The 70,284-nt window shown below is 52.9% G+C and overlaps 3 non-coding genes across 3 annotated transcripts; all 3 read left to right on the top strand.

The window, feature by feature from the left end:
- The first annotated feature begins 34,505 nt into the window (after positions 1-34,505).
- TRNAN-GUU (transfer RNA asparagine (anticodon GUU)) lies at positions 34,506-34,579 on the top strand. Its single transcript has one exon. It is a non-coding gene; the product is annotated as a tRNA-Asn (tRNA).
- A 1,249-nt stretch (positions 34,580-35,828) lies between these two features.
- TRNAN-GUU (transfer RNA asparagine (anticodon GUU)) lies at positions 35,829-35,902 on the top strand. Its single transcript has one exon. It is a non-coding gene; the product is annotated as a tRNA-Asn (tRNA).
- A 1,249-nt stretch (positions 35,903-37,151) lies between these two features.
- TRNAN-GUU (transfer RNA asparagine (anticodon GUU)) lies at positions 37,152-37,225 on the top strand. Its single transcript has one exon. It is a non-coding gene; the product is annotated as a tRNA-Asn (tRNA).
- The last annotated feature ends 33,059 nt before the right edge of the window (positions 37,226-70,284 follow it).

Below are 70,284 nucleotides of genomic sequence, written 5' to 3'. Positions count from 1 at the left end.
GGCTGTTAACCGAAAAATTGGAAATTCGAGCCCTCGCGGGAGTGGTGTTTTGCTTTTTTCTTTGCACTGAAAGCTTTGAGGATATGTTCTGATGGTGGTGAGAGTACAGCACGACTGTCTCCGTGGCGCAATTGGCTAGCGCGATCGGCTGTTAACCGAAAGGTTGGAGGTTCGAGCCCACCCGGTGGTGGTGCGGCGCTTTTTTTTCTTTGGGCTGATAGCTTTCAAGATATGTTCTGATGGTGCGGAGAGTGGTGCAGGACTGTCTCTGTGGCGGAATTGGCTAGCCTGATCGGCTGTTAACTGAAAGGTTGGAGGTTCGAGCTCTCCCGGGAGTGGTGCGGCGCTTTTTTTGGGGGCTGATAGCTCTGAAGAAATGTTCTGACGGTGGTGAGAGTGGAGCATGACTGTCTCCGTGGCGCAATTGGCTAGCGCGATGGGCTGTTAACCGAAAGGCTGGAGGTTTGAGCCCACCCGATGGTGGTGCGGCGCTTTTTTTTCTTTGGGCTGATAGCTCTGAAGAAAAGTTCTGACGGAGGTGAGAGTGGAGCATGACTGTCTCCGTGGCGCAATTGGCTAGCGCGATCGGCTGTTAACCGAAAGGTTGGAGGTTCGAGCCCTCCCGGGATTGGTGTGTTGCTTTTTTCTTTGCGCTGATAGCTTTGAAGATATGTTCTGATGGTGATGAGAGTGGAGCACGACTGTCTCCGTGGCGTAATTGGCTAGCGCGATGGGCTATCAACCGAATGGTTGGAGGCTCGAGTCCACCCGGTGGTGGTGCGGCGCTTTTTTACCTTTGGGCTGATAGCTCTGAAGAAATGTTCTGACGGTGGTTAGAGTGGAGCGCAACTGTCTCCGTGGCGCAATTGGCTAGCGCGATTTGCTGTTTACTGAAAGGTTGGAGGTTCAAGCCCTCCCGGGAGTGGTGTGCTGCTTTTTTTTCTTTGAGCTGATAGCTTTGAAGATAAGTTCTAATGGTGGTGAGGGTGGAGCAGGACTGTTTCCGTGGCGCAATTGGCTTGCGCGAGCGGCTGTTAACTGAAAGGTTGGAGGTTCGAGCCCACGCGGTGGTGGTGCGGTGCTTTTTTTCTTTGGGCTGATAGCTTTGAAGATATGTTGGGATGGTGGTGATAGTGGAGCACGACTGTCTCCGTGGCGCAATTGGCTAGTGCGATGAGCTTTTAAAGGAAAGGTTGGAGGTTCGAGCCCACCCGGTGGTGGTGTGGCGCTTCTTTTTCTTTGGGCTGATAGCTCTGAAGAAATGTTCTGATGGTGGTGAGAGTGAAGCAGGACTGTCTCTGTGGCGGAATCGGCTAGCGCGATCGGCTGTTAACCGAAAGGTTGGAGGTTTGAGCCCACCCGGTGGTGGTGCGGCGCTGTTTTTCTTTCGGCTGATAGCTTGGAAGGTATGTTCTGGTGGTGGTGAGAGTGGAGCAGGACTGCCTCCGTGGCGCAATTGTCTAGCGCGATCGGCTGTTAACGGAAACGTTGGAGATTCGAGCCCTCTCGGAAGTGGTGTGTTGCTTTTTTCTTTGCAGTGATAGCTATGAAGATATGTTCTTATGGTGGTGAGAGTGGAGCACGACTGTCTCCGTGGCGCAATTGGCTAGCGCGATCGGCTGTTAACCGAAAGGTTCGAGGTTCAAGCCCTCCCGGGAGTGGTGTGTTGCTTTTTTCTTTGCGCTGATAGCTTTGAAGATATGTTCTGTTGGTGGTGAGAGTGGAGCACGACTCTCTCTGTGGCGCAATTGGCTAGCGTGATCGGCTGTTAACGAAAAGGTTGGAGGTTAGAGCCCACCCGGTGGTGGTCCGGCGCTTTTTTTTCCTTTGGGCTGACAGCTCTGAAGAAATGTTCTGACGGTGGTGAGAGTGGTACAGGACGGTCTCCGTGGCGCAATTGGCTAGCGCGATCGGCTGTTAACCGAAAGGTTGGAGGTTCGAGCCCTCCCGGGAGTGGTGTGTTGCTTTTTTCTTTGCGCTGATAGCTTTGAAGATATGTTCTGATGGTGATGAGAGTGGAGCACGACTGCCTCCGTGGCGTAATTGGCTAGCGCGATGGGCTATTAACCGAAGGGTGTGAGGCTCGAGCCCACCTGGTGGTGGTGCGGCGCTTTTCTCCCTTTGGGCTGATAGCTTTGAAGATATGTTGGAATGGTGGTGATAGTTGAGCACGACTGTCTCCGTGGCGCAATTGGCTAGTGCGATGAGCTGTTAACCAAAAGGTTCGAGGTTCAAGCCCTCCCGGGAATGGTGTGTTGCTTTTTTCTTTGCGCTGATAGCTTTGAAGATATGTTCTGTTGGTGGTGAGAGTGGAGCACGACTCTCTCCGTGGCGCAATTGGCTAGCGCGATCGGCTGTTAACCAAAAGGTTGGAGGTCCGAGCCCACCCGTTGGTGGTCCGGCGCTTTTTTTCGTTTGGGCTGACAGCTCTGAAGAAATGTTCTGACGGTGGTGAGAGTGGAGCAGGATTTCTCCGTGGCGCAATCGGCTAGCGCGATCGGCTGTTAACCGAAAGATTGTAGGTTCAAGCCCACCCGGTGGTCGTGCGGCGCTTTTTTTTTTCTTTGGGCTGATAGCTCTGAAGAAATGTTCTGACGGTGGTGAGAGTGAAGCACGGCTGTCTCCGTGGCGCAATCGGCTAGCACGTTCGGCTGTTAACCGAAAGCTTAGAGGTTCGAGCCCACCCGGTGGTGGTGCGGCGCTTTTTTTCTTTGGGATGATAGCTCTGAAGAAATTTTCTGACGGTGGTGAGAGTGGAGCACGTCTGTCTCCGTGGCGCACTTGGCTAGCGCGTTCGGCTATTAACCGAAAAATTGGAAATTCGAGCCCTCGCGGGAGTGGTGTTTTGCTTTTTTCTTTGCACTGAAAGCTTTGAGGATATGTTCTGATGGTGGTGAGAGTGGAGCACGACTGTCTCCGTGGCGCATTTGGCTAGGGCGATCGGCTGTTAACCAAAAGGTTGGAGGTTCGAGCCCACCCGGTGGTGGTGCGGCGCTTTTTTTTCTTTGGGCTGATAGCTTTCAAGATATGTTCTGATGGTGCGGAGAGTGGTGCAGGACTGTCTCTGTGGCGGAATTGGCTAGCGCGATCGGCTGTTAACCGAAAGGTTGGAGGTTCGAGCTCTCCCGGGAGTGGTGTTGCTTTTGTCTTTGCGCTGATAGCTTTGAACATATGTTCTAATGGTGGTGAGAGTGGAGCGGGACTGTCTCCGTGGCGCAATTGGCTAGCGCGATCGGCTGTTAACCGAAAGGTTGGAGGTTTGAGCCCACCCGGTGGTGGTGCGGCGCTGTTTTTCTTTCGGCTGATAGCTTGGAAGATATGTTCTGATGGTGGTGAGAGTGGAGCAGGACTGCCTCCGTGGCGCAATTGGCTAGCGCGATCGGCTGTTAACGGAAACGTTGGAGATTCGAGCCCTCTCGGGAGTAGTGTGTTGCTTTTTTCTTTGCAGTGATAGCTTTGAAGATATGTTCTTATGGTGGTGAGAGTGGAGCACGACTGTCTCCGTGGCGCAATTGGCTAGCGCGATCGGCTGTTAACCGAAAGGTTCGAGGTTCAAGCCCTCCCGGGAGTGGTGTGTTGCTTTTTTCTTTGCGCTGATAGCTTTGAAGATATGTTCTGTTGGTGGTGAGAGTGGAGCACGACTCTCTCTGTGGCGCAATCGGCTAGCGCGATCGGCTGTTAACGAAAAGGTTGGAGGTTAGAGCCCACCCGGTGGTGGTCCGGCGCTTTTTTTTCCTTTGGGCTGACAGCTCTGAAGAAATGTTCTGACGGTGGTGAGAGTGGTACAGGACGGTCTCCGTGGCGCAATTGGCTAGCGCGATCGGCTGTTAACCAAAAGGTTGGAGGTTCGAGCCCTCCCGGGAGTGGTGTGTTGCTTTTTTCTTTGCGCTGATAGCTTTGAAGATATGTTCTGATGGTGATGAGAGTGGAGCACGACTGCCTCCGTGGCGTAATTGGCTAGCGCGATGGGCTATTAACCGAAGGGTGTGAGGCTCGAGCCCACCTGGTGGTGGTGCGGCGCTTTTTTTCCTTTGGGCTGATAGCTTTGAAGATATGTTGGAATGGTGGTGATAGTGGAGCACGACTGTCTCCGTGGCGCAATTCGCTAGTGCGATGAGCTGTTAACCAAAAGGTTCGAGGTTCGAGCCCTCCCGGGAATGGTGTGTTGCTTTTTTCTTTGCGCTGATAGCTTTGAAGTTATGTTCTGTTGGTGGTGATAGTGGAGCACGACTCTCTCCGTGGCGCTATTGGCTAGCGCGATCGGCTCTTAACCAAATGGTTGGAGGTTCGAGCCCACCCGTTGGTGGTCCGGCGCTTTTTTTCGTTTGGGCTGACAGCTCTGAAGAAATGTTCTGACGGTGGTGAGAGTGGAGCAGGATTCCTCCGTGGCGAAATCGGCTAGCGCGATCGGCTGTTAACCGAAAGATTGTAGGTTCGAGCCCACCCGGTGGTCGTGCGGCGCTTTTTTTTTCTTTGGGCTGATAGCTCTGAAGAAATGTTCTGACGGTGGTGAGAGTGGAGCACGGCTGTCTCCGTGGCGCAATCGGCTAGCACGTTCGGCTGTTAACCGAAAGCTTAGAGGTTCGAGCCCACCCGGTGGTGGTGCGGCGCTTTTTTTTTCTTTGGGATGATAGCTCTGAAGAAATGTTCTGACGGTGGTGAGAGTGGAGCACGTCTGTCTCCGTGGCGCAATTGGCTAGCGCGTTCGGCTGTTAACCGAAAAATTGGAAATTCGAGCCCTCGCGGGAGTGGTGTGTTGCTTTTTTCTTAGCACTGAAAGCTTTGAAGATATGTTCTGATGGTGGTGAGAGTGGAGCACGACTGTCTCCGTGGCGCAATTGGCTAGGGCGATCGGCTGTTAACCGAAAGGTTGGAGGTTCGAGCCCACCCGGTGGTGGTGCGGCGCTTTTTTTTCTTTGGGCTGATAGCTTTCAAGATATGTTCTGATGGTGCGGAGAGTGGAGCAGGACTGTCTCTGTGGCGGAATTGGCTAGCGCGATCGGCTGTTAACTGAAAGGTTGGAGGTTCCAGCTCTCCCGGGAGTGGTGTGTTGCTTTTTTCTTTGCGCTGATAGCTTTGAACATATGTTCTGATGGTGGTGAGAGTGGAGCGGGACTGTCTCCGTGGCGCAATTGGCTAGCGCGATCGGCTGTTAACCGAAAGGTTGGAGGTTCGAGCCCACCCGATGGTGGTGCGGCGCTTTTTTTTTCGGCTTATAGCTTTGAAGATATGTTCTGATGGTGGTGAGAGTGGAGCAGGACTGCCTCCGTGGCGCAATTGACTAGCGCGATCGGCTGTTAACGGAAAGATTGGAGGTTCGAGCCCACCCGGTGGTCGTGCGGCGCTTTTTTTTCTTTGGGCTGATAGCTCTGAAGAAATGTTCTGACGGTGGTGAGAGTGGAGCACGGCTGTCTCCGTGGCGCAATCGGCTAGCACGTTCGGCTGTTAACCGAAAGCTTAGGGGTTCGAGCCCACCCGGTGGTGGTGCGGCGCTTCTTTTTCTTTGGGCTGATAGCTCTGAAGAAATGTTCTGATGGTGGTGAGAGTAGAGCAGGACTGTCTCCGTGGCGCAATTGGCTGGCGCGATCGGCTGTTAACCGAAAGGTTAGGGGTTCGAGCCCACCCGGTGGTGGTGCGGCGCTTTTTTTTTCTTTGGGCTGATAGCTTTGAAGATATGTTCTAATGGTGGTGTGAGTGGAGCAGGACTGTTCCCGTGGCGATATTGGCTAGCGCGATCGACTGTTAACCGAAAGGTTGGAGGTTCGAGCCCACCCGGTGGTGGTGCGGCGCTTTTTTTTCTTTGGGTTGATAGCTTTCAAGATATGTTCTGGTGGTGCGGAGAGTGGAGCAGGACGGTCTCTGTGGCGGAATTGGCTAGCGCGATCGGCTGTTAACTGAAAGGTTGGAGGTTCGAGCTCTCCCGGGAGTGGTGTGTTGCTTTTTTCTTTGCGCTGATAGCTTTGAACATTTGTTCTGATGGTGGTGAGAGTGGAGCGGGACTGTCTCCGTGGCGCAAACCGAAAGGTTGGAGGTTCGAGCCCACCCGGTGGTGGTGCGGCGCTTTTTTTTCTTTCGGCTGATAGCTTTGAAGATATGTTCTGATGGTGGTGAGAGTGGAGCAGGACTGCCTCCGTGGCGCAATTGGCTAGCGCGATCGGCTGTTGACGGAAAGATTGGAGATTCGAGCCCTCTCGGGAGTGGTGTGTTGCTTTTTTCTTTGCAGTGATAGCTTTGAAGATATGTACTGATGGTGGTGCGAGTGGAGCACGACTGTCTCCGTGGCGCAATTGGCTAGCGCGATCGGCTGTTAACCGAAAGGTTCGAGGTTCGAGCCCATCCGGTGGTGGTCCGGCGCTTTTTTTCCTTTGGGCTGACAGCTCTGAAGAAATGTTCTGACGGTGGTGAGAGTGGAGCATGACTGTCTCCGTGGCGCAATTGGCTGGCGCGATCGGCTGTTAACTGAAAGGTTGGAGGTTCGAGCCCACCCGTTGGTGGTGCGGCGCTTTTTTTTTCTTTGGGCTGATAGCCTTGAAGATTTTTCTGATGGGGGTGAGAGTGGAGCAGGACTGTCTCCGTGGCGCAATTGGCTAGCGCAATCGGCTGTTAACCGAAAGGTTGGATGTTCGAGCCCACGCGGTGGTGGTGCGGCGCTTTTTTTTCTTTGGGCTGATAGCTTTGAAGATATGTTCTGATGGTGGTGAGAGTGGAGCAGGACCATCTCCGTGGCGCAATTGGCTAGCGCGATCAGCTGTTAACCAAAAGTTTGGAGGTTCGAGCCCACCCGGTGGTGGTGCGGCGCTTTTTCTTCTTTGGGCTGATAGCTTTCAGGATATGTTCAGATGGTGCGATGAGTGGAGCAGGACTGTCTCTGTGGCATAATTGGCTAGCGCGATCGGCTGTTAACTGAAAGGTTGGAGGTTCCAGCTCTCCCGGGAGTGGTGTGTTGCTTTTTTCTTTCCGCTGATAGCTTTGAACATATGTTCTGATGGTGGTGAGAGTGGAGCGGGACTGTCTCCGTGGCGCAATTGGCTAGCGCGATCGGCTGTTATCCGAAAGGTTGGAGGTTCGAGCCCACCCGATGGTGGTGCGGTGCTTTTTTTCTTTCGGCTGATAGCTTTGAAGATATGTTCTGATGGTGGTGAGAGTGGAGCAGGACTGCCTCCGTGGCGCAATTGACTAGCGCGATCGGCTGTTAACGGAAAGATTGGAGGTTCGAGCCCACCCGGTGGTCGTGTGGCGCTTTTTTTTCTTTGGGCTGATAGCTCTGAAGAAATGTTCTGATGGTGGTGAGAGTGGAGCACGGCTGTCTCCGTGGCGCAATCGGCTAGCACGTTCGGCTGTTAACCGAAAGCTTAGAGGTTCGAGCCCACCCGGTGGTGGTGCGGCGCTTCTTTTTCTTTGGGCTGATAGCTTTGAAGATATGTTCTAATGGTGGTGTGAGTGGAGCAGGACTGTTCCCGTGGCGCAATTGGCTAGCGCGATCGACTGTTAACCGAAAGGTTGGAGGTTCGAGCCCACCCGGTGGTGGTGCGGCGCTTTTTTTTCTTTGGGTTGATAGCTTTCAAGATATGTTCTGGTGGTGCGGAGAGTGGAGCAGGACTGTCTCTGTGGCGGAATTGGCTAGCGCGATCGGCTGTTAATTGAAAGGTTGGAGGTTCGAGCTCTCCTGGGAGTGGTGTGTTGCTTTTTTGTTTGCGCTGATAGCTTTGAACATATGTTCTGATGGTGGTGAGAGTGGAGCGGGACTGTCTCCGTGGCGCAATTGGCTAGCGCGATCGGCTGTTAACCGAAAGGTTGGAGGTTCGAGCCCACCCGGTGGTGGTGCGGCGCTTTTTTTTCTTTCGGCTGATAGCTTTGAAGATATGTTCTGATGGTGGTGAGAGTGGAGCAGGACTGCCTCCGTGGCGCAATTGGCTAGCGCGATCAGCCATTAACCGAAAGGTTGGAGGTTCGAGATCTCCCGGGAGTGGTGTGTTGCTTTTTTCTATGCGCTGATAGCTTTGAACATATGTTCTGATGGTGGTGAGAGTGGAGCGGGACTGTCTCCGTGGCGCAATTGGCTAGCGCGATCGGCTGTTAACCGAAAGGTTGGAGGTTCGAGCCCACCCGGTGGTGGTGCGGCGCTTTTTTGTTCTTTCGACCGATAGCTTTGAAGATATGTTCTGATGGTGGTGAGAGTGAAGCAGGACTGCCTCCGTGGCGCAATTGTCTAGCGCGATCGGCTGTTAACGGAAAATTGGAGGTTCGAGCCCTCTCGGGAGTGGTTTGTTGCTTTTTTCTTTGCGCTGATAGCTTTGAAAATATGTTCTGATGGTGGTGAGAGTGGAGCACGACTGTCTCCGTGGCGCAATTCGCTAGCGCGATCGGCTGTTAACCGAACGGTTCGAGGTTCAAGCCCTCCCGAAAGTGGTGTGTTGCTTTTTACTTTGCGGTGATAGCTTTTAAGATATGTTATGTTGGTGGTGAGAGAGGAGCACGACTCTCTCCGCGGCGCAATTGGCTAGCGCGATCGGCTGTTAACCAAATGGTTGGAGGTTCGAGCCCACCCGGTGGTGGTCCGGCGCTTTTTTTCCTTTGGGCTGACAGCTCTGAAGAAATGTTCTGACGGTGGTGAGAGTGGAGCAGGACTGTCTTCGTGGCGCAGTTGGCTAGCGCGATCGGCTGTTAACCGAAAGGTTGGAGAATCGAGCGCTCCCGGGATTGGTGTGTTGCTTTTTTTTCTTTGGGCTGATAGCTTTGAAGATATGTTCTGATGTTGGTGAGAGTGGAGCAGGACTGTCTCCGTGGCGCAATTGGCTAGCGCGATCGGCTGTTAACCGAAAGGTTGGAGGTTCGAGCCCACCCGGTGGTGGTGCGGACCTTTTTTTCTTTCGGCTGATAGCTTTGAACATATGTTCTGATGGTGGTGAGAGTGGAGCGGGACTGTCTCCGTGGCGCAATTGGCTAGCGCGATCGGCTGTTAACCGAAAGGTTGGAGGTTCGAGCCCACCCGGTGGTGGTGCGGCGCTTTTTTTTCTTTCGGCTGATAGCTTTGAAGATATGTTCTGATGGTGGTGAGAGTGGAGCAGGACTGCCTCCGTGGCGCAATTGGCTAGCGCGATCGGCTGTTAACGGAAAGATTGGAGATTCGAGCCCTCTCGGGAGTGGTGTGTTGCTTTTTTCTTTGCAGTGATAGCTTTGAAGATATGTACTGATGGTGGTGAGAGTGGAGCACGACTGTCTCCGTGGCGCAATTGGCTAGCGCGATCGGCTGTTAACCGAAAGGTTCGAGGTTCAAGCCCTCCCGGGAGTGGTGTGTTGCATTTTTCTTTGCGCTGATAGCTTTGAAGATTTGTTCTGGTGGTGGTGAGAGTGGAGCACGACTCTCTCCGTGACGCAATTGGCTAGCGCGATCGGCTGTTAACGAAAAGGTTGGAGGTTCGAGCCCACCCGGTGGTGGTGCGGCGCTTTTTTTTCTTTGCGCTGATAGCTTTGAAGATATGTCCTCATGGTGGTGAGAGTGGAGCACGACTGTCTGAGTGGCGCAATTGGCTAGCGCGATCGGCTGTTAACAGAAAGGTTGGAGGTTCGAGCCCACCTGGTGGTGGTGCGGCGCTTCTTTTTCTTTGGGCTGATAGCTCTGAAGAAATGTTCTGACGGGGGTGAGAGTGGAGCACGACTGTCTCCGTGGCGCAATTGGCTGGCGCGATCGGCGGTTAACTGAAAGGTTGGAGGTTCGAGCCCACCCGTTGGTGGTGCGGCGCTTTTTTTTTTTCTTTGGGCTGATAGCTTTGAAGATTTTTCTGATGGGGGTGAGAGTGGAGCAGGACTGTCTCCGTGGCGCAATTGGCTAGCGCGATCGGCTGTTAACCGAAAGGTTGGATGTTCGAGCCCACGTGGTGGTGGTGCGGCGCTTTTTTTTCTTTGGGCTGATAGCTTTGAAGATATGTTCTGATGGTGGTGAGAGTGGAGCAGGACTGTCTCCGTGGCGCAATTGGCTAGCGCGATCAGCTGTTAACCAAAAGTTTGGAGGTTCGAGCCCACCCGGTGGTGGTGCGGCGCTTTTTCTTCTTTGGGCTGATAGCTTTCAAGATATGTTCAGATTGTGCGATGAGTGGAGCAGGACTGTCTCTGTGGCAGAATTGGCTAGCGCGATCAGCTGTTAACCGAAAGGTTGGAGGTTCGAGCTCTCCCGGGAGTGGTGTTTTGCTTTTTTCTATGCGCTGATAGCTTTGAACATATGTTCTGATGGTGGTGAGAGTGGAGCGGGACTGTCTCCGTGGGGCAATTGGCTAGCGCGATCGGCTGTTAACCGAAAGGTTGGAGGTTCGAGCCCACCCGGTGGTGGTGCGGCGCTTTTTTGTTCTTTCGACCGATAGCTTTGAAGATATGTTCTGATGGTGGTGAGAGTGAAGCAGGACTGCCTCCGTGGCGCAATTGTCTAGCGCGATCGGCTGTTAACAGAAAATTGGAGGTTCGAGCCCTCTCGGGAGTGGTTTGTTGCTTTTTTCTTTGCGCTGATAGCTTTGAAAATATGTTCTGATGGTGGTGAGAGTGGAGCACGACTGTCTCCGCGGCGCAATTCGCTAGCGCGATCGGCTGTTAACCGAACGGTTCGAGGTTCAAGCCCTCCCAGAAGTGGTGTGTTGCTTTTTTCTTTGCGGTGATAGCTTTGAAGATATGTTATGTTGGTGGTGAGAGAGGAGCACGACTCTCTCCGCGGCGCAATTGGCTAGCGCGATCGGCTGTTAACCAAATGGTTGGAGGTTCGAGCCCACCCGGTGGTGGTCCGGCGCTTTTTTTCCTTTGGGCTGACAGCTCTGAAGAAATGTTCTGACGGTGGTGAGAGTGGAGCAGGACTGTCTTCGTGGCGCAGTTGGCTAGCGCGATCGGCTGTTAACCGAAAGGTTGGAGAATCGAGCGCTCCCGGGAGTGGTGTGTTGCTTTTTTTTCTTTGGGCTGATAGCTTTGAAGATATGTTCTGATGTTGGTGAGAGTGGAGCAGGACTGTCTCCGTGGCGCAATTGGCTAGCGCGATCGGCTGTTAACCGAAAGGTTGGAGGTTCGAGCCCACCCGGTGGTGGTGCGGACCTTTTTTTCTTTGGGCTGATAGCTTTGAAGATATGTTCTGATGGTCGTGAGAGTGGAGCAGGACTGTCTCCGTGGCGCAATTGGCTAGCGTGATCGGCTGTTAACCGAAAGCTTGGAGTTTCGAGCCCACCTGGTGGTGGTGCGGCGCTTTTTTTTTGGCCTGATAGCTTTGAAGATATGTTCTGATGGTGGTGAGAGTGGAGAAGGATTGTCTCCGTGGCGCAATTAGCTAGCGCTATCGGCTGTTAACCGAAAGGTTGGAGTTTCGAGCCCACCCGGGGACGGTGTGTCGCTTTTTTTTCTTTGCGCTGATAGCTTTGAAGATATGTTCTGATGGTGGTGAGAGTGGAGCACGATTGTGTCCGTGGCGCAATTGGCTAGCGCGATCGGCTGTTAACCGAAAAATTGGAGGTTCGAGCCCACACGGTGGTGGTGCGGCGCTTTTGTTTCTTTGGGCTGATAGCTTTGAAGATATGCTCTGATGGTGGCGAGAGTATAGCAGGACTGTCTCCGTGGCGCAATTTGCTAGCGCGATCGGCTGTTAACCGAAAGGTTGGAGCTTCGAGCCCTCCCGGGAGTGGTGTGTTGCGTTTTCACTTGCGCTGATAGCTTTGAAGATGTTTTCTGATGGTGGTGAGAGTGGAGCACGACTGTCTCCGTGGCCCAATTGGCTAGCGCGATCGGCTGTTAACCGAAAGGTTGGAGGTTCGAGCGCTCCCGGGGACAGTGTGTCGCTTTTTTTCTTTGGGCTGATAGCTTTGGAGAAATGTTCTGACAGTGGTGAGAGTGCAGCACGACTGTCTCCGTGGCGATTTCGGCTAGCGCGATGGTCTGTTAACCGAAAAGTTGGATGTTTGAGCCCACCCGGTGGTGGTGCGGCGCTTTTTTCTTTGCACTGATAGCTTTGAAGATATGTTCTGATGGTGGTGAGAGTGGAGCACGACTGTCTCCTTGGCGCAATTAGCTAGCGCGATCGGCTGTTGATCGAAAGGTTGGAGGTTCGAGCCCACCCGGTGGTGGTGCGGCGCTTTTTTTTCTTTGCGCTGATAGCTTTGGAGAAATGTTCTGACGGTGGTGAGATTGGAGCACGACGGTCTCCGTGGCGCAATTGGCTAACACGTTCCGCTGTTAACCGATAAATTGGAGTTTCGAGCCCTCCCGGGAGTGGTGTGTCGCTTTTTTCTTTGCGCTGATAGCTTTGAAGATATGTCCTGATGGTGGTGAGAGTGGAGCACGACTGTCTCCGTGGCGCAATTGGCTAGCGCGAAAGGCTGTTAACCGAAAGCTTGGAGTTTCGAGCCCACCCGGTGGTGGTGCGGCGCTTTTTTTTCTTTGGGCTGATAGCTCTGAAGAAATGTTCTGACGGGGGTGAGAGTGGAGCACGACTGTCTCCGTGGCGCAATTGGCTGGCGCGATCGGCTGTTAACCGAAAGGTTGGAGGTTCGAGCTCACCCGGTGGTGGTGCGGTGCTTTTTTTTCTTTCGACCGATAGCTTTAAAGATATGTTCTGATGGTAGTGAGAGTGAGCAGGACTGCCTCCGTGGCGCAATTGGCTAGCGCGATCGGCTGTTAACGGACAATTGGAGGTTCAAGCCTTCTCGGGAGTGGTGTGTTGCTTTTTTCTTTGCGCTGATAGCTTTGAAGATATGTTCTGATGGTGGTGAGAGTGGAGCAGGACTGTCTCCGTGGCGCAATTGGCTAGCGCGATCGGCTGTTAACCGAAAGGTTGGAAGTTCGAGCCCTCCCGGGAGTGGTGTGTCGCTTTTTTCTTTGCGCTGATAGCTTTGAAAATATGTTCTGATGGTGGTGAAAGTGGAGCACGACTGTCTCTGTGGCGCAATTGGCTAGCGCGATCGGCTGTTAACCGAAAGGTTGGAGAATCGAGCTCTCCCGGGAGTGGTGTGTTGCTTTTTTTTGCGCTGATAGCTTTAAAGATATGTTCTGATGGTGGTGAGAGTGAGCAGGACTGCCTCCGTGGCGCAATTGGCTAGCGCGATCGGCTGTTAACGGAACATTGGAGGTTCGAGCCCTCTCAGGAGTGGTGTGTTGCTTTTTTCTTTGCACTGATAGCTTTGAAAATATGTTCTGATGGTGGTGAAAGTGGAGCACGACTGTCTCCGTGGCGCAATTGGCTAGCGCGTTCGGCTGTTAACCGAAAAATTGGAGTTTCGAGCCCTCGCGGGAGTGGTGTGTTGCTTTTTTCTTTGCACTGAAAGCTTTGAAGATATTTTCTGATGGTGGTGAGAGTGGAGCACGACTGTCTCCGTGGCGCAATTAGCTAGCGCGATCGGCTGTTTACCGAAAGGTTGGAGGTTCGAGCCCACCCAGTGGTGATGCGGCGCTTTTTTTTCTTTGCGCTGATAGCTTCGGAGAAATGTTCTGACGGTGGTGAAAGTGGAGCACGACTGTCTCCGTGGCGCAATTGGCTAGCGCGTTCGGCTGTTAACCGAAAAATTGGAGTTTCGAGCCCTCGCGGGAGTGGTGTGTTGCTTTTTTCTTTGCGCTGATAGCTTTGGAGATATGTCCTGATGGTGGTGAGAGTGGAGCACGACTGTCTCTGTGACGCAATTGGCTAGGGCGATCGGCTGTTAACCGAAAGGTTGGAGGTTCGAGCCCACCCGGTGGTGGTGCGGCGCTTCTTTTTCTTTGGGCTGATAGCTCTGAAGAAATGTTCTGATGGTAGTGAGAGTAGAGCAGGACTGTCTCCGTGGCGCAATTGGCTGGCGCGATCGGCTGTTAACCGAAAGGTTGGAGGTTGGAGCCCACCCGGTGGTGGTGCGGCGCTTTTTTTTCTTTTGCTGATAGCTTTGAAGATATGTTCTAATGGTGGTGTGAGTGGAGCAGGACTGTTTCCGTGGCGCAATTGGCTAGCGCGATCGGCTGTTAACGGAAAGGTTGGAGATTCGAGCCCTCTCGGGAGTGGTGGGTTGCTTTTTTCTTTGCAGTGATAGCTTTGAAGATATGTACTGATGGTGGTGAGAGTGGAGCACGACTGTCTCCGTGGCGCAATTGGCTAGCGCGATCGGCTGTTAACCGAAAGGTTCGAGGTTCAAGCCCTCCCGGGAGTGGTGTGTTGCTTCTTTCTTTGCGCTGATAGCTTTGAAGATATGTTCTGTTGGTGTTGAGAGTGGAGCACGACTCTCTCCGTGACGCAATTGGCTAACGCGATCGGCTGTTAACCGAAAGGTTGGAGGTTCGAGCCCACCCGGTGGTGGTGCGGACCTTTTTTTCTTTGGGCTGATAGCTTTGAAGATATGTTCTGATGGTCGTGAGAGTGGAGCAGGACTGTCTCCGTGGCGAAATTGGCTAGCGTGATCGGCTGTTAACCGAAAGCTTGGAGTTTCGAGCCCACCTGGTGGTGGTGCGGCGTTTCTTTTTTAACCTGATAGCTTTGAAGATATGTTCTGATGGTGGTGAGAGTGGAGAAGGATTGTCTCCATGGCGCAATTAGCTAGCGCTATCGGCTGTTAGCCGAAATGTTGGAGTTTCGAGCCCACCCGGGGACGGTGTGTCGCTTTTTTTTTCTTTGCGCTGATAGCTTTGAAGATATGTTCTGATGGTGGTGAGAGTGGAGCACGACTGTCTCCGTGGCGCAATTGGCTAGCGCGATCGGCTGTTAACCGAAAGGTGGGAGGTTTGGGTCCACCCGGGGACGGTGTGTCGCTTTTTTTCTTTTCGCTGATAGCTTTGAAGATATGTTCTGATGGTGGTGAGAGTGGAGAACGACTGTCTCCGTGGCCCAGTTGGCTAGCGCGATCTGCTGTTGACCGAAAGTTTGGACGTTCGAGCCCACCCTGTGGTCGTGTGGCGCTTTTTTTGGGCTGATAGCTCTGAAGAAATGTTATGATGGTGGTGAGAGTGGAGCACGACTGTCTCCGTGGCGCAATTGGCTAGCGCGATCGGCTGTTAACCCAAAAGTTGGAGGTTCAAGCCCACACGGTGGTGGTGCGGCGCTTTTTTTTTCTTTGGGCTTATAGCTTTGAAGATATGCTCTGATGGTGTTGAGAGTATAGCAGGACTGTCTCCGTGGCGCAATTTGCTAGCGCGATCGGCTGTTAACCGAAAGGTTGGAGCTTCGAGCCCTCCCGGGAGTGGTGTGGTGCGTTTTCACTTGCGCTGATAGCTTTGAAGATGTTTTCTCATGGTGGTGAGAGTGGAGCACGACTGTCTCCGTGGCGCAATTGGCTGGCGCGATCGGCTGTTAACCGAACGGTTGGAGGTTCGAGCGCTCCCGGGGACGGTGTGTCGCTTTTTTTCTTTGCGGTGATAGCTTTGAAGATATGTACTGATGGTGGTGAGAGTGGAGCACGACTGTCTCCGTGGCGCAATTGGCTAGCGCGATCGGCTGTTAACCGAAAGGTTCGAGGTTCAAGCCCTCCCGGGAGTGGTGTGTTGCTTGTTTCTTTGCGCTGATAGCTTTGAAGATATGTTCTGTTGGTGGTGAGAGTGGAGCACGACTCTCTCCGTGACGCAATTGGCTAGCGCGATCGGCTGTTAACGAAAAGGTTGGAGGTTCGAGCCCATCCGGTGGTGGTCCGGTGCTTTTTTTCCTTTGGGCTGACAGCTCTGAAGAAATGTTCACACGGTGGTGAGAGTGGAGCAGGACTGTCTCTGTGGCGGAATTGGCTAGCGCGATCGGCTGTTAACCGAAAGGTTGGAGGTTCGAGCTCTCCCGGGAGTGGTGTGTTGCTTTTTTCTTTGCGCTGATAGCTTTGAAGATATGTTCTGATGGTGATGAGAGTGGAGCACGACTGTCTCCATGGCGCAGTTAGCTAGCGTGATCTGCTGTTAACCGAAAGGTTGGAGGTTCGAGCCCACCCGGTGGGGGTGCGGCGCTTTTTTTTCTTTGCGCTGATAGCTTTGAAGATATGTCCTCATGGTGGTGAGAGTGGAGCACGACTGTCTGAGTGGCGCAATTGGCTGGCGCGATCGGCTGTTAACCGAAAGGTTGGAGGTTCGAGCCCACCCGTTGGTGGTGCGGCGCTTTTTTTTTTCTTTGGGCTGATAGCTTTGAAGATTGTTCTGATGGGAGTGAGAGTGGAGCAGGACTGTGTCCGTGGCGCAATTGGCTAGCGCGATCGGCTGTTAACCGAAAGGTTGGATGTTCGAGCCCACGCGGTGGTGGTGCGGCGCTTTTTTTTCTTTGGGCTGATAGCTTTGAAGATATGTTCTGATGGTGGTGAGAGTGGAGCAGGACTGTCTCCGTGGCGCAATTGGCTAGCGCGATCAGCTGTTAACCAAAAGTTTGGAGGTTCGAGCCCACCCGGTGGTGGTGCGGCGCTTTTTCTTCTTTGGGCTGATAGCTTTCAAGATATGTTCAGATGGTGCGGAGAGTGGAGCAGGACTGTCTCTGTGGCAGAATTAGCTAGCGCGATCGGCTGTTAACCGAAAGGTTGGAGGTTCGACCTCTCCCGGGAGTGGTGTGTTCCTTTTTTCTATGCGCTGATAGCTTTGAACATATGTTCTGATGGTGGTGAGAGTGGAGCACGACTGTCTTCGTGTCGCAAATAGCTAGCGCGATCGGCTGTTAATCGAAAGGTTGGAGGTTCGAGCCCACCCGGCGGTGGTGCGGCGCTTTTTTTTCTTTGCGCTGATAGCTTTGGAGAAATGTTCTGACGGTGGTGAGATTGGAGCACGACGGTCTCCGTGCCGCAATTGGCTAGCGCGAAAGGCGTTTAACCGAAAGCTTGGAGTTTCGAGCCCACCTGGTGGTGGTGCGGCGCTTTTTTTCTTTGGGCTGATAGCTCTGAAGAAATGTTCTGACGTGGGTGAGAGTGGAGCACGACTGTCTCCATGGCGCAATTGGCTGGCGCGATCGGCTGTTAACCGAAAGGTTGGAGGTTCGAGCTCACCCGGTGGTGGTGTGTCGCTTTTTTCTTTGCGCTGATAGCTTTGAAGATATGTTCTGATGGTGGTGAGAGTGGAGCACGACTGTCTCCGTGCCGCAATTGGCTAGCGCGAAAGGCTGTTAACCGAAAGCTTGGAGTTTCGAGCCCACCTGGTGGTGGTGCGGCGCTTTTTTTCTTTGGGCTGATAGCTCTGAAGAAATGTTCTGACGGGGGTGAGAGTGGAGCACGACTGTCTCCATGGCGCAATTGGCTGGCGCGATCGGCTGTTAACCGAAAGGTTGGAGGTTCGAGCTCACCCGGTGGTGGTGCGGTGCTTTTTTTACTTTCGACCGATAGCTTTGAAGATATGTTCTGATGGTGGTGAGAGTGCAGCACGACTGTCTCCGTGGCGCAGTTGGCTAGCGCGATTTGCTGTTGACCGAAAGTTTGGAGGTTCGAGCCCACCCTATGGTGGTGTGGCGCTTTTTTTGGGCTGATAGCTCTGAAGAAATGTTCTGATGGTGGTGAGAGTGGAGCACGACTGTCTCCGTGGCGCAATTGGCTAGCGCGATCGGCTGTTAACCGAAAAGTTGGAGGTTCGAGCCAACACGGTGGTGGTGCGGCGCTTTTTTTTTCTTTGGACTGATAGCTTTTAAGATATCCTCTCATGGTGGTGAGAGTATAGCAGGACTGTCTCCGTGGCGCAATTTGCTAGCGCGATCGGCCATTAACCGAAAGGTTGAAGGTTCGAGCCCTCCCGGGAGTGGTGTGTTGCTTTTTCACTTGCGCTGATAGCTTTGAAAATGTGTTCTGATGGTGGTGGGAGTGGAGCACGACTGTCTCCGTGGCGCAATTGGCTAGCGCGATCGGCTGTTAACCAAAAGGTTGGAGGTTCGAGCACTCCCGGGGACGGTGTGTCGCTTTTTTTTCTTTGAGCTGATAGCTTTGGAGAAATGTTCTGACAGTGGTGAGAAAGGAGCACGACTGTCTCCGTGGCGCAATTGGCCAGCGCGATTGGCTGTTAACCGAAAGGTGGGAGGTTTGAGTCCACCCGGGGACGGTGTGTCGCTTTTTTTTTTCTTTTCGCTGATAGCTTTGAAGATATGTTCTGATGGTGGTGAGAGTGGAGCACGACTGTCTCAGTGGCGCAATTAGCTAGCGCGATCGGCTGTTAATCGAAAGGTTGGAGCTTCGAGCCCACCCGGTGGTGGTGCGGCGCTTTTTTTTCTTTGCGCTGATAGCTTTGAAGATATGTCCTGATGGTGGTGAGAGTGGAGCACGACTGTCTCCGTGGCGCATTTGGCTAGCGCGAAAGGCTGTTAACCGAAAGCTTGGAGTTTCGAGCCCACCCGGTGGTGGTGCGGCGCTTTTGTTTCTTTGGGCTAATAGCTCTGAAGAAATGTTCTGACGGGGGTGAGAGTGGAGCACGACTGTCTCCGTGGCACAACTGGCTGGCGCGATCGGCTGTTAACCGAAAGTTTGGAGGTTCGAGCTCACCCGGTGGTGGTGCGGTGCTTTTTTTTCTTTGGTCTGATAGCTTTAAAGATATGTTCTGATGGTGGTGAGAGTAGAGCAGGACTGTCTCCGTGGCGCAAATGGCTAGCGCGATCGGCTGTTAACCTAAAGGTTGGATGTTCGAGCCCACGCGGTGGTGGTGCGGCGCTTTTTTTTCTTTGAGCTGATAGCTTTCAAGATATGTTCTGATGGTGGTGAGAGTGGAGCACGACTGTCTCCGTTGCACAATTGGCTAGCGCGATCGGCTGTTAACCGAAAGGTTGCAGGATCGAGCCCACCCGGTGGTGGTGCGGCGCTTTTTTTTCTTTGGGCTGATAGCTTTGAAGATATGTGCTGATGGTGCTGAGAGTGGAGCGGGACTGTCTCTGTGGCGGAATCGGCTAGCGTGATCGGCTGTTAACCGAATGGTTGGAGGTTCGAGCTCTCCCGGGAGTGGTGTGTTGCTTTTTTCTTTGTGCTGATAGCTCTGAAGAAATGTTCTGACGGTGGTGAGAGTGGAGCAGGACTGTCTCCGTGGCACAATTGGCTTGCGCGATCGGCTGTTAACAGAAAGGTTGGAGCCTCGAGCTCTCCCGGGAGTGGTGTGTTGCTTTTTTCTTTGCGCTGATAGCTTTGAAGATATGTTCTGATGGTGGTGAGAGTGGAGCACGATTGTCTCCGTGGCGCGATTGGCTAGCGTGATCGGCTGTTAACCGAAAGGTTGGAGGTTCGAGCCCTCCCGGGATTGGTGTGTTGCTTTTTCACTTGCGCTGATAGCTTTGAAGGTGTGTTCTGATGGTGAAGAGAGTGGAGCACCACTGTCTCCGTGGTGCAATCGGCTAGCACGTTCGGCTGTTAATCGAAAGTTTGGAGGTTCGAGCCCACCCGGTGGTGGTGCGGCGCTTTTTTTTGTTGGGCTAATAGCTTTGAATATATGTTCAGATGGTGATGAGAGTGGAGCAGGACTGTCTCCGTGGCGCAATTGGCTAGCGCGATCGGCAGTTAACCGAAAGGTTGGAGGTTCGAGCGCTCCCGGGGACGGTGTGTCGCTTTTTTTTTCTTTGCGCTGATAGCTTTGGAGAAATGTTCTGACAGTGGTGAGAGTGGAGCACGACTGTCTCCGTGGCGATTTTGGCTAGCGCGATGGGCTGTTAACCGAAAAGTTGGAGGTTCGAGCCCACCCGGTGGTGGTGCGGCGCTTTTTTTGCACTGATAGCTTTGAAGTTATGTTCTGATGGTGGTGAGAGTGGAGCACGACTGTCTCCGTGGCTCATTAGCCAGCGCGATCGGCTGTTAAATGAAAGGTTGGAGGTTCGAGCCCACCCGGTGGTGGTGCCGCGCTTTTTTTTCTTTGCGCTGATAGCTTTGGAGAAATGTTCTGACGGTGGTAAGATTGGAGCACGACTGTCTCCGTGGTGCAATTGGCTAGCACGTTCGGCTGTTAACCGAAAAATTGGAGTTTCGAGCCCTCCCGGGAGTGGTGGTTCGCTTTTTTCTTTGCGCTGATAGCTTTGAAGATATGTTCTGATGGTGGTGAGAGTGAAGCACGACTGTCTCCGTGGCGCAATTGGCTAGCGCGATCGGCTGTTAACCGAAAGGTTCGAGGTTCAAGCCCTCCCGGGAGTGGTGTGTTGCTTGTTTCTTTGCGCTGATAGCTTTGAAGATATGTTCTGTTGGTGGTGAGAGTGGAGCACGACTCTCACCGTGACGCAATTGGCTAGCGCGATCGGCTGTTAACGAAAAGGTTGGAGGTTCGAGCCCATCCGGTGGTGGTCCGGCGCTTTTTTTCCTTTGGGCTGACAGCTCTGAAGAAATGTTCTGACGGTGGTGAGAGTGGAGCAGGACTGTTTCTGTGGCGGAATTGGCTAGCGCGATCGGCTGTTAACCGAAAGGTTGGAGGTTCGAGCTCTCCCGGGAGTGGTGTGTTGCTTTTTTCTTTGCGCTGATAGCTTTGAAGATATGTTCTGATGGTGATGAGAGTGGAGCACGACTGTCTCCATGGCGCAGTTAGCTAGCGTGATCTGCTGTTAACCGAAAGGTTGGAGGTTCGAGCCCACCCGGTGGGGGTGCGGCGCTTTTTTTTCTTTGCGCTGATAGCTTTGAAGATATGTCCTCATGGTGGTGAGAGTGGAGCACGACTGTCTGAGTGGCGCAATTGGCTGGCGCGATCGACTGTTAACCGAAAGGTTGGAGGTTCGAGCCCACCCGTTGGTGGTGCGGCGCTTTTTTTTTTCTTTGGGCTGATAGCTTTGAAGATTGTTCTGATGGGAGTGAGAGTGGAGCAGGACTGTGTCCGTGGCGCAATTGGCTAGCGCGATCGGCTGTTAACCGAAAGGTTGGATGTTCGAGCCCACGCGGTGGTGGTGCGGCGCTTTTTTTTCTTTGGGCTGATAGCTTTGAAGATATGTTCTGATGGTGGTGAGAGTGGAGCAGGACTGTCTCCGTGGCGCAATTGGCTAGCGCGATCAGCTGTTAACCAAAAGTTTGGAGGTTCGAGCCCACCCGGTGGTGGTGCGGCGCTTTTTCTTCTTTGGGCTGATAGCTTTCAAGATATGTTCAGATGGTGCGGAGAGTGGAGCAGGACTGTCTCTGTGGCAGAATTAGCTAGCGCGATCGGCTGTTAACCGAAAGGTTGGAGGTTCGACCTCTCCCGGGAGTGGTGTGTTCCTTTTTTCTATGCGCTGATAGCTTTGAACATATGTTCTGATGGTGGTGAGAGTGGAGCACGACTGTCTTCGTGTCGCAAATAGCTAGCGCGATCGGCTGTTAATCGAAAGGTTGGAGGTTCGAGCCCACCCGGTGGTGGTGCGGCGCTTTTTTTTCTTTGCGCTGATAGCTTTGGAGAAATGTTCTGACGGTGGTGAGATTGGAGCACGATGGTCTCCGTGCCGCAATTGGCTAGCGCGAAAGGCTGTTAACCGAAAGCTTGGAGTTTCGAGCCCACCTGGTGGTGGTGTGGCGCTTTTTTTCTTTGGGCTGATAGCTCTGAAGAAATGTTCTGACGGGGGTGAGAGTGGAGCACGACTGTCTCCATGGCGCAATTGGCTGGCGCGATCGGCTGTTAACCGAAAGGTTGGAGGTTCGAGCTCACCCGGTGGTGGTGTGTCGCTTTTTTCTTTGCGCTGATAGCTTTGAAGATATGTTCTGATGGTGGTGAGAGTGGAGCACGACTGTCTCCGTGCCGCAATTGGCTAGCGCGAAAGGCTGTTAACCGAAAGCTTGGAGTTTCGAGCCCACCTGGTGGTGGTGCGGCGCTTTTTTTCTTTGGGCTGATAGCTCTGAAGAAATGTTCTGACGGGGGTGAGAGTGGAGCACGACTGTCTCCATGGCGCAATTGGCTGGCGCGATCGGCTGTTAACCGAAAGGTTGGAGGTTCGAGCTCACCCGGTGGTGGTGCGGTGCTTTTTTTACTTTCGACCGATAGCTTTGAAGATATGTTCTGATGGTGGTGAGAGTGCAGCACGACTGTCTCCGTGGCGCAGTTGGCTAGCGCGATTTGCTGTTGACCGAAAGTTTGGAGGTTCGAGCCCACCCTATGGTGGTGTGGCGCTTTTTTTGGGCTGATAGCTCTGAAGAAATGTTCTGATGGTGGTGAGAGTGGAGCACGACTGTCTCCGTGGCGCAATTGGCTAGCGCGATCGGCTGTTAACCGAAAAGTTGGAGGTTCGAGCCAACACGGTGGTGGTGCGGCGCTTTTTTTTTCTTTGGACTGATAGCTTTTAAGATATCCTCTCATGGTGGTGAGAGTATAGCAGGACTGTCTCCGTGGCGCAATTTGCTAGCGCGATCGGCCATTAACCGAAAGGTTGAAGGTTCGAGCCCTCCCGGGAGTGGTGTGTTGCTTTTTCACTTGCGCTGATAGCTTTGAAAATGTGTTCTGATGGTGGTGGGAGTGGAGCACGACTGTCTCCGTGGCGCAATTGGCTAGCGCGATCGGCTGTTAACCAAAAGGTTGGAGGTTCGAGCACTCCCGGGGACGGTGTGTCGCTTTTTTTTCTTTGAGCTGATAGCTTTGGAGAAATGTTCTGACAGTGGTGAGAAAGGAGCACGACTGTCTCCGTGGCGCAATTGGCCAGCGCGATTGGCTGTTAACCGAAAGGTGGGAGGTTTGAGTCCACCCGGGGACGGTGTGTCGCTTTTTTTTTTCTTTTCGCTGATAGCTTTGAAGATATGTTCTGATGGTGGTGAGAGTGGAGCACGACTGTCTCAGTGGCGCAATTAGCTAGCGCGATCGGCTGTTAATCGAAAGGTTGGAGCTTCGAGCCCACCCGGTGGTGGTGCGGCGCTTTTTTTTCTTTGCGCTGATAGCTTTGAAGATATGTCCTGATGGTGGTGAGAGTGGAGCACGACTGTCTCCGTGGCGCATTTGGCTAGCGCGAAAGGCTGTTAACCGAAAGCTTGGAGTTTCGAGCCCACCCGGTGGTGGTGCGGCGCTTTTGTTTCTTTGGGCTAATAGCTCTGAAGAAATGTTCTGACGGGGGTGAGAGTGGAGCACGACTGTCTCCGTGGCACAACTGGCTGGCGCGATCGGCTGTTAACCGAAAGTTTGGAGGTTCGAGCTCACCCGGTGGTGGTGCGGTGCTTTTTTTTCTTTGGTCTGATAGCTTTAAAGATATGTTCTGATGGTGGTGAGAGTGGAGCAGGACTGTCTCCGTGGCGCAAATGGCTAGCGCGATCGGCTGTTAACCTAAAGGTTGGATGTTCGAGCCCACGCGGTGGTGGTGCGGCGCTTTTTTTTCTTTGAGCTGATAGCTTTCAAGATATGTTCTGATGGTGGTGAGAGTGGAGCACGACTGTCTCCGTTGCACAATTGGCTAGCGCGATCGGCTGTTAACCGAAAGGTTGCAGGATCGAGCCCACCCGGTGGTGGTGCGGCGCTTTTTTTTCTTTGGGCTGATAGCTTTGAAGATATGTGCTGATGGTGCTGAGAGTGGAGCGGGACTGTCTCTGTGGCGGAATCGGCTAGCGTGATCGGCTGTTAACCGAATGGTTGGAGGTTCGAGCTCTCCCGGGAGTGGTGTGTTGCTTTTTTCTTTGTGCTGATAGCTCTGAAGAAATGTTCTGACGGTGGTGAGAGTGGAGCAGGACTGTCTCCGTGGCACAATTGGCTTGCGCGATCGGCTGTTAACAGAAAGGTTGGAGCCTCGAGCTCTCCCGGGAGTGGTGTGTTGCTTTTTTCTTTGCGCTGATAGCTTTGAAGATATGTTCTGATGGTGGTGAGAGTGGAGCACGATTGTCTCCGTGGCGCGATTGGCTAGCGTGATCGGCTGTTAACCGAAAGGTTGGAGGTTCGAGCCCTCCCGGGATTGGTGTGTTGCTTTTTCACTTGCGCTGATAGCTTTGAAGGTGTGTTCTGATGGTGAAGAGAGTGGAGCACCACTGTCTCCGTGGTGCAATCGGCTAGCACGTTCGGCTGTTAATCGAAAGTTTGGAGGTTCGAGCCCACCCGGTGGTGGTGCGGCGCTTTTTTTTGTTGGGCTAATAGCTTTGAATATATGTTCAGATGGTGATGAGAGTGGAGCAGGACTGTCTCCGTGGCGCAATTGGCTAGCGCGATCGGCAGTTAACCGAAAGGTTGGAGGTTCGAGCGCTCCCGGGGACGGTGTGTCGCTTTTTTTTCTTTGCGCTGATAGCTTTGGAGAAATGTTCTGACAGTGGTGAGAGTGGAGCACGACTGTCTCCGTGGCGATTTTGGCTAGCGCGATGGGCTGTTAACCGAAAAGTTGGAGGTTCGAGCCCACCCGGTGGTGGTGCGGCGCTTTTTTTGCACTGATAGCTTTGAAGTTATGTTCTGATGGTGGTGAGAGTGGAGCACGACTGTCTCCGTGGCTCATTAGCCAGCGCGATCGGCTGTTAAATGAAAGGTTGGAGGTTCGAGCCCACCCGGTGGTGGTGCCGCGCTTTTTTTTCTTTGCGCTGATAGCTTTGGAGAAATGTTCTGACGGTGGTAAGATTGGAGCACGACTGTCTCCGTGGTGCAATTGGCTAGCACGTTCGGCTGTTAACCGAAAAATTGGAGTTTCGAGCCCTCCCGGGAGTGGTGGTTCGCTTTTTTCTTTGCGCTGATAGCTTTGAAGATATGTTCTGATGGTGGTGAGAGTGAAGCACGACTGTCTCCGTGGCGCAATTGGCTAGCGCGATCGGCTGTTAACCGAAAGGTTCGAGGTTCAAGCCCTCCCGGGAGTGGTGTGTTGCTTGTTTCTTTGCGCTGATAGCTTTGAAGATATGTTCTGTTGGTGGTGAGAGTGGAGCACGACTCTCTCCGTGACGCAATTGGCTAGCGCGATCGGCTGTTAACGAAAAGGTTGGAGGTTCGAGCCCATCCGGTGGTGGTCCGGCGCTTTTTTTCCTTTGGGCTGACAGCTCTGAAGAAATGTTCTGACGGTGGTGAGAGTGGAGCAGGACTGTTTCTGTGGCGGAATTGGCTAGCGCGATCGGCTGTTAACCGAAAGGTTGGAGGTTCGAGCTCTCCCGGGAGTGGTGTGTTGCTTTTTTCTTTGCGCTGATAGCTTTGAAGATATGTTCTGATGGTGATGAGAGTGGAGCACGACTGTCTCCATGGCGCAGTTAGCTAGCGTGATCTGCTGTTAACCGAAAGGTTGGAGGTTCGAGCCCACCCGGTGGGGGTGCGGCGCTTTTTTTTCTTTGCGCTGATAGCTTTGAAGATATGTCCTCATGGTGGTGAGAGTGGAGCACGACTGTCTGAGTGGCGCAATTGGCTGGCGCGATCGACTGTTAACCGAAAGGTTGGAGTTTCGAGCCCACCCGTTGGTGGTGCGGCGCTTTTTTTTTTCTTTGGGCTGATAGCTTTGAAGATTGTTCTGATGGGAGTGAGAGTGGAGCAGGACTGTGTCCGTGGCGCAATTGGCTAGCGCGATCGGCTGTTAACCGAAAGGTTGGATGTTCGAGCCCACGCGGTGGTGGTGCGGCGCTTTTTTTTCTTTGGGCTGATAGCTTTGAAGATATGTTCTGATGGTGGTGAGAGTGGAGCAGGACTGTCTCCGTGGCGCAATTGGCTAGCGCGATCAGCTGTTAACCAAAAGTTTGGAGGTTCGAGCCCACCCGGTGGTGGTGCGGCGCTTTTTCTTCTTTGGGCTGATAGCTTTCAAGATATGTTCAGATGGTGCGGAGAGTGGAGCAGGACTGTCTCTGTGGCAGAATTAGCTAGCGCGATCGGCTGTTAACCGAAAGGTTGGAGGTTCGACCTCTCCCGGGAGTGGTGTGTTCCTTTTTTCTATGCGCTGATAGCTTTGAACATATGTTCTGATGGTGGTGAGAGTGGAGCACGACTGTCTTCGTGTCGCAAATAGCTAGCGCGATCGGCTGTTAATCGAAAGGTTGGAGGTTCGAGCCCACCCGGTGGTGGTGCGGCGCTTTTTTTTCTTTGCGCTGATAGCTTTGGAGAAATGTTCTGACGGTGGTGAGATTGGAGCACGATGGTCTCCGTGCCGCAATTGGCTAGCGCGAAAGGCTGTTAACCGAAAGCTTGGAGTTTCGAGCCCACCTGGTGGTGGTGCGGCGCTTTTTTTCTTTGGGCTGATAGCTCTGAAGAAATGTTCTGACGGGGGTGAGAGTGGAGCACGACTGTCTCCATGGCGCAATTGGCTGGCGCGATCGGCTCTTAACCGAAAGGTTGGAGGTTCGAGCTCACCCGGTGGTGGTGTGTCGCTTTTTTCTTTGCGCTGATAGCTTTGAAGATATGTTCTGATGGTGGTGAGAGTGGAGCACGACTGTCTCCGTGCCGCAATTGGCTAGCGCGAAAGGCTGTTAACCGAAAGCTTGGAGTTTCGAGCCCACCTGGTGGTGGTGCGGCGCTTTTTTTCTTTGGGCTGATAGCTCTGAAGAAATGTTCTGACGGGGGTGAGAGTGGAGCACGACTGTCTCCATGGCGCAATTGGCTGGCGCGATCGGCTGTTAACCGAAAGGTTGGAGGTTCGAGCTCACCCGGTGGTGGTGCGGTGCTTTTTTTACTTTCGACCGATAGCTTTGAAGATATGTTCTGATGGTGGTGAGAGTGCAGCACGACTGTCTCCGTGGCGCAAATGGCTAGCGCGATCGGCTGTTAACCTAAAGGTTGGATGTTCGAGCCCACGCGGTGGTGGTGCGGCGCTTTTTTTTCTTTGAGCTGATAGCTTTCAAGATATGTTCTGATGGTGGTGAGAGTGGAGCACGACTGTCTCCGTTGCACAATTGGCTAGCGCGATCGGCTGTTAACCGAAAGGTTGCAGGATCGAGCCCACCCGGTGGTGGTGCGGCGCTTTTTTTTCTTTGGGCTGATAGCTTTGAAGATATGTGCTGATGGTGCTGAGAGTGGAGCGGGACTGTCTCTGTGGCGGAATCGGCTAGCGTGATCGGCTGTTAACCGAATGGTTGGAGGTTCGAGCTCTCCCGGGAGTGGTGTGTTGCTTTTTTCTTTGTGCTGATAGCTCTGAAGAAATGTTCTGACGGTGGTGAGAGTGGAGCAGGACTGTCTCCGTGGCACAATTGGCTTGCGCGATCGGCTGTTAACAGAAAGGTTGGAGCCTCGAGCTCTCCCGGGAGTGGTGTGTTGCTTTTTTCTTTGCGCTGATAGCTTTGAAGATATGTTCTGATGGTGGTGAGAGTGGAGCACGATTGTCTCCGTGGCGCGATTGGCTAGCGTGATCGGCTGTTAACCGAAAGGTTGGAGGTTCGAGCCCTCCCGGGATTGGTGTGTTGCTTTTTCACTTGCGCTGATAGCTTTGAAGGTGTGTTCTGATGGTGAAGAGAGTGGAGCACCACTGTCTCCGTGGTGCAATCGGCTAGCACGTTCGGCTGTTAATCGAAAGTTTGGAGGTTCGAGCCCACCCGGTGGTGGTGCGGCGCTTTTTTTTGTTGGGCTAATAGCTTTGAATATATGTTCAGATGGTGATGAGAGTGGAGCAGGACTGTCTCCGTGGCGCAATTGGCTAGCGCGATCGGCAGTTAACCGAAAGGTTGGAGGTTCGAGCGCTCCCGGGGACGGTGTGTCGCTTTTTTTTCTTTGCGCTGATAGCTTTGGAGAAATGTTCTGACAGTGGTGAGAGTGGAGCACGACTGTCTCCGTGGCGATTTTGGCTAGCGCGATGGGCTGTTAACCGAAAAGTTGGAGGTTCGAGCCCACCCGGTGGTGGTGCGGCGCTTTTTTTGCACTGATAGCTTTGAAGTTATGTTCTGATGGTGGTGAGAGTGGAGCACGACTGTCTCCGTGGCTCATTAGCCAGCGCGATCGGCTGTTAAATGAAAGGTTGGAGGTTCGAGCCCACCCGGTGGTGGTGCCGCGCTTTTTTTTCTTTGCGCTGATAGCTTTGGAGAAATGTTCTGACGGTGGTAAGATTGGAGCACGACTGTCTCCGTGGTGCAATTGGCTAGCACGTTCGGCTGTTAACCGAAAAATTGGAGTTTCGAGCCCTCCCGGGAGTGGTGGTTCGCTTTTTTCTTTGCGCTGATAGCTTTGAAGATATGTTCTGATGGTGGTGAGAGTGAAGCACGACTGTCTCCGTGGCGCAATTGGCTAGCGCGATCGGCTGTTAACCGAAAGGTTCGAGGTTCAAGCCCTCCCGGGAGTGGTGTGTTGCTTGTTTCTTTGCGCTGATAGCTTTGAAGATATGTTCTGTTGGTGGTGAGAGTGGAGCACGACTCTCTCCGTGACGCAATTGGCTAGCGCGATCGGCTGTTAACGAAAAGGTTGGAGGTTCGAGCCCATCCGGTGGTGGTCCGGCGCTTTTTTTCCTTTGGGCTGACAGCTCTGAAGAAATGTTCTGACGGTGGTGAGAGTGGAGCAGGACTGTTTCTGTGGCGGAATTGGCTAGCGCGATCGGCTGTTAACCGAAAGGTTGGAGGTTCGAGCTCTCCCGGGAGTGGTGTGTTGCTTTTTTCTTTGCGCTGATAGCTTTGAAGATATGTTCTGATGGTGATGAGAGTGGAGCACGACTGTCTCCATGGCGCAGTTAGCTAGCGTGATCTGCTGTTAACCGAAAGGTTGGAGGTTCGAGCCCACCCGGTGGGGGTGCGGCGCTTTTTTTTCTTTGCGCTGATAGCTTTGAAGATATGTCCTCATGGTGGTGAGAGTGGAGCACGACTGTCTGAGTGGCGCAATTGGCTGGCGCGATCGACTGTTAACCGAAAGGTTGGAGTTTCGAGCCCACCCGTTGGTGGTGCGGCGCTTTTTTTTTTCTTTGGGCTGATAGCTTTGAAGATTGTTCTGATGGGAGTGAGAGTGGAGCAGGACTGTGTCCGTGGCGCAATTGGCTAGCGCGATCGGCTGTTAACCGAAAGGTTGGATGTTCGAGCCCACGCGGTGGTGGTGCGGCGCTTTTTTTTCTTTGGGCTGATAGCTTTGAAGATATGTTCTGATGGTGGTGAGAGTGGAGCAGGACTGTCTCCGTGGCGCAATTGGCTAGCGCGATCAGCTGTTAACCAAAAGTTTGGAGGTTCGAGCCCACCCGGTGGTGGTGCGGCGCTTTTTCTTCTTTGGGCTGATAGCTTTCAAGATATGTTCAGATGGTGCGGAGAGTGGAGCAGGACTGTCTCTGTGGCAGAATTAGCTAGCGCGATCGGCTGTTAACCGAAAGGTTGGAGGTTCGACCTCTCCCGGGAGTGGTGTGTTCCTTTTTTCTATGCGCTGATAGCTTTGAACATATGTTCTGATGGTGGTGAGAGTGGAGCACGACTGTCTTCGTGTCGCAAATAGCTAGCGCGATCGGCTGTTAATCGAAAGGTTGGAGGTTCGAGCCCACCCGGTGGTGGTGCGGCGCTTTTTTTTCTTTGCGCTGATAGCTTTGGAGAAATGTTCTGACGGTGGTGAGATTGGAGCACGATGGTCTCCGTGCCGCAATTGGCTAGCGCGAAAGGCTGTTAACCGAAAGCTTGGAGTTTCGAGCCCACCTGGTGGTGGTGCGGCGCTTTTTTTCTTTGGGCTGATAGCTCTGAAGAAATGTTCTGACGGGGGTGAGAGTGGAGCACGACTGTCTCCATGGCGCAATTGGCTGGCGCGATCGGCTCTTAACCGAAAGGTTGGAGGTTCGAGCTCACCCGGTGGTGGTGCGGTGCTTTTTTTACTTTCGACCGATAGCTTTGAAGATATGTTCTGATGGTGGTGAGAGTGCAGCACGACTGTCTCCGTGGCGCAGTTGGCTAGCGCGATCTGCTGTTGACCGAAAGTTTGGAGGTTCGAGCCCACCCTATGGTGGTGTGGCGCTTTTTTTGGGCTGATAGCTCTGAAGAAATGTTCTGATGGTGGTGAGAGTGGAGCACGACTGTCTCCGTGACGCAATTGGCTAGCGCGATCGGCTGTTAACCGAAAAGTTGGAGGTTCGAGCCAACACGGTGGTGGTGCGGCGCATTTTTTTTCTTTGGACTGATAGCTTTTAAGATATCCTCTCATGGTGGTGAGAGTATAGCAGGACTGTCTCCGTGGCGCAATTTGCTAGCGCGATCGGCCATTAACCGAAAGGTTGAAGGTTCGAGCCCTCCCGGGAGTGGTGTGTTGCTTTTTCACTTGCGCTGATAGCTTTGAAAATGTGTTCTGATGGTGGTGGGAGTGGAGCACGACTGTCTCCGTGGCGCAATTGGCTAGCGCGATCGGCTGTTAACCAAAAGGTTGGAGGTTCGAGCACTCCCGGGGACGGTGTGTCGCTTTTTTTTCTTTGAGCTGATAGCTTTGGAGAAATGTTCTGACAGTGGTGAGAGGGGAGCACGACTGTCTCCGTGGCGCAATTGGCCAGCGCGATTGGCTGTTAACCGAAAGGTGGGAGGTTTGAGTCCACCCGGGGACGGTGTGTCGCTTTTTTTTTTTTTCGCTGATAGCTTTGAAGATATGTTCTGATGGTGGTGAGAGTGGAGCACGACTGTCTCATTGGCGCAATTAGCTAGCGCGATCGGCTGTTAATCGAAAGGTTGGAGCTTCGAGCCCACCCGGTGGTGGTGCGGCGCTTTTTTTTCTTTGCGCTGATAGCTTTGAAGATATGTCCTGATGGTGGTGAGAGTGGAGCACGACTGTCTCCGTGGCGCATTTGGCTAGCGCGAAAGGCTGTTAACCGAAAGCTTGGAGTTTCGAGCCCACCCGGTGGTGGTGCGGCGCTTTTTTTTCTTTGGGCTGATAGCTCTGAAGAAATGTTCCGACGGGGGTGAGAGTGGAGCACGACTGTCTCCGTGGCACAACTGGCTGGCGCGATCGGCTGTTAACCGAAAGGTTGGAGGTTCGAGCTCACCCGGTGGTGGTGCGGTGCTTTTTTTTCTTTGGTCTGATAGCTTTAAAGATATGTTCTGATGGTGGTGAGAGTGGAGCAGGACTGTCTCCGTGGCGCAAATGGCTAGCGCGATCGGCTGTTAACCTAAAGGTTGGATGTTCGAGCCCACGCGGTGGTGGTGCGGCGCTTTTTTTTCTTTGAGCTGATAGCTTTCAAGATATGTTCTGACGGTGGTGAGAGTGGAGCAGGACTGTCTCCGTTGCACAATTGGCTAGCGCGATCGGCTGTTAACCGAAAGGTTGCAGGATCGAGCCCACCCGGTGGTGGTGCGGCGCTTTTTTTTCTTTGGGCTGATAGCTTTGAAGATATGTTCTGATGGTGCTGAGAGTGGAGCGGGACTGTCTCTGTGGCGGAATCGGCTAGCGTGATCGGCTGTTAACCGAAAGGTTGGAGGTTCGAGCTCTCCCGGGAGTGGTGTGTTGCTTTTTTCTTTGTGCTGATAGCTTTGAACATATGTTCTGATGGTGGTGAGAGTGGAGCGGGACTGTCTCCGTGGCGCAATTGGCTAGCGCGATCGGCTGCTAACCGAAAGGTTGGAGGTTCGAGCCCACCCGGTGGTGGTGCGGCGCTTTTTTTTTCTTTCGGCTGATAGCTTTGAAGATATGTTCTGATGGTGGTGAGAGTGGAGCAGGACTGTCTCCGTGGCGCATTTGGCTAGCGCGATCGGCTGCTAACGGAAAGGTTGGAGGTTCGAGCCCTCTCGGGAGTGGTGTGTTGCTTTTTTCTTTGCGCTGATAGCTTTGAAGATATGTTCTGATGGTGGTGAGAGTGGAGCACGACTGTCTCCGTGGCGCAATTGGCTAGCGCGATCAGCTGGTAACCGAAAGGTTCGAGGTTCAAGCCCTCCCGGGAGTGGTGTGTTGCTTTTTTCTTTGCGCTAATAGCTTTGAAGATATGTTCTGTTGGTGGTGAGAGTGGAGCACGACTCTCTCCATGGCGCGATTGGCTTGCACGATCGGCTGTTAACCAAAAGTTTGGAGGTTCGAGCCCACCCGGTGGTGGTCCGGCGCTTTTTTTCCTTTGGGCTGATAGCTCTGAAGAAATGTTCTGACGGTGGTGAGAGTGGAGCAGGACTGTCTCCGTGGCACAATTGGCTTGCGCGATCGGCTGTTAACAGAAAGGTTGGAGCCTCGAGCTCTCCCGGGAGTGGTGTGTTGCTTTTTTCTTTGCGCTGATAGCTTTGAAGATATGTTCTGATGGTGGTGAGAGTGGAGCACGATTGTCTCCGTGGCGCGATTGGCTAGCGCGATCGGCTGTTAACCGAAAGGTTGGAGGTTCGAGCCCTCCCGGGATTGGTGTGTTGCTTTTTCACTTGCGCTGATAGCTTTGAAGGTGTGTTCTGATGGTGATGAGAGTGGAGCACCACTGTCTCCGTGGTGCAATCGGCTAGCACGTTCGGCTGTTAATCGAAAGTTTGGAGGTTCGAGCCCACCCGGTGGTGGTGCGGCGCTTTTTTTGTTGGGCTAATGGCTTTGAATATATGTTCTGATGGTGATGAGAGTGGAGCAGGACTGTCTCCGTGGCGCAATTGGCTAGCGCGATCGGCCGTTAACCGAAAGGTTGGAGGTTCGAGCGCTCCCGGGGACGGTGTGTCGCTTTTTTTTTCTTTGCGCTGATAGCTTTGGAGAAATGTTCTGACAGTGGTGAGAGTGGAGCACGACTGTCTCCGTGGCGATTTTGGCTAGCGCGATGGGCTGTTAACCGAAAAGTTGGAGGTTCGAGCCCACCCGGTGGTGGTGCGGCGCTTTTTTTGCACTGATAGCTTTGAAGTTATGTTCTGATGGTGGTGAGAGTGGAGCACGACTGTCTCCGTGGCTCAATTAGCTAGCGCGATCGGCTGTTAAATGAAAGGTTGGAGGTTCGAGCCCACCCGGTGGTGGTGCCGCGCTTTTTTTTCTTTGCGCTGATAGCTTTGGAGAAATGTTCTGACGGTGGTAAGATTGGAGCACGACTGTCTCCGTGGTGCAATTGGCTAGCACGTTCGGCTGTTAACCGAAAAATTGGAGTTTCGAGCCCTCCCGGGAGTGGTGTGTCGCTTTTTTCTTTGCGCTGATAGCTTTGAAGATATGTTCTGATGGTGGTGAGAGTGAAGCACGACTGTCTCCGTGGCGCAATTGGCTAGCGCGATCGGCTGTTAACCAAAAGGTTGGATGTTCGAGCCCACGCGGTGGTGGTGCGGCGCTTTTTTTTCTTTGGGCTGATAGCTTTGAAGATATGTTCTGATGGTGGTGAGAGTGGAGCAGGACTGTCTCCGTGGCGCAATTGGCTAGCGCGATCAGCTGTTAACCAAAAGTTTGGAGGTTCGAGCCCACCCGGTGGTGGTGCGGCGCTTTTTCTTCTTTGGGCTGATAGCTTTCAAGATATGTTCAGATGGTGCGGAGAGTGGAGCAGGACTGTCTGTGTGACGCAATTGGCTAGCGTGATCGGCTGTTAACCGAAAGGTTGGAGGTACGAGCCCTCCCGTTAGTGGTGTGTTGCTTTTTTTTCTTTGGGCTGATAGCTTTGAAGTTATGTTCTGATGGTGGTGAGAGTGGAGCACGACTGTCTCCGTGGCTCAATTAGCTAGCGCGATCGGCTGTTAAATGAAAGGTTGGAGGTTCGAGCCCACCCGGTGGTGGTGCCGCGCTTTTTTTTCTTTGCGCTGATAGCTTTGGAGAAATGTTCTGACGGTGGTAAGATTGGAGCACGACTGTCTCAATGGTGCAATTAGCTAGCGCGATCGGCTGTTAACCGAAAGGTTGGAGGTTCGAGCTCTCCCGGGAGTGCTGTGTTCCTTTTTTCTATGCGCTGATAGCTTTGAACATATGTTCTGATGGTGGTGAGAGTGGAGCGGGACTGTCTCCGTGGCGCAATTGGCTAGCGCGATTGGCTGTTAACCGAAAGGTTGGAGGTTCGAGCCCACCCGGTGGTGGTGCGGCGCTTTTTTGTTCTTTTGACCGATAGCTTAGAAGATATGTTCTGATGGTGGTGAGAGTGAAGCAGGACTGCCTCCGTGGCGCAATTGTCTAGCGCGATCGGCTGTTAACGGAAAATTGGAGGTTCGAGCCCTCTCGGGAGTGGTGTGTTGCTTTTTTCTTTGCGCTGATAGCTTTGAAAATATGTTCTGATGGTGGTGAGAGTGGAGCACGACTGTCTCCGTGGCGCAATTGGCTAGCGCGATCGGCTGTTAACCGAACGGTTCGAGGTTCAAGCCCTCCCGGAAGTGGTGTGTTGCTTTTTTCTTTGCGGTGATAGCTTTGAAGATATGTTATGTTGGCGGTGAGAGAGGAGCACGACTCTCTCCGCGGCGCAATTGGCTAGCGCGATCAGCTGTTAACCAAGAGGTTGGAGGTTCGAGCCCACCCAGTGGTGGTCCGGCGCTTTTTTTCCTTTGGGCTGACAGCTCTGAAGAAATGTTCTGACGGTGGTCAGAGTGGAGCAAGACTGTCTTCGTGGCGCAGTTGGCTAGCGCGATCGGCTGTTAACCGAAAGGTTGGAGAATCGAGCTCTCCCGGGAGTGGTGTGTTGCTGTTTTCTTTGCGCTGAAAGCTTTGAAGATATGTTCTGATGGTGGTGAGAGTAGAGCACGACTGTCTCCGTGACGCAATTGGCTAGCGTGATCGGCTGTTAACCGAAAGGTTGGAGGTACGAGCCCTCCCGTTAGTGGTGTGTTGCTTTTTTTTCTTTGGGCTGATAGCTTTGAAGATATGCTCTGAGTGTGGTGAGAGTATAGCAGGACTGTCTCCGTGGCGCAATTTGCTAGCGCGATCGGCTGTTAACCGAAAGGTTGGAGCTTCGAGCCCTCCCGGGAGTGGTGTGTTGCATTTTCACTTGCGCTGATAGCTTTGAAGATGTTTTCTGATGGTGGTGAGATTGGAGCACGACTGTCTCCGTGGCGCAATTGGCTAGCGCGATCGGCTGTTAACCGAAAGGTTGGAGGTTCGAGCGCTCCCGGGGACGGTGTGTCGCTTTTTTTCTTTGGGCTGATTGCTTTGGAGAAATGTTCTGACAGTGGTGAGAGTGCAGCAAGACTGTCTCCGTGGCGATTTCGGCTAGCGCGATCGGCTGTTAATCGAAAGGTTGGAGGTTCGAGCCCACCCGGTGGTGGTGCGGCGCTTTTTTTTCTTTGCGCTGATAGCTTTGGAGAAATGATCTGACGGTGGTGAGATTGGAGCACGACGGTCTCCGTGGCGCAATTGGCTAACACGTTCCGCTGTTAACCAATAAATTGGAGGTTCGAGCTCTCCCGGGAGTGGTGTGTTCCTTTTTTCTATGCGCTGATAGCTTTGAACATATGTTCTGATGGTGGTGAGAGTGGAGCGGGACTGTCTCCGTGGCGCAATTGGCTAGCGCGATTGGCTGTTAACCGAAAGGTTGGAGGTTCGAGCCCACCCGGTGGTGGTGCGGCGCTTTTTTGTTCTTTTGACCGATAGCTTAGAAGATATGTTCTGATGGTGGTGAGAGTGAAGCAGGACTGCCTCCGTGGCGCAATTGTCTAGCGCGATCGGCTGTTAACGGAAAATTGGAGGTTCGAGCCCTCTCGGGAGTGGTGTGTTGCTTTTTTCTTTGCGGTGATAGCTTTGAAGATATGTTATGTTGGTCGTGAGAGAGGAGCACGACTCTCTCCGCGGCGCAACTGGCTAGCGCGATCAGCTGTTAACCAAAAGGTTGGAGGTTCGAGCCCACCCGGTGGTGGTCCGGCGCTTTTTTTCCTTTGGGCTGACAGCTCTGAAGAAATGTTCTGACGGTGGTGAGAGTGGAGCAGGACTGTCTTCGTGGCGCAGTTGGCTAGCGCGATCGGCTGTTAACCGAAAGGTTGGAGAATCGAGCTCTCCCGTGAGTGGTGTGTTGCTGTTTTCTTTGCGCTGATAGCTTTGAAGATATGTTCTGATGGTGGTGAGAGTAGAGCACGACTGTCTCCGTGACGCAATTGGCTAGTGTGATCGGCTGTTAACCGAAAGGTTGGAGGTTCGAGCCCTCCCGGGAGTGGTGTGTTGCTTTTTTTTCTTTGGGCTGATAGCTTTGAAGATATGCTCTGAGTGTGGTGAGAGTATAGCAGGACTGTCTCCGTGGCGCAATTTGCTAGCGCGATCGGCTGTTAACCGAAAGGTTGGAGCTTCGAGCCCTCCCGGGAGTGGTGTGTTGCATTTTCACTTGCGCTGATAGCTTTGAAGATGTTTTCTGATGGTGGTGAGATTGGAGCACGACTGTCTCCGTGGCGCAATTGGCTAGCGCGATCGGCTGTTAACCGAAAGGTTGGAGGTTCGAGCGCTCCCGGGGACGGTGTGTCGCTTTTTTTCTTTGGGCTGATTGCTTTGGAGAAATGTTCTGACAGTGGTGAGAGTGCAGCAAGACTGTCTCCGTGGCGATTTCGGCTAGCGCGATCGGCTGTTAATCGAAAGGTTGGAGGTTCGAGCCCACCCGGTGGTGGTGCGGCGCTTTTTTTTCTTTGCGCTGATAGCTTTGGAGAAATGATCTGACGGTGGTGAGATTGGAGCACGACGGTCTCCGTGGCGCAATTGGCTAACACGTTCCGCTGTTAACCAATAAATTGGAGGTTCGAGCTCTCCCGGGAGTGGTGTGTTCCTTTTTTCTATGCGCTGATAGCTTTGAACATATGTTCTGATGGTGGTGAGAGTGGAGCGGGACTGTCTCCGTGGCGCAATTGGCTAGCGCGATTGGCTGTTAACCGAAAGGTTGGAGGTTCGAGCCCACCCGGTGGTGGTGCGGCGCTTTTTTGTTCTTTTGACCGATAGCTTAGAAGATATGTTCTGATGGTGGTGAGAGTGAAGCAGGACTGCCTCCGTGGCGCAATTGTCTAGCGCGATCGGCTGTTAACGGAAAATTGGAGGTTCGAGCCCTCTCGGGAGTGGTGTGTTGCTTTTTTCTTTGCGGTGATAGCTTTGAAGATATGTTATGTTGGTGGTGAGAGAGGAGCACGACTCTCTCCGCGGCGCAACTGGCTAGCGCGATCAGCTGTTAACCAAAAGGTTGGAGGTTCGAGGCCACCCGGTGGTGGTCCGGCGCTTTTTTTCCTTTGGGCTGACAGCTCTGAAGAAATGTTCTGACGGTGGTGAGAGTGGAGCAGGACTGTCTTCGTGGCGCAGTTGGCTAGCGCGATCGGCTGTTAACCGAAAGGTTGGAGAATCGAGCTCTCCCGGGAGTGGTGTGTTGCTGTTTTCTTTGCGCTGATAGCTTTGAAGATATGTTCTGATGGTGGTGAGAGTAGAGCACGACTGTCTCCGTGACGCAATTGGCTAGTGTGATCGGCTGTTAACCGAAAGGTTGGAGGTTCGAGCCCTCCCGGGAGTGGTGTGTTGCTTTTTTTTCTTTGGGCTGATAGCTTTGAAGATATGCTCTGAGTGTGGTGAGAGTATAGCAGGACTGCCTCCGTGGCGCAATTTGCTAGCGCGATCGGCTGTTAACCGAAAGGTTGGAGCTTCGAGCCCTCCCGGGAGTGGTGTGTTGCGTTTTCACTTGCGCTGATAGCTTTGAAGATGTTTTCTGATGGTGGTGAGATTGGAGCACGACTGTCTCCGTGGCGCAATTGGCTAGCGCGTACGGCTGTTAACCGAAAGGTTGGAGGTTCGAGCGCTCCCGGGGACGGTGTGTCGCTTTTTTTCTTTGGGCTGATTGCTTTGGAGCAATGTTCTGACAGTGGTGAGAGTGCAGCACGACTGTCTCCGTGGCGATTTCGGCTAGCGCGATCGGCTGTTAATCGAAAGGTTGGAGGTTCGAGCCCACCCGGTGGTGGTGCGGCGCTTTTTTTTCTTTGCGCTGATAGCTTTGGAGAAATGTTCTGACGGTGGTGAGATTGGAGCACGACGGTCTCCGTGGCGCAATTGGCTAACACGTTCCGCTGTTAACCAATAAATTGGAGTTTCGAGCCCTCCCGGGAGCGGTGTGCCGCTTTTTTCTTTGCGCTGATAGCTTTGAAGATATGTCCTGATGGTGGTGAGAGTGGAGCACGACTATCTCCGTGCCGCAATTGGCTAGCGCGGAAGGCTGTTAACCGAAAGCTTGGAGTTTCGAGCCCACCCGGTGGTGGTGCGGCGCTTTTTTTCTTGGGGCTGATAGCTCTGAAGAAATGTTCTGACGGGGGTGAGAGTGGAGCACGGCTGTCTCCATGGAGCAATTGGCTGGCGCGATCGGCTGTTAACCGAAAGGTTGGAGGTTCGAGCTCACCCGGTGGTGGTGCGGTGCTTTTTTTACTTTCGACCGATAGCTTTAAAGATATGTTCTGATGGTCGGAGAGTGGAGCAGGACTGTCTCCGTGGCGCAATTGGCTAGCGCGATCGGCTGTTAACCGAAAGCTTGGAGTTTAGAGCCCACCTGGTGGTGGTGCGGCGCTTTTTTTTCTTTGGGCTGATAGCTTTGAAGATATGTTCTGATGGTGGTGAGAGTGGAGAAGGATTGTCTCCGTGGCGCAATTGGCTAGCGCAATCGGCTGTTAACGGAAAATTGGAGGTTCGAGCCCTCTCGGGAGTGGTGCGTTGCTTTTTTCTTTGTGCTGATAGCTTTGAAAATATGTTCTGATGGTGGTGAAAGTGGAGAACGACTGTCTCCGTGGCGCAATTGGCTAGCGCGATCGGCTGTTAACCGAAAGGTTGGAGAATCGAGCCCTCCCGGGAGTGGTGTGTTGCTTTTTTTCTTTGGGCTGATAGCTTTGAAGATATGTTCTGATGGTGGTGAGAGTGGAGCAGGACTGTCTCCGTGGCGCAGTTGGCTAGCGCGATCTGCTGTTGACCGAAAGTTTGGAGGTTCGAGCCCACCCTGTGGTGGTGTGGCGCTTTTTTTCTTTGGGCTGATAGCTCTGAAGAAATGTTCTGATGGTGGTGAGAGTGGAGCACGACTGTCTGCGTGGCGCAATTGGCTAGCGCGATCGGCTGTTAACCGAAAAGTTGGAGGTTCGAGCCAACACGGTGGTGGTGCGGCGCTTTTTTTTTCTTTGGACTGATAGCTTTTAAGATATCCTCTCATGGTGGTGAGAGTATAGCAGGACTGTCTCCGTGGCGCAATTTGCTAGCGCGATCGGCTGTTAACCGAAAGGTTGGAGGTTCGAGCCCTCCCGGGAGTGGTGTGTTGCTTTTTCACTTGCGCTGATAGCTTTGAAGATGTGTTCTGATGGTGGTGAGAGTGGAGCACGACTGTCTCCGTGGCGCAATTGCCTAGCGCGATCGGCTGTTAACCAAAAGGTTGGAGGTTCGAGCACTCCCGGGGACGGTGTGTCGCTTTTTTTTCTTTGAGCTGATAGCTTTGGAGAAATGTTCTGACAGTGGTGAGAGGGGAGCACGACTGTCTCCGTGGCGCAATTGGCTAGCGCCATTGGCTGTTAACCGAAAGGTGGGAGGTTTGAGTCCACCCGGGGACGGTGTGTCGCTTTTTTTTTCTTTTCGCTGATAGCTTTGAAGATATGTCCTGATGGTGGTGAGAGTGGAGCACGACTGTCTCCGTGGCGCATTTGGCTAGCGCGAAAAGCTGTTAACCGAAAGCTTGGAGTTTCGAGCCCACCCGGTGGTGGTGCGGCGCTTTTTTTTCTTTGGGCTGATAGCTCTGAAGAAATGTTCTGACGGGGGTGAGAGTGGAGCACGACTGTCTCCGTGGCGCAATTGGCTGGCGCGATCGGCTGTTAACCGAAAGGTTGGAGGTTCGAGCTCACCCGGTGGTGGTGCGGTGCTTTTTTTTCTTTGAGCTGATAGCTTTCAAGATATGTTCTGATGGTGGTGAGAGTGGAGCAGGACTGTCTCCGTTGCACAATTGGCTAGCGCGATCGGCTGTTAACCGAAAGGTTGCAGGATCGAGCCCACCCGGTGGTGGTGCGGCGCTTTTTTTTCTTTGGGCTGATAGCTTTGAAGATATGTTCTGATGGTGGTGAGAGTGGAGCGGGACTGTCTCCGTGGCGCAATTGGCTAGCGCGATCGGCTGCTAACCGAAAGTTTGGAGGTTCGAGCCCACCCGGTGGTGGTGCGGCGCTTTTTTTTCTTTCGGCTGATAGCTTTGAAGATATGTTCTGATGGTGGTGAGAGTGGAGCAGGATTGTCTCCGTGGCGCATTTGGCTAGCGCGATCGGCTGCTAACGGAAAGGTTGGAGGTTCGAGCCCTCTCGGGAGTGGTGTGTTGCTTTTTTCTTTGCGCTGATAGCTTTGAAGATATGTTCTGATGGTGGTGAGAGTGGAGCACGACTGTCTCCGTGGCGCAATTGGCTAGCGCGATCGGCTGGTAACCGAAAGGTTCGAGGTTCAAGCCCTCCCAGGAGTGGTGTGTTGCTTTTTTCTTTGCGCTAAAAGCTTTGAAGATATGTTCTGTTGGTGGTGAGAGTGGAGCCTGACTGTCTCCGTGGCGCAATTGGCTAGTGCGATCGGCTGTTAACTGAAATTTTGGAGGTTTGTGCCCACCCGGTGGTGGTGCGGCGCTTTTTTTTCTTTGGGCTGATAGGTTTGAAGATATGTTCTGATGGTGGTGAGAGTGCAGCAAGACTGTCTCCGTGGCGCAATGGACAAGCTGAATCGGCTGTTAACCGAAAGGTTGGAGTTTCGAGCCCTCCCGGGAGTGGTGTGTTGCTTTTTTCTTTGCGCTGATAGCTTTGAAGATATGTTCTGATGGTGGTGAGATTGGAGCAGGACTGTCTCCGTGGCGCAATTGGCTCGCGTGATCGGCTGTTAACCGAAAGGTTGGAGGTTCGAGCCCACCCGGTGGTGGTGCAGCGCTTCTTTTTCTTTGGGCTGATAGCTCTGAAGAAATGTTCTGATGGTGGTGAGAGTGGAGCCGGACTGTCTCCGTGGCTCGATTGGCTAGCGCGATGGGCTGTTAACCGAAAGGTTGGAGGTTCGAGCCCACCCGGTGGTGGTGCGGCGCTTTTTTTCCTTTGGGCTGATAGCTCTGAAGAAATGTTCTGACGGTGGTGAGAGTTGAGCACGACTGTCTCCGTGGCACTATTGGCTAGCGCGATCGGCTGTTAACTAAAAGGTTCGAGGTTCGAGCCCTCCCGGGAGTGGTGTGTTGCTTTTTTTTCTTGGGCTGATAGCTTTGAAGATATGTTCTGATGGTGGTGAGTGTGGAGCAGGACTGTCTCCGTGGCGATTTTGGCTAGCGCGATCGGCTGTTAACCGAAAGGTTGGTGGTTCGAGCCCACCCGGTGGTGGTATGGCGCTTTTTTTGTTTGGGCTTTTGGTTAACAGCCGATCCTTTTGGTTAACTTTTGGTTAAGTTTTGCCGGTTAACTTTTTTTGGTTAACTTTTGGCCGAACCTTTTGGTTAACAGCCGATCGCGCTAGCCGATTGGGCCACGGAGAGAGTCCTGCTTCATTCTCATCACCATCAGAACATATCTTCAAAGCTACCAGCCTAAAGAAAAAAAGCACCGCACCACCACCAGGTGGGCTCGAACCTCCAATTTTTTGGTTAACAGCCGATCGCGCCAGCCAATTGCGCCACAGAGACAGTCGTGCTCTACTCTCACCACCATCAAAACATATCTTCAAAGCTATCAGCCTAAAGAAAAAAAAGCGCCGCAACACCACCGGGTGGTGGCCTCGAACCTCCAACCTTTTGGTTTATAGCCGAACGTGCTATCCATTTGCGCCACGGAGACAGTCGTGCTCCAATCTCACCACCGTCAGAACATTTCTCCAAAGCTATCAGCGCAAAAAAAAGAAGCGCCGCATCACCACCGGGTGGGCTCGAGCCTCCAAACTTTCGGTTAACAGCCGATCGCGCTAGCCAATTGCGCCACGGAGACAGTCGTGCTACACTTTCACCACCATCAGAACATATCTTCAAAGCTATCAGCGCAAAGAAAAAAGCAACACACCACTCCCGGGAGGGCTCGAAACTCCAACCTTTCGGTTAACAGCCGATCTCGCTAGCCAAATGCGCCACACAGACAGTCCTGCTCCACTCTCACCCCCATCAGAATATATCTTCAAAGCTATCAGCCCAAAGAAATAAAAAGCGCCGCACTACCACCGGGTCGGCTCGAACCTGCAACCTTTCGGTTAACAGCCGATCGCGCTAGCCAATTGCGCCACGGAGACAGTCGTGCTCCACTCTCACCATCATCAGAACATACATTCAAAGCTATCAGCCGAAAGAAAAAAAAGCGCCGCACCACCCCTGGGTGGGCTCGAAACTCCAACCTTTCGGTCAACAGTCGATCGCGCTAGCCAATTGCGCCACGGAGACAGTCGTGCTCCACTCTCACCACCAACAGAACATATCTTCAAAGCTATCAGCCCAAAAAAAAGCGCCGCACCACCACCGGACGGGCTGTAACCTCCAACCTTTCGGTTAACAGCCGATCGCGCTAGCCAATCGCGCTACGGAGACAGTCATGCTCCACTCTCACCATCATCAGAACATATTGCCACGTTCCATTTCCCAAGCTTTTGTTATCGTCCCAAAACACCACACGCTTCTCAGCGCAAACCGCGCCTGCAGTTTTCGAGAGGGTTCCGGACTGTAGTAGATCATTTCGATAAGATCACGCCCACTGTGCGAATGATACAGATGTTCTGGAACGTACGCCGCCGCCAGCGGTAGCGCTAGAACATTCGACGGCGGGAGTATAAATGCCGACGCGCTTCGCCGCTTGTCAGTTGTTGATCGAAGGTCGACGCTCCGTTCGCCGCTATCAGTCCGAGACTGCTATCTGTGCGAGACTGCTGCTGTAATTGGACTTTCCGTTTACCGGGCACAGGTTCGCCCAAATAAACAGTTAAATCCCAACACGAAGTCTCCTGTCTTCGGCCACGTCACGACACCGTGACATCTGGTGGAGGTGCTGCTTCGTTCATGTACCGCACGCCCCCGTCAAGCCGTGAACCCAGCCCACGTCGCAGGGAAGACACCGACGCCAACCAGGAGCAGCGAACAAGCCGCCGACAGCAAGGGCTACCACCGGAGTACGGGATTCTAGAAGACAAGGCGCGGAAGACCAAGGCCATGACCGCGACTGCAGCGACAATGACAACCGCCGCATCCCTGCCCACGATGGTCATGCATCAACCCAGGGAACCACCAATTTTCCATGGGTCATCGTTCGAAGACCCGGAGTCCTGGTTAGAAACATACGACCGTGTGGCCGCCCTCAACCACTGGGACAACGAAGAAAAGCTCCGGCGTGTGTACTTCTACCTGGAAGACACCGCAAGGACCTGGCTAGAAAATCGTGAGTCCACGCTCCGAACGTGGGATGTCTTTTGCGGCGCATTTCTGCAAACGTTCGCGAACGCCGCTCACAAAGAAAGGGCCGCTGCTCAACTAGAGACCCGGGTTCAGCTACCGAATGAGAAGGTTGGAATTTTCACAGAGGAGATGACCCGCCTATTTCGTCACGCTGACCCAGACATGCCTGAGGAGAATAAAGTTCGTTTCCTCATGCGAGGGGTCAAACAGGAGCTCTTCGCGGGACTAATGAGGAATCCACCGAACACCGTCCAAGAATTTGTATCCGAGGCGACCACCATCGAAAAAACCCTTGACATGCGCACCAGACTGTATAATCGTCGCCTGACTCCAGAATGCGCTGCTGCTCAAACCAGTGACTCCGAAAACCTGCGTGAAACGATCCGAGCGATCGTGCGGGAAGAGCTGCGCAAACTGTTGCCTTCGGCGCAACCTCAAGTGGATTCGATTGCCGACATTGTGCGAGAAGAAGTTCGGCAATCACTTCCAATTCCCCATACACCGCTGCCCGAGCCAGAAACTATGAGCTACGCCGCTGCAGTGCGCCACAACGCTCCTCCCCGTCCACGCCAAAACGCCGCCCCGTCGCACTTCCGTCGCCAGACACCACCGCCGCCACCACCCCCACCGACGACCTACCGTTCATCAGCGGGCCAGCGCAGTGCGCCGAGGAAAACCGACGTTTGGCGCACCCCTGACCACCGCCCACTGTGCTACCACTGCGGCGAGGCCGGGCACACTTACCGCCGTTGCCAGTACCGACAGATGGGACTGCGTGGCTTCGCCGTCGATGCACCACGTCCGCAGCCAGGAGAACGACCACGTGACATTGCCGACTACTTGACAGGAACTCGGTGGACACCACGAAGCTCTTCGCGTTCGCCGTCGCCCAGCCGCCGCACGTCACCGCACCACCGACAGTACTCTGGCCCAACTCAGGGCCGGTCTCCTAGCCCGTATCCGGGAAACTAAGGGCAGCAACCGGTGGAGGTGCGGTTGCTGTGTGACGAACTACCGAAGATCCTCCGACGACGTCGACGCCGCGACGGAGCTTTCCGAACACAACGCCAACCAGGCAAAGCCCTGACGGCGAAAGCTCACTTACTGAAGGTGGCCTGACGACGCAACATGGAAGCAGCGGAACAAGCCGACGCAGCCGTGACCCGACGCCACGCCCTAACTGTAATGCGAGACGGCGAACTAGCGACCTCGACGTTCTTATCGACGGCCACAGTGTGACCGCTCTCGTCGATACTGGAGCCGACTATTCTGTCATCAGTGGGTCGTTCGCCGCAAAGTTAAAGAAAGTTAGGACAGCTTGGAAAGGCCCTGAAATCCGCACAGCCGGAGGTCATCTCGTAATGCCTGCAGGAATCTGCACAGCGAGAGTCACCATTAACGGCCGTATTTATCCTACAGACTTCATAGTCCTACAGCGTTGCTCGAGAGATGTCATCCTTGGCATGGACTTCTTATGCCTCCATGGTGCTGTCATCAACCTAAAAACTAAGTCGATAACGTTATCCACAGAAGAAGCACTACCACCGCGCACGCCGTCTGGACACCATGCCTTGAATGTGCTGGAAGAACAAGTTACCATTTCGCCTCGCTCAAGCGTCATTATTTCAGTCGGCGCTCCTGAATCACCTGACTTCAAAGGCGTCGTTGAAGGCAGTCAGCATCTGTTGGTCACCCGAAATATTTGCGTCGCAAGAGGAATTGCAGAGCTGCGGGGAGGCAAAGCAACGGTTATGCTCACGAATTTCAGCAATGAGTACAAACATGTGAACAAAGGAACAACGGTCGCATACATCGAAGAAATTGTCAAAGCCACCAGTGCTTTCGCCCTCGCCGATTCTGCGGAACCTGCTCAGAGGAACCAAGCCCCTCCCATAGCTTTCGACGTCAATCCCAGACTTCCGAACGATAAGCAAGAACAGCTCAAGGCCCTGCTCCTGCAATACGAAGATTGCTTTTCGTCGTCATCGAAAATTCGGCAGACCCCAATCACGAAACATCGCATCATAACCGAAGAAAATGCCAGACCACTCCGTCAGAGTCCGTACAGGGTTTCGACGCGAGAACGTGAGGCCATGAAGAGACAAGTTGATGAAATGCTGCGGGATGACATTATCCAGCCGTCCAAGAGCCCATGGGCATCCCCCGTGGTGTTAGTGAAGAAAAAGAATGGAACCCTACGTTTCTGCGTCGATTATGGCCGCCTGAACAAAATCACAAGAAAGGACGTGTATCCTCTCCCACGAATAGACGACGCACTTGATCGGCTCCATAACGCCAAGTACTTTTCGTCAATGGACCTCAAGACTGGCTATTGGCAAATCGAAGTCGACGAAAGAGACCGACAGAAGACGGCGTTTATAACACCGGACGGCCTCTTCGAGTTTAAGGTGATGCCCTTCGGCCTTTGCTCAGCGCCTGCAACTTTTCAACGCGTTATGGATACAGTACTTGCAGGATTGCAGTGGCAGACTTGCCTTGTGTACTTGGACGACGTCGTCGTGTTTTCCTCGAGTTTAGACGAGCATCTTCGGCGCCTTGAAGCTGTACTTCAAGCCATCAAGACTTCCGGACTCACACTGAAGCCAGAAAAGTGCAGACTTGCGTATGAAGAGCTCTTGTTTCTGGGGCACGTTATCAGCAAGTCTGGAGTTCGTCCTGATCCACGGAAAACAGCCGCCATCGCCTACTTCCCGCCGCCCACTGACAAGAAAGCCGTGCGCCGATTTCTGGGCCTGTGCGCCTATTATAGGCGGTTCGTGAAAAACTTCGCCCGCATCGCTGATCCTCTCACTAACCTTACCAAGGCCGACGTGGAGTTCAAGTGGGAAACGCCACAGGAACACGCTTTCCAGGAGCTTAAACATCGCCTCCAGACGCCTCCGTTACTTGCCCATTTCGAGGAATTCGCCGAGACAGAAATACATACTGACGCAAGCAGCGTAGGTCTTGGCGCCGATCTTGTGCAGAGGGCTGACGGACTTGAAAGGGTTATTAGTTACGCCAGCCGATCGCTTTCCAAAGCAGAAGCAAATTATTCCACAACAGAAAAGGAGTGCCTCGCCATCATCTGGGCTACGTCGAAATTTCGCCCATACCTCTACGGCAGGCCCTTCAAAGTTGTGAGCGACCACCACGCCTTGTGTTGGCTAGCCACTTTGAAGGACCCTTCAGGTCGCCTCGCACGATGGAGCCTGAGACTTCAAGAATATGACATTACTGTCATTTACAAGTCCGGCAAAAAACACTCCGACGCCGACTGTCTCTCTCGTGCGCCTGTCGACCAGCCGCTACCCGACGACCCGGATGATGACTACTTCTTGGGAACGATCACTACCGACGACTTCGCTGAACGACAGCGGGCCGACCCGGAACTTAAGGCCCTAATAGAATACCTCGAAGGCAGGACCGCCGAAGTCCCGAAGGTATTTAAGCGCGCACTTGCGTCGTTTTTTCTACGAAACGGTCTTCTACAAAAGAAAAACTTTTCACCGCTTCGGGCTAAGTACCTCCTTGTGGTGCCTTCAGCTTTGCGACCAGAACTCCTACAGGCCCTGCACGACGATCCGACGGCAGGGCAACTCGGTGTTTCTCGCACGCTCGCGAGGATACAAGAAAGGTACTACTGGCCGCGTCTTACCACCGACGTCACTCGTTATGTGAGGACATGCCGGGAATGTCAGCGACGCAAGACACCGCCGACACGGCCAGCGGGACTTCTGCAGCCAATAGATCCACCTTGCCGACCTTTCCAGCAGAATGGTATGGACCTACTGGGGCCGTTCCCGACGTCGGCTTTCGGAAACAAGTGGATCGTGGTAGCTACCGACTACCTCACCCGCTACGCCGAGACAAAAGCCCTGCCAAAAGGCAGTGCATCCGAGGTAGCTAAGTTCTTCATCGAAAATATCGTCCTACGTCACGGCGCCCCGGAGGTCCTTATCACCGACAGAGGAACGGCATTCACTGCCGACTTAACTCAAGCGATCTTCGCATACAGCCAAACAAACCACCGCCGGACGACAGCGTATCACCCACAGACCAACGGCCTCACCGAGCGGCTTAACAAGACGATCGCCGACATGCTGACAATGTACGTCGATGTCGAACACAAGACGTGGGACGCCATTCTTCCGTATGTGACCTTCGCATACAACACGGCGGTGCAGGAGACGACGCAGATATCTCCATACAAGTTGGTCTACAGAAGGAGCCCGACAACGACGCTCGATGCCATGTTACCCAACGTCACCGACGAAGAAAACCTCGATGTGAGCGAGTACCTTCATCGCGCCGAAGAAGCCCGACAACTTGCGCGGCTCCGTATCAAGAATCAACAGACGACCGACAGCCACCGTTACAACCTTCGACGACGCTTCGTGGAATACCAGCCCGGTGAACGTGTTTGGGTGTGGACGCCGATACGCCGACGTGGACTAAGTGAAAAGCTTCTGCGACGGTACTTCGGACCGTACAGGGTGGTTCGACGTCTCAGCCCACTTGATTACGAGGTTGTCCCCGACGGCATCACGAACTCTCAACGACGCCGATCGCGACCTGAAGTCGTCCATGTCGCACGCCTAAAGCCGTTTCATGCGCGTTAACAAACTGAAACAGTGCTTTTTTGTATTATTGTTGTATTGTAATTTATTCATTGTACTTTCTTGCATTATTATTGTACCTTAATCTTTAGTTAAAGCATCGAGACGATGCCTTTTTTCAGAGGGGGGCAATGCCACGTTCCATTTCCCAAGCTTTTGTTATCGTCCCAAAACACCACACGCTTCTCAGCGCAAACCGCGCCTGCAGTTTTTGAGAGGGTTCCGGACTGTAGTAGATCATTTCGATAAGATCACGCCCACGGTGCGAATGGTACAGATTGTTCTGGAACGTACGCCGCCGCCAGCGGTAGCGCTAGAATATTCGACGGCGGGAGTATAAATGCCGACGCGCTTCGCCGCTTGTCAGTTGTTGATCGAAGGCCGACGCTCCGTTCGCCGCTATCAGTCCGAGACTGCTATCTGTGCTAGACTGCTGCTGTAATTGGACTTTCCGTTGACCGGGCACAGGTTCGCCCAAATAAACAGTTAAATCCCAACAAGAAGTCTCCTGTCTTCGGCCACGTCACGACCCCGTGACAATATCTTCAAAGCTATCAACCCAAAGAAAAAAAAGCGCGGCACCACCACCGGGAGGGCTCGAACCCCCAACATTTCAGTTGACGGCCGAACGCGCTAGCCAATTGCACCACGGAGACAGTCCTGCTCCACTCTCACCACCATCAGAACATATCTTCAAAGCTATCAGCCCAAAGAAAAAAAGTGCCGCACCACCACCGGGTGGGCTCGAACCTCCAACCTTTCGGTTAACAGCCGATCGCACTAGCCAATTGCGCCACGCAGACAGTCCTGCTCCACTCTCACCACCATCAGAACATTACTTCAAAGCTATCAGCGCAAAAAAAAGCAACACACCACTCCCGGGAGGGCTCGAAACTCCAATTTTTTGGTTAACAGCCGATTGTGCTATCCAGTTGCGCCACGGAGACTGTCGTGCTCAAATCTCACCACCGTCAGAACATTTCTTCAAAGCTATCAGCGCAAAGAAAAAGAAGCGTCGCACCACCACTGGGTGGGCTCGAACCTCCAACCTTTCGGTTAACAGCCGATCGCGCTAGCCAACTGCGCCACGGAGACAGTCGTGCTCCACTCTCACCACCATCAGAACATATCTTCAAAGCCATCAGCGCAAAGAAAAAAGCAACACACCACTCCCGGGAGGGCTCGAAACTCCAACTTTTGGTTAACAGCCGATCTCGCTAGCCAATTGCGCCACGGAGACAGTCGTGATCCACTCTCACCACCATCAGAACATATCTTCAAAGCTATCAGCGCAAAGAAAAAAGCAACACACCACTCCCGCGAGGGCTCGAAACTTCAACCTTTTGGTTAACAGCCGATCGCGATAGCCAATTGCGCCACGGAGACAGTCCTGCTCCACTCTCATCACCATGAAAACATATCTTCAAAGCTATCAGCCTAAAGAAAAAAAAGCGCCGCACCACCACCAGGTGGGCTCGAACCTCCAATCTTTCGGTTACCAGCCGATCGCGCTAGCCAATTGCGCCACGGAGACAGTCGTGCTCCACTCTCATCACCATCAGAACATATCTTCGAAGCTATCAGCGCAAAGAAAAAAGCAACACACCACTCCCGGGAGATCTGGAAACTCCAATTTTATGATTAACAGCCGAACGTGCTAGCCAATTGCGCCACGGAGACAGTCGTGCTCCTCTCTCACCACCGTCACAGCATTTCACCAAAGCTATCAGCGCAAAGAAAAAGAAGCGCCGCACCACCACCGGGCGGGCTCGAACCTCCAAACTTTCGGTTAACAGCCGATCGCGCTAGCCAATTGCGCCACACAGACAGTCTTGCTCCACTCTCACCACCATCAGAATATATCTTCAAAGCTATCAGCCCAAAGAAATAAAAAGCGCCGCACTACCACCGGGTCGGCTCGAACTCCAACCTTTCGGTTAACAGCCGATCGCGCTAGCCAATTGCGCCACGGAGACAGTCGTGTTCCACTCTCACCACCAACAGAACATATCTGCAAAGCTATCAGCGCAAAGAAAAAAGCAACACACCACTCCCGGGAGATCTCGAAACTCCAATTTTATGATTAACAGCCGAACGTGCTAGCCAATTGCGCCACGGAGACAGTCGTGCTCCTTTCTCACCACCGTCAGAGCATTTCACCAAAGCTATCAGCGCAAAGAAAAAGAAGCGCCGCACCACCACCGGGCGGGCTCGAACCTCCAAACTTTCGGTTAACAGCCGATCGCGCTAGCCAATTGCGGCACGGGGACAGTCGTGCTCCACTCTCACCACCATCAGAACATATCTTCAAAGCTATCAGCGCAAAGAAAAAAGCAACACACCACTCCCGCGACGGCTCGAAACTCCAACTTTTTGGTTAACAGCCGATCGCGCTAGCCAATTGCGCCACGGAGAGAGTCCTGCTCCATTCTCATCACCATCAGAACATATCTTCAAAGCTATCAGCCTAAAGAAAAAAAGCGCCGCACCACCACCGGGTGGGCTCGAACCTCCAATCTTTTGGTTAACAGCCGATCGCGCCAGCCAATTGCGCCACAGAGACAGTCGTGCTCTACTCTCACCACCATCAGAACATATCTTCAAAGCTATCAGTCTAAAGAAAAAAAAGCGCCGCACCACCACCGGGTGGGCTCGAACCTCCAACCTTTCGGTTTACAGCCGAACGTGCTATCCAATTGCGCCATGGAGACAGTCATGCTCTAATCTCACCACCGTCAGAACATTTCTCCAAAGCTATCAGCGCAAAAAAAAGTAGCGCCGCATCACCACCGGGTGGGGTCGAACCTCCAACCTTTCGGTTAACAGCCGATCGCGCTAGCCAATTGCGCCACGGAGACAGTCGTGCTCCACTCTCACCACCGTCAGAACATTTCTTTAGAGCTATCAGCCCAAAGAAAAAAAGGCGCCGCACCACCACCGGGTGGGCTCGAGCCTCAAACCTTTCGGTTAACAGCCGATCGAGCTAGCCAATTGCGCCACGGAGACAGTCGTGCTCCACTTTCACCACCATCAGAACATATCTTCAAAGCTATCAGCGCAAAGAAAAAAGCAACACACCACTCCCGGGAGGGCTCGAAACTCCAACCTTTCGGTTAACAGCCGATCTCGCTAGCCAATTGCGCCACACAGACAGTCTTGCTCCACTCTCACCACCATCAGAATATATCTTCAAAGCTATCAGCCCAAAGAAATAAAAAGCGCCGCACTACCACCGGGTCGGCTCGAACTACAACCTTTCGGTTAACAGCCGATCGCGCTAGCCAATTGCGCCACGGAGACAGTCGTGTTCCACTCTCACCACCAACAGAACATATCTTCAAAGCTATCAGCCCAAAAAAAAGCGCCGCACCACCACCGGATGGGCTGTAACCTCCAACCTTTCGGTTAACAGCCGATCGCGCTAGCCAATCGCGCCACGGAGACAGTCATGCTCCACTCTCACCATCATCAGAACATATCTTCAAAGCTATCAGCCCAAAGAAAAAAAGCGCGGCACCACCACCGGGAGGGCTCGAACCCCCAACATTTCGGTTGACGGCCGAACGCGCTAGCCAATTGCACCACGGAGACATTCCTGCTTTACTCTCACCACCATCAGAACATATCTTCAAAGCTATCAGCCCAAAGAAAAAAAAGTGCCGCACCACCACCGGGTGGGCTTGAACCTCCAACCTTTTGGTTAACAGCCGATCGCACTAGCCAATTGCGCCACAGAGACAGTCGTGCTCCACTTTCACCACCATCAGAACATATCTTCAAAGCCATCAGCGCAAAGAAAAAAGCAACACACCACTCCCGGGAGGGCTCGAAACTCCAACCTTTCGGTTAACAGCCGATCTCGCTAGTCAATTGCGCCACACAGACAGTCCTGCTGCACTCTCACCACCATCATAATATATCTTCAAAGCTATCAGCCCAAAGAAATAAAAAGCGCCGCCCTACCACCGGGTCAGCTCGAACCTCCAACCTTTCGGTTAACAGCCGATCGCGCTAGCCAATTGCGCCACGGAGACAGTCGTGCTCCACTCTCACCACCATCAGAACATATCTTCAAAGCTATCAGCCCAAAGAAAAAAAAGCGCCGCACCACCACCGGGTGGGCTCGAAACTCCAACCTTTCGGTTAACAGTCGATCGCGCTAGCCAATTTCGCCACGGAGACAGTCGTGCTCCACTCTCACCACCAACAGAACATATCTTCAAAGCTATCAGCCGAAAAAAAAAGCGCCGCCCCACCACCGGATGGGCTGTAACCTCCAACCTTTCGGTTAACAGCCGATCGCGCTAGCCAATCGCGCCACGGAGACAGTCATGCTCCACTCTCACCATCATCAGAACATATCTTCAAAGCTATCAGCCCAAAGAAAAAAAGTGCCGCCCCACCACCGGGTGGGCTCGAACCTCTAACCTTTCGGTAAACAGCCGATCGCACTAGCCAATTGCGCCACGCAGACAGTCCTGCTCCACTCTCACCACCATCAGAACATTACTTCAAAGCTATCAGCGCAAAGAAAAAAGCAACACACCACTCCCGGGAGGGCTCGAAACTCGAACTTTCGGTTAACAGCCGATCGCGCTAGCCAATTGCGCCACGGAGACAGTCGTGCTCCACTCTCACCACCATCAGAACATATCTTCAAAGCTATCAGCGCAAAGAAAAAAGCAACACACCACTCCCGCGAGGGCTCGAAACTCCAACCTTTTGGTTAACAGCTGATCGCGCTAGCCAATTGCGCCACGGAGAGAGTCCTGCTTCATTCTCATCACCATCAGAACATATATTCAAAGCTATCAGCCTAAAGAAAAAAAGCGCCGCACCACCACCAGGTGGGCTCGAACCTCCAACCTTTCGGTTAACAGCCAAACGTGCTATCCAATTGCGCCACGGAGACAGTCGTGCTCCAATCTCACCACCGTCAGAACATTTCTCCAAAGCTATCAGCGCAAAAAAAAAGAAGCGCCGCATCACCACCGGGTGGGCTCGAACCTCCAACCTTTCGGTTAACAGCCGATCGCGCTAGCCAATTGCGCCACGGAGACAGTCGTGCTCCACTCTCACCACCATCAGAACATATCTTCAAAGCTATCAGCGCAAAGAAAAAATCAACACACCACTCCCGGGAGGGCTCAAAACTCCAATTCTACGGTTAACAGCCGAACGTGCTAGCCAATTGCGCTACGGAGACAGTCGTGCTCTACTTTCACCACCGTCAGAACATTTCTTCAGAGCTATCAGCCGAAAGAAAAAAGAGCGCCGCACCACCACCGGGTGGGCTCGAACCTCCAACCTTTCGGTTAACAGCCGATCGCGCTAGCCAATTGCGGCACGGAGACAGTCGTGCTCCACTCTCACCACCATCATAAGATATCTTCACAGCTATCAGCGCAAAGAAAAAAGCAACACACCACCACCGGGAGGGCTCGAAACTCCAACTTTCGGTTAACAGCCGATCGCGCTAGCCAATTGCGCCACGGAAACAGTCGTGCTCCACTCTCACCACCATCAGAACATATCTTCAAAGCTATCAGCGCAAAGAAAAAAGCAACACACCACTCCAGCGAGGCCTCGAAACTCCAACTTTCGGTTAACAGCCGATCGCGCTAGCCAATTGCGCCACGGAAACAGTCCTACTCCACTCTCATCACCATCAGAACACATCTTCAAAGCTATCAGCGCAAAGAAAAAAGGAACACACCACTCTCGCGAGGGCTCGAAACTTCGACCTTTTGGTTAACAGCCGATCGCGCTAGCCAATTGCGCTTCGGAGACAGTCGTGCTCTACTTTCACCACCGTCAGAACATTTCTTCAGAGCTATCAGCCCAAAGAAAAAAGAGCGCCGCACCACCACCGGGTGGGCTCGAACCTCCAACCTTTCGGTTAACAGCCGATCGCGCTAGCCAATTGCGCCACGGAGACAGTCGTGCTCCACTCTCACCACCGTCAGAACATTTCTTCAGAGCTATCAGCCCAAAGAAAAAAAAAGCGGCTAGCCAATTGCGCCACGGAGACAGTCGTGCTCCACTCTCACCACCATCATAACATATCTTCAAAGCTATCAGCGCAAAGAAAAAAGCAACACACCACCACCGGGAGGGCTCGAAACTCCAACTTTCGTTTAACAGCCGATCGCGCTGGCCAATTGCGCCACGGAGAGAGTCCTGCTTCATTCTCATCACCATCAGAACATATCTTCAAAGCTATCAGCCTAAATAAAAAAAGCGCCGCACCACCACCAGGTGGGCTCGAACCTCCAACCTTTCGGTTAACAGCCGAACGTGCTATCCAATTGCGCCACGGAGACAGTCGTGCTCCAATCTCACCACCGTCAGAACAATTCTCCAAAGCTATCAGCGCAAAAAAAAAGAAGCGCCGCATCACCACCGGGTGGGCTCGAACCTCCAACCTTTCAGTTAACAGCCGATCGCGCTAGCCAATTGCGCCACGGAGACAGTCGTGCTCCACTCTCACCACCATCATAACATATCTTCAAAGCTATCAGCGCAAAGAAAAAAGCAACATACCACCACCGGGAGGGCTCGAAACTTCAAATTTTCGGTTAACAGCCGAACGTGCTAGCCAATTGCGCCACGGAGACAGTCGTGCTCCTCTCTCACCACTGTCAGAACATATATTCAGAGCTATAAGCCCAACCAAAAAAAGCGCCGCACCACCACCGGGTGGGCTCGAACCTCCAACCTTTCGGTTAACTGCCGATCGCGCTAGCCAATTGCGCCACGGAGACAGTCGTGCTCCACTCTCACCACCATCAGAACATATCTTCAAAGCTATCAGCGCAAAGAAAAAAGCAACACACCACTCCCGCGAGGGCTCGAAACTCCAACCTTTTGGTTAACAGCCGATCGCGCTAGCCAATTGCGCCACGGAGACAGTCCTGCTCCACTCTTATCACCATCAGAACATATCTTCAAAGCTATCAGCCTAAAGAAAAAAAAGCGCCGCACCACCACCAGGTGGGCTCGAACCTCCAATCTTTCGGTTAACAGCCGATCGCGCTAGCCAATTGCGCCATGGAGACAGTCGTGCTCCACTCTCACCACCATAAGAACATATCTTCAAAGCTATCAGCGCAAAAAAAAGCAACACACCACTCCCGTAAGGGCTCGAAACTCCAATTTTACGGTTAACAGCTGAACGTGCTAGCCAATTGCGCTACGGAGACAGTCGTGCTCCACTCTCACCACCGTCAGAACATTTCTTCAGAGCTATCAGCCCATAGAAAAAAAAGCGCCGCACAACCACCGGGTAGGCTCGAACCTCTAACCTTTCGGTTAACAGCCGATCGCGCTAGCCAATTGCGCCACGGAGACAGTCGTCACCGTGGCGTCACTCTCACCACCGTCAGAACATTTTTTCAGAGTTATCAGCCCAAAGAAAAAAAAGCGCCGCACCACCACCGGGTGGGCTCGAATCTCCAACCTTTCGGTTAACAGCCGATCGCGCTAGCCAATTGCGCCACGAAGACAGTCGTGCTTAACTCTCACCACCATCAGAACATATCTTCAAAGCTATCAGCGCAAAGAAAAAAGCAACACACCACTCACGGGAGGGCTCGAAACTGCAACCTTTTGGTTAACAGCCGATCACGCTAGCCAATTGCGCCAAGGAGACAGTCGTGCTCCTTTATCACTACCGTCAGAACATTTCTCCAAAGCTATCAGCGCAAAGAAAAAAAAAGCGACACACCATCCCCGGGAGGGCTCAAACCTCCAACCTTTCGGTTAACAGCTAATCGCGCTGGCCAATTGCGCCACGGAGACAGTCGTGCTCCACTCTCACCGCCATCGGAACATATCTTCAAAGCTATCAGCGCAAAGAAAAAAGCGCCGCGCCACCACCGGGTGGGCTCGAACCTCCAACTTTTCGGTTAACAGCCGATCGCGCTAGACAATTGCGCCATGGAGACAGTCGTGCTCCACTCTCACCACCGTCAGAACATATCTACAAAGCTATCAGCGCAAAGAAAAAAAAGCGCCACACCACAACCGGGTGGGCTCTAACCTCCAACCTTTCGGTTAATAGCCGATCGCACTAGCCAATTGCGCCACGGAGACAGTACTGCTCCAGTCTCACCACCATAAGAACATATCTTCAAAGCTATCAGCCCAAAGGAAAAAAAGCGCCGCACCACCACCGGGTGGGCTCTAACCTCCAACCTTTCGATCAACAGCCGATCGCGCTAGCCATTTGCGTCACGGGGACAGTCGTGCTCCACTCTCACCAACATCAGAACAAGTCTTCAAAGGTATCAGCGCAAAAAAACAACAACGCACCACTCCCGGGAGGGCTCGAAACTCCAACCTTTTGGTTAAAAGCCGATCACGCTAGCCAATTGCGCCACGGAGACAGTCCTGCTCCACTCTCATCACCATCATAACATATCTTCAAAGCTATCAGCGCAAAGAAAAAAGCAACACACCACTCCCGGGAGGGCTCGAAACTCCAACCTTTCGGTTAACAGCCGATCACACTAGCCATTTGCGCCACGGAAACAGTCCTGCTTTACTCTCACCACCGTCAGAACATATCTTCAAAGCTATCAGCCCAAAGAAAAAAAAGCGCCGCACCACCATCGGGTGGGCTCGAACCTCCAACCTTTCGGTAAACAGCCGATCGCACTAGCCAATTGCGCCACGGAGACAGTCGTGCTCCACACTCACCACCATCAGAACATATCTTCAAAGCTATCAGCGCAAGGAAAAAAAGCAACACACCACTCACAGGAGGGCTCGAAACTCCAACCTTTCGGTTAACAGCCGATTCAGATAGTCAATTGCGCCAAGGAGACAGTCTTGCTTCACTCTAACCACCATCAGAACATATCTTCAAAGTTATCAGCCCAAAGAAAAAAAAGCACCGCACCACCAACAGGTGGGCTCGAACCTCCAACCTTTCGGTTAACAGCCGATCGCGCTAGCCAATTGCGCCACGAAGATAGTCGTGCTCCACTCTCACCACCATCAGAACATATCTTCAAAGCTATCAGCGCCAAGAAAAAAGCAACACACCAATCCCGGGAGGGCTCGAACCTCCAACTTTTCGGTTACCCGCCGATCGCGCTAGCCGATTGCGCAACGGAGACAGTCCTGCTCCACTCTCACCACCATCAGAACTTATCTTCAAAGCTATCAGCCCACAGAAAAATAAGCGCCACACAACCACCGGGTGGGCTCTAACCTCCAACCTTTCGGTCAACAGCCGATCGCGCTAGCAAATTGCGTCACGGAGACAGTCGTGCTCCACTTTCAACACCATCAGAACATATCTTCAAAGCTATCAGCGCAAAGAAAAAAGCAACACACCACTCCCGGTAGGGCTCGAAACTCCAACCTTTCGGTGAACAGCTGATCGCGCTGGCCAATTGCGCCACGGAGACAGTCCTGCTCCACTCTCACCACCATCAGAACATATCTTCAAAGCCATCAGCCCAAAGAAAAAAAAAGCGCCGCACCACCACCGAGTGGGCTCGAAACTCCAACGTTTCGGTTAACAGCCGGTCGCGCCAGCCAATTGCGCCACGGAGACAGTCGTGCTGTACACTCACCACCATCAGAACATATCTTCAAACCTATCAGCGCAAAGATAAAAGCAACACACCACTCCCGGGAGGGCTCGAAACTCCAACCTTTCGGTTAACAGCCGATCGCGCTAGCCAATTGCGCCACGGAGACAGTCTTGCTCCACTCTAACCACCACCAGAACATATCTTCAAAGTTATCAGCCCAAAGAAAAAAAAAGCGCCGCACCACCACCAGGTAGGCTCGAACCTCCAACCTTTCGGTTAACAGCCGATCGCGCTAGCCAATTGCGCCACCGAGACAGTCGTGCTGCACTCTCACCACCATCAGAACATATCTTCAAAGGTATCAGCGCAAAGAAAAAACAACGCACCACTCCCGGGAGGGCTCGAAACTCCAACCTTTTGGTTAAAAGCCGATCACGCTAGCCAATTGCGCCACAAAGACAGTCCTGCTCCACTCTCATCACTATCAGAACATATCTTCAAAGCTATCAGTGCAAAGAAAAAAAGGCGCCGCACCACCACCGGGTGGGCTCGAAACTCCAGCCTTTCGGTTAACAGCCGATCACGCTAGCCAATTGCGCCACATAGACAGTCGTGCTCCACTCTCACCACCATCAGAACATATCTTCAAAGCTATCAGCGCAAAGAAAAAAGCAACACACCACTCCCGGGAGGGCTCAAACCTCCAACTTTTCGGTTAACAGCCGATCGCGATAGCCAATTGCGTCACGGAGACAGTCCTGCTCCACTCTCACCACCATCAGAACTTATCTTCAAAGCTATCAGCCCAAAGAAAAAAAAGCGCCGCAATACCACCGGGTGGGCTCTAACCTCCAACCTTTCGGTTAACAGCCGATCGCACTAGCCAATTGCGCCACGGAGACAGTACTGCTCCAGTCTCACCACCATAAGAACATATCTTCAAAGCTATCAGCCCAAAGAAAAAAAAGCGCCGCACCACCACCGGGTGGGCTCTAGCCTCCAACCTTTCGGTCAACAGCCGATCGCGCTAGCCATTTGCGTCACGGGGACAGTCGTGCTCCACTCTCACCACCATCAGAACAAGTCTTCAAAGGTATCAGCGCAAAAAAACAACAACGCACCACTCCCGGGAGGGCTCGAAACTCCAACCTTTTGGTTAAAAGCCGATCACGCTAGCCAATTGCGCCACGGAGACAGTCCTGCTCCACTCTCATCACCATCAGAACATATCTTCAAAGCTATCAGCGCAAAGAAAAAAGCAACACACCACTCCCGGGAGGGCTCGAAACTCCAACCTTTCGGTTAACAGCCGATCACACTAGCCATTTGCGCCACGGAAACAGTCCTGCTTTACTCTCACCACCGTCAGAACATATCTTCAAAGCTATCAGCCCAAAGAAAAAAAGCGCCGCACCACCATCGGGTGGGCTCGAACCTCCAACCTTTCGGTAAACAGCCGATCGCACTAGCCAATTGCGCCACGGAGACAGTGCTGCTCCACTCTCACCACCATCAGAACATATCTTCAAACCTATCAGCGATAAGATAAAAGCAGCACACCACTCCCTGGAGGGCTCGAAACTCCAACCTTTCGGTTAACAGCCGATCGCGATAGCCAATTGCGCCACGGAGACAGTCCTGCTCCACTCTCACCACCATCAGAACATATCTTCAAAGCTATCAGCCCAAAGAAACAAAAGCGCCGCACCACCAAGGGTGGGCTCGAACCTCCAACCTTTCGGTTAACAGCCGATTTCGCTAGCCAATTGCGCCACATAGACAGTCGTGCTCCACACTCACCACCATCAGAACATATCTTCAAAGCTATCAGCGCAAGGAAAAAAAGCAACACACCACTCACAGGAGGGCTCGAAACTCCAACCTTTCGGTTAACAGCCGATTCAGCTAGTCAATTGCGCCAAGGAGACAGTCTTGCTTCACTCTAACCACCATTAGAACATATCTTCAAAGTTATCAGCCCAAAGAAAAAAAAAGCACCGCACCACCAACAGGTGGGCTCGAACCTCCAACCTTTCGGTTAACAGCCGATCGCGCTAGCCAATTGCGCCACGAAGATAGTCGTGCTCCACTCTCACCACCATCAGAACATATCTTCAAAGCTATCAGCGCAAAGAAAAAAGCAACACACCAATCCCGGGAGGGCTCGAACCTCCAACTTTTCGGTTACCCGCCGATCGCGCTAGCCGATTGCGCAACGGAGACAGTCCTGCTCCACTCTCACCACCATCAGAACTTATCTTCAAAGCTATCAGCCCACAGAAAAATAAGCGCCGCACAACCACCGGGTGGGCTCTAACCTCCAACCTTTCGGTCAACAGCCGATCGCGCTAGCCAATTGCGTCACGGAGACAGTCGTGCTCCACTTTCAACACCATCAGAACATATCTTCAAAGCTATCAGCGCAAAGAAAAAAGCAACACACCACTCCCGGTAGGGCTCGAAACTCCAACCTTTCGGTGAACAGCCGATCGCGCTGGCCAATTGCGCCACGGAGACAGTCCTGCTCCACTCTCACCACCATCAGAACATATCTTCAAAGCCATCAGCCCAAAGAAAAAAAAAGCGCCGCACCACCACCGAGTGGGCTCGAAACTCCAACGTTTCGGTTAACAGCCGGTCGCGCCAGCCTATTGCGCCACGGAGACAGTCGTGCTGTACACTCACCACCATCAGAACATATCTTCAAACCTATCAGCGCAAAGATAAAAGCAACACACCACTCCCGGGAGGGCTCGAAACTCCAACCTTTCGGTTAACAGCCGATCGCGCTAGCCAATTGCGCCACGGAGACAGTCTTGCTCCACTCTAACCACCACCAGAACATATCTTCAAAGTTATCAGCCCAAAGAAAAAAAAAGCGCCGCACCACCACCAGGTAGGCTCGAACCTCCAACCTTTCGGTTAACAGCCGATCGCGCTAGCCAATTGCGCCACCGAGACAGTCGTGCTGCACTCTCACCACCATCAGAACATATCTTCAAAGCTATCAGTGCAAAGAAAAAAAGGCGCCGCACCACCACCTGGTGGGCTCGAAACTCCAGCCTTTCGGTTAACAGCCGATCACGCTAGCCAATTGCGCCACATAGACAGTCGTGCTCCACTCTCACCACCATCAGAACATATCTTCAAAGCTATCAGCGCAAAGAAAAAAGCAACACACCACTCCCGGGAGGGCTCAAACCTCCAACTTTTCGGTTAACAGCCGATCGCGCTAGCCAATTGCGCCACGGAGACAGTCCTGCTCCACTCTCACCACCATCAGAACTTATCTTCAAAGCTATCAGCCCAAAGAAAAAAAAAGCGCCGCAATACCACCGGGTGGGCTCTAACCTCAAACCTTTCGGTTAACAGCCGATCGCGCTAGCCGATTGCGCCACCGAGACAGTCGTGCTCCACTCTCCCCACCATCAGAACATATCTTCAAAGGTATCAGCGCAAAGAAAAAAACAACGCACCACTCCCGGGAGGGCTCGAAACTCCAACCTTTTGATTAAAAGCCGATCACGCTAGCCAATTGCGCCACGGAGACAGTCCTGCTCCACTCCCATCACCATCAGAACACATCTTCAAAGCTATCAGCGCAAAGAAAAAAAGGCGCCGCACCACCACCGGGTGGGCTCGAAACTCCAGCCTTTCGGTTAACAGCCGATCACGCTAGCCAATTGAGCCACGGAGACAGTCGTGCTCCACTCTCACCACCATCAGAACATATCTTCAAAGCTATGAGGGCAAAGAAAAAAGCAACAGCACTCCCGGGAGATCTCGAAACTCCAATTTTTTGATTAACAGCCGAACGTGCTAGCCAATTTCGCCAGGGAGACAGTCGTGCTCCTCTCTCACCACCGTCAGAACATTTCTTCAGAGCTATCAGCCCAAAGAAAAAAAAGCGCCGCACCACCACGGGGTGAGCTCGAAACTCCAAACTTTCGGTTAACAGCCGGTTGCGCCAGCCAATTGCGCCACGGAGACAGTCGTGCTCTACTCTCACCACCATCAGAACATATCTTCAAAGCTATCAGCCTAAAGAAAACAAAGCGCCGCAACACCAATGCGTGGGCTCGAACCTCCAACTTTTCGGTTAACAGCCGATCGCGCTAGCCCATTGCGCCATGGAGACAGTCGTGCTCCACACTCACCACCATCAGAACATATCTTAAAGCTATCAGCGCAAAGAAAAAAAGCGCCGCACGACTCCCGGGAGGGCTCGAAACTCCAACCTTTCGGTTAACAGCCGATCACGCTAGCCAATTGCGCCACGGAGACAGTCGTGCTCCACTCTCACCACCATCAGAACACTTCTTCAGAGCTATCAGCCCAAAGAAAAAAAAGCGCCGCACCACCACCGGGTGGGCTCGAAAACCTCCAACCTTTCGGTTAACAGCCGATCGCGCTAGCCAATTGCGCCACGGAGACAGTCATGCTCCACTTTCAACACCATCAGAACATATCTTCAAAGCTGTCAGCGCAAAGAAAAAAGCAACACACCACTCCCGGTAGGGCTCGAAACTCCAACCTTTCGGTTAACAGCCGATCGCGCTGGCCAATTGCGCCACGGAGACAGTCCTGCTCCACTCTCACCACCATCAGAACATATCTTCAAAGCCATCAGCCCAAAGAAAAAAAAGCGCCGCACCACCACCGGGTGGGCTCGAAACTCCAACCTTTCGGTCAACAGCCGATCGCGCTAGCCAATTGCGCCACGGAGACAGTGCTGCTCCACTCTCACCACCATCAGAACATATCTTCAAACCTATCAGCGATAAGATAAAAGCAGCACACCACTCCCTGGAGGGCTCGAAACTCCAACCTTTCGGTTAACAGCCGATCGCGATAGCCAATTGCGCCACGGAGACAGTCCTGCTCCACTCTCACCACCATCAGAACATATCTTCAAAGCTATCAGCCCAAAGAAACAAAAGCGCCGCACCACCAAGGGTGGGCTCGAACCTCCAACCTTTCGGTTAACAGCCGATTTCGCTAGCCAATTGCGCCACATAGACAGTCGTGCTCCACACTCACTACCATCAGAACATATCTTCAAAGCTATCAGCGCAAAGAAAAAAGCAACACACCACTCACAGGAGGGCTTGAAACTTCAACCTTTCGGTTAACAGCCGATTCAGCTAGTCAATTGCGCCAAGGAGACAGTCTTGCTCCACTCTAACCACCATCAGAACATATCTTCAAAGTTGTCAGCCCAAAGAAAAAAAACGCCGCACCACCACCAGGTGGGCTCGAACCTCCAACCTTTCGGTTAACAGCCGATCGCGCTAGCCAAGTGCGCCACGAAGATAGTCGTGCTCCACTCTCACCACCATCAGAACATATCTTCAAAGCTATCAGCGCAAAGAAAAAAGCAACACACCACTCCCGGGAGGGCTCAAACCTCCAACTTTAAGGTTAACAGCCGATCGCGCTAGCCAATTGCGCCACGGAGACAATCCTGCTCCACTCTCACCACCATCAGAACTTATCTTCAAAGCTATCAGCCCAAAGAAAAAAAAAGCGCCACACCACAACCGGGTGGGCTCTAACCTCCAACCTTTCGGTTAATAGCCGATCGCGCTAGCCATTTGCGTCACGGAGACAGTCGTGCTCCACTCTCACCACCATCAGAACATTTCTTCAGAGATATCAGCCCAAAGAAAAAAAAAGCGCCGCACCACCACCGGGTGGGCTCGAAAACCTCCAACCTTTCAGTTAACAGCCGATCGCGCTAGCCAATTGCGCCATGGAGACAGTCGTGCTTCACTTTCAACACCATCAGAACATATCTTCAAAGCTATCAGCGCAAAGAAAAAACGCACCCCACCACTCCCGGTAGGGCTCAAAACTCCAACCTTTCGGTTAACAGCCGATCGCGCTGGCCAATTGCGCCACGGAGACAGTCCTGCTCCACTCTCACCACCATCAGAACATATCTTCAAAGCTATCAGCCTAAAGAAAAAAAAGCGCCGCACATCCACCGGGTGGGCTCGAAACTCCAACATTTCGGTTAACAGCCGATCGCGCTAGCCAATTGTGCCACGGAGACAGTCCTGCTCCTCTCTCACCACCATCAGAACATATCTTCAAAGCTATCAGCCCAAAGAAAAAAAAGCGCCGCACCACCACCGGGTGGGCTCGAACCTCCTACCTTTCGGTTAACAGCCAATCGCGCTAGCCGATTGCGCCACGGAGACAGTCGTGCTCCACTCTCACCACCATCAGAACAAATCTTCAAAGGTATCAGCGCAAAAAAAAAAACAACGCACCACTCCCGGGAGGGCTCGAAACTCCAACCTTTTGGTTAAAAGCCGATCACGCTAGCCAATTGCGCCACGGAGACAGTCCTGCTCCACTCTCATCACCATCAGAACATATCTTCAAAGCTATCAGCGCAAAGAAAAAAGCAACACACCACTCCCGGGAGGGCTCGAAACTCCAACATTTGGGTTAACAGCCGATCACGCTAGCCAATTGCGCCACGGAAACAGTCCTGCTCTACTCTCACCACCGTCAGAACATATCTTCAAAGCTATCAGCCCAAAGAAAAAAAAGCGCCGCACCACCATCGGGTGGGCTCGAACCTCCAATCTTTCGGTTAACAGCCGATCGTGCTAGCCAATTGCGCCACGGAGACAGTCGTGCTCCACACTCACCACCATCAGAACATATCGTCAAAGCTATCAGCGCAAGGAAAAAAGCAACACACCACTCACAGGAGGGCTCGAAACTCCAACCTTTCGGTTAACAGCCGATTCAGCTAGTCAATTGCGCCAAGGAGACAGTCTTGCTTCACTCTAACCACCATCAGAACATATCTTCAAAGTTATCAGCCCAAAGAAAAAAAAAAGCACCGCACCACCAACAGGTGGGCTCGAACCTCCAACCTTTCGGTTAACAGCCGATCGCGCTAGCCAATTGCGCCACGAAGATAGTCGTGCTCCACTCTCACCACCATCAGAACATATCTTCAAAGCTATGAGCGCAAAGAAAAAAGCAACACACCACTCCCGGGAGGGCTCGAACCTCCAACTTTTCGGTTACCCGCCGATTGCGCTAGCCAATTGCGCAACGGAGACAGTCCTGCTCCACTCTCACCACCATCAGAACTTATCCTCAAAGCTATCAGCCCAAAGAAAAAAAAGCGCCGCACAACCACCGGGTGGGCTCTAACCTCCAACCTTTCGGTCAACAGCCGATCGCGCTAGCCAATTGCGCCACGGAGACAGTCGTGCTCCACTTTCAACACCATCAGAACATATCTTCAAAGCTATCAGCGCAAAGAAAAAAGCAACACACCACTCCCGGTAGGGCTCGAAACTCCAACCTTTCGGTTAACAGCCGAACGTGCTAGCCAATTTCGCCAGGGAGACAGTCGTGCTCCTCTCTCACCACCGTCAGAACATTTATTCAGAGCTATCAGCCCAAAGAAAAAAAAGCGCCGCACCACCACGGGGTGGGCTCGAAACTCCAACCTTACGGTTAACAGCCGGTCGCGCCAGCCGATTGCGCCACGGAGACAGTCTTGCTCTACTCTCACCACCATCAGAACATATCTTCAAAGCTATCAGCCTAAAGAAAAAAAAAGCGCCGCACCACCAACGGGTGGGCTCGAACCTCCAACTTTTCGGTTAACAGCCGATTGCGCTAGCCCATTGCGCCATGGAGACAGTCGTGCTCCACACTCACCACTATCAGAACATATCTTAAAGCTATCAGCGCAAAGAAAAAAAAGCGCCGCACCACACCCGGGAGGGCTCGAAACTCCAACCTTTCGGTTAACAGCCGATCACGCTAGCCAATTGCGCCACGGAGACAGTACTGCTCCACTCTCACCACCATCAGAACATATCTTCAAAGCTATCAGCCCAAAGAAAAAAAAGCGCCGCACCACCACCGGGTGGGCTCTAACCTCCAACCTTTCGGTCAACAGCCGATCGCGCTAGCCATTTGCGTCACGGAGACAGTCGTGCTCCACTCTCACCACCATCAGAACACTTCTTCAGAGCTATCAGCCCAAAGAAAAAAAAGCGCCGCACCACCACCGGGTGGGCTCGAAAACCTCCAACCTTTCGGTTAACAGCCGATCGCGCTAGCCAATTGCGCCACGGAGACAGTCGTGCTCCACTTTCAACACCATCAGAACATATCTTCAAAGCTATCAGCCCAAAGAAAAAAAAGCGCCGCACCACCACCGGATGGGCTCGAAACTCCAACATTTCGGTTAACAGCCGATCGCGCTCCCAATTGCGCCACGGAGACAGTCCTGCTCCACTCTCACCACCATCAGAAAGAATCTTCAAAGCTATCAGCCCAAAGAAAAAGAAGCGCCGCACCACCACCGGGTGGGCTCGAACCTCCAACCTTTCGGTTAACAGCCGATCCCGCTAGCCGATTGCGCCACGGAGACAGTCGTGCTCCACTCTCACCACCATCAGAACATATCTTCAAAGGTATCAGCGCAAAGAAAAGAGCAACGCACCACTCCCGGGAGGGCTCGAAACTCCAACCTTTTGGTTAAAAGCCGATCACGCTAGCCAATTGCACCACGGAGACAGTCCTGCTCCACTCTCAAAACCATCAGAACATATCTTCAAAGCTATCAGCGCAAAGAAAAAAGCAACGCACCACTCCCGGGAGGGCTCGAAACTCCAACCTTTCGGTTAACAGCCGATCGCGCTAGCCAATTGCGCCACGGAGACAGTCCTGCTCTACTCTCACCACCATCAGAACATATCTTCAAAGTTGTCAGCCCAAAGACAAAAAAGCGCCGCACCACTCCCGGGAGGGCTCGAAACTCCAACCTTTCGGTTAACAGCCGATCACGCTAGCCAATTGCGCCACGGAGACAGTACTGCTCCACTCTCACCACCATCAGAACATATCTTCAAAGCTATCAGCGCAAAGAAAAAGCAACACCACTCCCGGGAGATCTCGAAACTCCATTTTTTTTATTAACAGCCGAACGTGCTAGCCAATTTCGCCAGGGAGACAGTCGTGCTCCTCTCTCACCACCGTCAGAACATTTCTACAGAGCTATCAGCCCAAAGAAAAAAAAGCGCCGCACCACCACGGGGTGGGCTCGAAACTCCAACCTTTCGGTTAACAGCCGGTCGCGCCAGCCTATTGCGCCACGGAGACAGTCGTGCTCCACTCTCACCACCATCAGAACACTTCTTCAGAGCTATCAGCCCAAAGAAAAAAAAGCGCCGCACCACCACCGGGTGGACTCGAAAACCTCCAACCTTTCGGTTAACAGCCGATCGCGCTAGCCAATTGCGCCACGGAGACAGTCGTGCTCACTTTCAACACCATCAGAACATATCTTCAAAGCTGTCAGCGCAAAGAAAAAAGCAACACACCACTCCCGGTAGGGCTCGAAACTCCAACCTTTCGGTTAACAGCCGACCGCGCTGGCCAATTGCGCCACGGAGACAGTCCTGCTCCACTCTCACCACCATCAGAACATATCTTCAAAGCCGTCAGCCCAAAGAAAAAAAAGCGCAGCACCACCACCGGGTGGGCTCGAAACTCCAACCTTTCGGTTAACAGCCGATCGCGCTAGCCAATTGCGCCACGGAGACAGTGCTGCTCCACTCTCACCACCATCAGAACTTATCTTCAAAGCTATCAGCGCAAAGAAAAAAGCAACACACCACTCACAGGAGGGCTCGAAACTCCAACATTTCGGTTAACAGCCGATCGCGCAAGCCAATTGCGCCACGGAGACAGTCCCGCTCCTCTCTCACCACCATCAGAACATATCTTCAAAGCTATCAGCCCAAAGAAAAAAAAGCGCCGCAACACCACCGGGTGGGCTCGAACCTCCTACCTTTCGGTTAACAGCCGATCGCGCTAGCCGATTGCGCCACGGAGACAGTCGTGCTCCACTCTCACCACCATCAGAACAAATCTTCAAAGGTATCAGCGCAAAAAAACAACAACGCACCACTCCCGGGAGGGCTCCAAACTCCAACCTTTTGGTTAAAAGCCGATCACGCTAGCCATTTGCGCCACGGAAACAGTCCTGCTCTACTCTCACCACCGTCAGAACATATCTTCAAAGCTATCAGCGCAAAGAAAAAAGCAACGAACCACTCCCGGGAGGGCTCGAAACTCCAACCTTTCGGTTAACAGCCGATCGCGCTAGCCAATTGCGCCACGGAGACAGTCCTGCTCTACTCTCACCACCATCAGAACATATCTTCAAAGTTGTCACCCAAAGAAAAAAAAGCGCCGCACCACCACCGGATGGGCTCGAAACTCCAACCTTTTGGTTAAAAGCCGATCACGCTAGCCATTTGCGCCACGGAAACAGTCCTGCTCCACTCTCACCACCATCAGAAAAAATCTTAAAAGCTATCAGCCCAAAGAAAAAGAAGCGCCGCACCACCACCGGGTAGGCTCGAACCTCCAATTTTTTTATTAACAGCCGAACGTGCTAGCCAATTTCGCCAGGGAGACAGTCGTGCTCCTCTCTCACCACCGTCAGAACATTTCTACAGAGCTATCAGCCCAAAGAAAAAAAAGCGCCGCACCACCACGGGGTGGGCTCGAAAACCTCCAACCTTTCGCTTAACAGCCGATCGCGCTAGCCAATTGCGCCACGGAGACAGTCGTGCTCCACTTTCAACACCGTCAGAACATATCTTCAAAGCTGTCAGCGCAAAGAAAAAAGCAACACACCACTCCCGGTAGGGCTCGAAACTCCAACCTTTCGGTTAACAGCCGATCGCGCTGGCCAATTGCGCCACGGAGACAGTCCTGCTCCACTCTCACCACCATCAGAACATATCTTCAAAGCCATCAGCCAAAAGAAAAAAAAGCGCAGCACCACCACCGGGTGGGCTCGAAACTCCAGTCTTTCGGTTAACAGCCGATCGCGCTAGCCAATTGCTCCCCGGAGACAGTGCTGCTCCACTCTCACCACCATCAGAACTTATCTTCAAAGCTATCAGCGCAAAGAAAAAAGCAACACACCACTCACAGGAGGGCTCGAAACTCCAACCTTTCGGTTAACAGCCGATTCAGCTAGTCAATTGCGCCAAGGAGACAGTCTTGCTCCACTCTAACCACCATCAGAACATATCTTCAAAGTTGTCAGCCCAAAGAAAAAAAAACGCCGCACCACCAGCAGGTGGGCTCGAACCTCCAACCTTTCGGTTAACAGCCGATCGCGCTAGCCAATTGCTCCACGAAGATAGTCGTGCTCCACTCTCACCACCATCAGAACATATCTTCAAAGCTATCAGCGCAAAGAAAAAAGCAACACACCACTCCCGGGAGGGCTCAAACCTCCAACTTTTCGGTTAACAGCCGATCGCGCTAGCCGATTGCGCCACGGAGACAGTCGTGCTCCACTCTCACCACCATCAGAACATATCTTCAAATGTATCAGCGCAAAGAAAAGAGCAACGCACCACTCCCGGGAGGGCTCGAAACTCCAACCTTTTGGTTAAAAGCCGATCACGCTAGCCAATTGCACCACGGAGACAGTCCTGCTCCACTCTCAAAACCATCAGAACATATCTTCAAAGCTATCAGCGCAAAGAAAAAAGCAACGCACCACTCCCGGGAGGGCTCGAAACTCCAACCTTTCGGTTAACAGCCGATCGCGCTAGCCAATTGCGCCACGGAGACAGTCCTGCTCTACTCTCACCACCATCAGAACATATCTTCAAAGTTGTCAGCCCAAAGAAAAAAAAGCGCCGCACCACTCCCGGGAGGGCTCGAAACTCCAACCTTTCGGTTAACAGCCGATCACGCTAGCCAATTGCGCCACGGAGACAGTACTGCTCCACTCTCACCACCATCAGAACATATCTTCAAAGCTATCAGCGCAAAGAAAAAAGCAACACCACTCCCGGGAGATCTCGAAACTCCAATTTTTTTATTAACAGCCGAACGTGCTAGCCAATTTCGCCAGGGAGACAGTCGTGCTCCTCTCTCACCACCGTCAGAACATTTCTACAGAGCTATCAGCCCAAAGAAAAAAAAGTGCCGCACCACCACGGGGTGGGCTCGAAACTCCAACCTTTCGGTTAACAGCCGGTCGCGCCAGCCTATTGCGCCACGGAGACAGTCGTGCTCCACTCTCACCACCATCAGAACACTTCTTCAGAGCTATCAGCCCAAAGAAAAAAAAGCGCCGCACCACCACCGGGTGGGCTCGAAAACCTCCAACCTTTCGGTTAACAGCCGATCGCGCTAGCCAATTGCGCCACGGAGACAGTCGTGCTCACTTTCAACACCATCAGAACATATCTTCAAAGCTGTCAGCGCAAAGAAAAAAGCAACACACCACTCCCGGTAGGGCTCGAAACTCCAACCTTTCGGTTAACAGCCGATCGCGCTAGCCAATTGCGCCACGGAGACAGTCCCGCTCCTCTCTCACCACCATCAGAACAAATCTTCAAAGGTATCAGCGCAAAAAAACAACAACGCACCACTCCCGGGAGGGCTCCAAACTCCAACCTTTTGGTTAAAAGCCGATCACGCTAGCCATTTGCGCCACGGAAACAGTCCTGCTCTACTCTCACCACCGTCAGAACATATCTTCAAAGTTATCAGCCCGAAGAAAAAAAAGCGCCGCACCACCATCGGGTGGGCTCGAACCTCTAACCTTTCGGTTAACAGCCGATCGCGCTAGCCAATTGCGCCACGGAGACAGTCGTGCTCCACACTCACCACCATCAGAACATATCTTCAAAGCTATCAGCGCAAGAAAAAAAGCAACACACCACTCCCGGTAGGGCTCGAAACTCCAACCTTTTGGTTAAAAGCCGATCACGCTAGCCAATTGCACCACGGAGACAGTCCTGCTCCACTCTCAAAACCATCAGAACATATCTTCAAAGCTATCAGCGCAAAAAAAAAAGCAACGAACCACTCCCGGGAGGGCTCGAAACTCCAACCTTTCGGTTAACAGCCGATCGCGCTAGCCAATTGCGCCACGGAGACAGTCCTGCTCTACTCTCACCACCATCAGAACATATCTTCAAAGTTGTCAGCCCAAAGAAAAAAAAGCGCCGCACCACCACCGGATGGGCTCGAAACTCCAACCTTTTGGTTAAAAGCCGATCACGCTAGCCATTTGCGCCACGGAAACAGTCCTGCTCCACTCTCACCACCATCAGAAAAAATCTTAAAAGCTATCAGCCCAAAGAAAAAGAAGCGCCGCACCACCACCGGGTAGGCTCGAACCTCCAACCTTTCGGTTAACAGCCGATCGCGCTAGCCGATTGCGCCACGGAGACAGTCGTGCTCCACTCTCACCACCATCAGAACATATCTTCAAAGGTATCAGCGCAAA

This window comes from Rhipicephalus microplus, unplaced genomic scaffold (genome assembly GCF_043290135.1).
Source record: "Rhipicephalus microplus isolate Deutch F79 unplaced genomic scaffold, USDA_Rmic scaffold_58, whole genome shotgun sequence".
Taxonomy (NCBI): Eukaryota; Metazoa; Arthropoda; class Arachnida; order Ixodida; family Ixodidae; genus Rhipicephalus; species Rhipicephalus microplus.
The sequence above is the reverse complement of the archived record's forward strand: the minus strand, read 5'-3'. Positions and strand labels throughout refer to the sequence as shown.